The sequence below is a fragment of the Heterodontus francisci genome, chromosome 31 (assembly GCF_036365525.1).
Source record: "Heterodontus francisci isolate sHetFra1 chromosome 31, sHetFra1.hap1, whole genome shotgun sequence".
Classification (NCBI taxonomy): Eukaryota; Metazoa; Chordata; class Chondrichthyes; order Heterodontiformes; family Heterodontidae; genus Heterodontus; species Heterodontus francisci.
In genome coordinates, this window is record NC_090401.1 from 34,749,694 (window position 1) to 34,802,653 (window position 52,960).

At 42.6% G+C, this 52,960-nt stretch overlaps 1 protein-coding gene across 2 annotated transcripts; it reads left to right on the forward strand.

The window, feature by feature from the left end:
- Window positions 1–11,458: 11,458 nt before the first annotated feature.
- LOC137347132 (hydroxymethylglutaryl-CoA lyase, mitochondrial-like) lies at window positions 11,459–47,504 on the forward strand. Of its 2 annotated transcripts, none has more exons than XM_068011262.1 (9): window positions 11,459–11,735; window positions 18,820–18,903; window positions 24,443–24,550; window positions 31,035–31,130; window positions 34,393–34,541; window positions 38,462–38,525; window positions 38,832–39,020; window positions 40,180–40,305; window positions 44,767–47,504. In XM_068011262.1, exons 1-9 carry the CDS (start codon window positions 11,658–11,660, stop codon window positions 44,866–44,868), a joined length of 996 nt encoding a protein of 331 aa, XP_067867363.1. In that variant the 5' UTR covers window positions 11,459–11,657; the 3' UTR covers window positions 44,869–47,504. The 2 variants fall into 2 exon arrangements, with proteins under 2 accessions (XP_067867363.1, XP_067867362.1); XM_068011261.1 differs by lacking the exon at window positions 11,459–11,735 and adding an exon at window positions 15,345–15,574.
- The last annotated feature ends 5,456 nt before the right edge of the window (window positions 47,505–52,960 follow it).

Here is a 52,960-nt window from a genome sequence, read left to right on the forward strand (position 1 = left end):
CTTTCCATGATATAGATCTAGCTGCGCTTAGATAAGTGCTCTTTCCTGGCCTTCATCACCTTTCCTGGAACATGCAAGTCGCGGAATAATGTAATAAAAACAGAAAATGCTGGAAATACTCAGTAGGCCAGAACACTGTTCTGATGAAAGGTCACCAACCTGAAATGTTAACTCGGTTTCTCTCTCCACAGATGCTCCCCTGACCTGCTGAGTATTTCCAGCATTTTGTGTTTTTATTTCAGATTTCCAGCAACCATAGTATTATGTTTTTATCACAGAATCAAGTGACTGATTTATAAAGGCAGAAAATATCCTAGCATTTTGATGATTGCATTGATGGCCTGTGTAAGTGAATTAAGGCTCCAAATTTTATTTCAATAGGAACTTTGCCAGATCCTGTGGTTTTCTCCTCTTTGGCTGCATTGCAAACCCACTTGAAATAATTGTGTATAGTATTAGCTGTGGGAGTATGCTTCTTGCAAATGTCGCTATTTAATTATCTGGTTGGCAAGTTAGGGTTTTGCTGAGCATTTCACTTTATCTGCATTTCTGTTGCTACTGATTTCTGCACAGCAAGACCTTTATTTCCAAATCTATTTCTTACAACTATTTTGCTTCAGCTGCGAGTTCAATATCAGCAACCAAAGTAGTTGGGATGGACAGTCCTTTTGGTGTTTTAATGCATTGGTTCTGAACTGGGGTCCACAGACCCCTGGGGACCCACAGGGACTTTCCATGGGGTCTGCAGAATTATTGAGAGGTGGATGGATGGCAGTGAGACTGGTGCAAGCCAGGAAGTGGGAGTGGAGTGCAGGTGCCATTTGTCCAGCACAGAGTGGGCTACCTGCCTCACCCAGGAGGGCAATACACATGAAGGAGCATTGAGAATGACACAAAGATTGCCAGGTAGACCTGCAGTTACCAAAGCTGCTGGTGGGCACCAGGTGAGTTCAACCTTGTTCAAAAGAGGGCAGTTTAAAAAAAATATTTACTACACACTGTGTAGTGAGAGGCAAGCACACCCATCTCACTGATATCTGCAAATAAATACCTGTTTTCCTATAAACATTCTTAAAATGCTCTTTACATGCAGCACTTTCACATTATCAGTATTATATGGTATTACAACTTAGAGGGTGGATTCGTGATTACTAATCCATTTGACAAAGGGTCCTTTGACCAAAAATGTTTGAGAACCACTGTTCCCAGATTTAGAGAAGGAAGGTCAGTTTTGATGAAACAAGAAAACCAAGTCCCCTGTACTTCACACATTACGGACACACATCCTTACCCCAGAACCCACATCTATGGCTCAGAGAGTGCTTCTGTGGCTTGTTAGACCACACCTGTCTTCAGGGTCTGTTTCCCAAAGGTGACTGCCACATACTGATATCATCTCTTGGAGGTCGATATCTTGTACCAGAATGACTCTTCCCTTGGACGTGCATTGACATGACACGTCATGCCATCACAATTTCCCAGTCCACTAGCAGTGATATAAATCAAATTAGCTGGCTGCCCACATATGTACCAAGTAACTGAAAGAGTTGTTGTTATCAAGGGGAACCTGTTTACCACTTTCCCTGTGGAAAGAAAGTATCAGATAAGCTGTCACAGAACATTTCCTGCAGCTAATAAAGGGACATAATAGGTTCCATTCATGTACTGTACTCTACAAATTTGACACAAAGCTACATGGGATGATATTTGGTTAGATGACTGGATTCCTCTATAAATGGCTGGCATGGACTTGATGGGCTGAATGGCCTCCTTCTATGCTGTGCTGATTTTCTGACTCTTCAGACCACTGAACCTGACTGCTAGCTCATCATAGGCAAGGAGCCACAATATTCTCTTCTCCCCAACTCCCATATCCCTCTCCCTACTCTTCCCCCCATTCCCTACACCCTCTCTCCCCAACTCTCATTCTGCAGTGTCCCTCTCTCACCGATCCCCATTCTGCAGACCCTGTTCCCCAGACACACTCTCTCCAACACCCATTTCTCCTCTCTCACCATTCTCGATTCGCCAACCACTCTCACCCCCAACCTCCATTGTCTCTCTCCCAATCCCTATTTGACTCCTCCTGCGGCAGGAAATTTAAAGCATGATGATTTCACTGGGAGCTAGGGGCAGTACCTGAGAAATCTACTCCCCATTTCGGGAGACTCCCTGCCAACCCTACTTCCTGACAGCTTCATCCATATGTACTTCCAGTGTTACATCCAAGAAATGGAAGCCTCTTGAATTGCCTTGGCCTGCCATCTACTGAATTGTCTTCCCATTGCCTGCAGCCAAAGTGCATCTTCCCTTTAAGAGGTGCAGGCTTCCTTTAAATATAATCAGGAATTCTGATATTCAAGGCCTCAATTAGGTGAGCTACCAATCAACTGCAGGAATAATGCTGTAAGCCCACCTATTTGATGATGAGGAGGACCACTGACCAATTGAATTCGCTAATTGTGCTTATTGTGCCACATGATTAGGCAGGGACAGCAGGAATTTCTCGCCCATTTGCATTTAAATGCACACAGGTCTTTAAATATGAGCTATTAACCATATTTTGCACGTGTTCCATTCGACTAAATATTGGGAAGACCAAAGCCATTGTCTTCAGTCCCCACTACAAACTCCATTCCCTAGCCACTGACTCCATCCCTCTCCTTGGCAACTCTCTGAGGCTGAACCAGACTGTTAGCAAACTTGGTGTTATATCTGACTGAGATGAGCTACTGAACACATACCCATGCCATCACCAAGATCCCCTACTTCCACCTCCATATTATTGCCTGGCCCCATCCCTGATTCAGTTTGTTTGCTGCTGAAACCTTCATCCATGTCTTTGTTACCTCTAGGCTTGACTATTTCAGTGCTCTGTTGGCCAACCTCCCATCTTCCACCCTCCATAAACATGATGTCATCCAAAACTTTCCTGCCCGTATCCTGACTCACAAGTCCCATTCACCCATCAACCCTTTGCTCACTGACCTACATTGGCTCCCAGTCTGGCAACATCTTTAAAATTCCCATCCTTGTTTTCAAATCCCTCCATGGCCTCAGTCTTCCCTATCTCTGTAATCTCCTCCAGCCCTCAGACCTCCGGGATCTCTGCAATCCTCCAATTCTGGCCTCTTGCACATCCTCTATTTTCATTGCTCCACCATTGGCAGCCATGTTTTCAGCTGCCTAGGCCCTAAGCTCTGGAATTCACTCTCTTAAACCTCTCTGCAGCTCTCCACCTCTCTCTCCTCCTTTAAGATGCTCCTTAAAACTGACGTCTTTGACTAAGCTTTTGGTTATCTGTCCTAATGTCTCCTCGCGTGGCTTGATGTCAAACTTTGTTTGATAACGCTCCTGTGAAACATCTTAGAATGTTAAAGACACTATATAAATGCAAGTTCTTGTTGCTGTTGTAAATTGGGCACTATTATTTCAGCATGCTGTGATGTGACCAAAGAAACCAGCCATTCCTAGCACAGATTTTGCTAGGATTGCAAAATTCTGGCTCCCTAAGTGTTGTTTGGGAACAAAATGACGAAAACAAACTTGGTTAATGAAAATACAGAAATTTTCTCTCATTTTGTAGTTGCTTTTCTTCCCCTTTTTAAACTCCTCTTATCTTGTGTAACACACCCCAGCAACTCACAGAGCTCTGGCAGAAATGCTCTGTAAGTGTCTTCTAATAGATAGATGAGCATGGCCTAACTTTCACTTACTCTCCCTCCCCATGACAAGCACTTTACCTACTTTAAGAGCTTCCCTCCTCAGCTCCAATGACTTAGCCATGATCAGGAACTTCCAATCACAGCTATGAATCTGAATTGTACCAGTTTGAAGTGTATTCATTGTACCCTCAAAAATTGCTCAAAATCGTAATAGTGACAAGAATCCCAAGATTGTACAATGTTGTGGAAAACACTTCCAAAGTAAACCATAACATCTACCGTACAATTTCACAGGACAGCTGTTTGCGATGAAGAGAACTTTCCCATTTGGAGTGGTCTTATCTGCGGGAGATAAAATGTAGAGATATTCTGAGTGATTATGCTTTCCAGCTTGGATATATCTGAGTAGTCAGCACTGATTAATACTACTAGATCATCCCAGATGAGAGGAACGGAACTGAAGAGTTTTCTCACAGTGAAAAACACACCATTCCAACAACACACCAGATGCTTATTGTCCTCAAAGGCATTCATAGCCAAACCTGTGCCAGCTTCAACTCTTTGATTACTAACCTCCTCCACAACATACCAGATACCAGCATAATTCTCCTGATTTCTCAAGAAATTATGTTCTGCTAAACTGTTGTGGTAAATATTATAAAATAGAAATAGAATTTTACCTGAAATATAAGCAATCCGCTACTATAATTTCATGCATTCTATTGCTTTTTGCAAGGTCACTGACATCTTCCCTTCTTATTCCATCTGTTCTGCTTCCCCATTTTATTTCCCACTTCAGCTCACACAAACTTCACACCAACCTCCAACAAAGACAGTGGGTAAATAGTCTTTATCGTTCAGTATCGCTGTCAACTACCTGCTGGCAGGTGTGCGAGAGCAGACTAGTCAGAGCAACCGTCAAAATTTCCTTTACTTCCTCTTCTTTAACCTGCGCTTCTTAATTTGTTCTCGGGATGTGGATTCTGCTGGCTGGGTTGCATTTACCATCCTCCCCAGTTGTCCTGAGAAGGTGCTTGTTAGAAGTTTAAAGTGTTGCCTTAGAAATTCTCTTGAGTAAACATTGCTAATCACACTGAGTGTCTTACATTTAGGGGTGTGCTAATATTATCCAGTATCTAATTATACAATAGGGCAGCCCGGGGTATAACAATAGGACCCCCCGTACAATTTGAACCAGATACTTTTACATATGTGTTTCTTCGATCTCTTTGAAGATGCAGCAGGAAAATACTTGGTCACATAAAGCTGGGTGTGAATTATTCAGCTGCTTTCACAATTAGTGAACATAGAGAGCAATGGTATGATCAAATTCTCTTATTTCATTGAGTACAACTTGGCTTCATGGAATGATGCAAAACGATAAACATTCTTTGCTTGACTACATCAGTGCCTCATCTTAAATGAGTTAAACCAAATAGCTCCTAACTACTCTCATGCATCCTGCCTAAAGCTTGCTCTTTGAACTTTCTATTTTAAAAGCTTGACTGCCTGTGTCTCAGCCTCTATTTTTTAACCACCCACCATTTCAATGCCTTTTTGAAAATGTGTGTGAATACACATGGCATCAAAACACAACATTTACATGTATGCAAAAATGCTGGAAAAAAATCTCAAGATGTGATTCAGCCCTGCCTCGATGCTGAGGTTCTACTGCTCATTCGCAAAGACCATGCACTCCTCAGTAGACATGCTACAATGACTTCCAATCCTCTCAAACCTCAGGAACCCACAAACTGTTTGAAAGCCTGCCTGAGATACATGCAATCCATGTGCCTGTTGTCTCTGACCACCTGCACCAACTGTAATTCCTTATATTAAGACAACCAGTGAGCCCTCCACCTGAAATCACCTTTTCTCCCTGACCTCCTTCAGGCGGATGGAGCCCTGGGTCTCATGCAACTCGCTGAGGTAATGCATTTTAGGAGGACTAACAAGACAAGGGAATATACAATGGATGGTAGGACCCTAAGAAGTACAGAGGGTCAGAGGGACCTTGGTGTACTTGTCCATAGATCACTGAAGGCAGCAGCACAGGTAGATAAGGTGGTTAGGAAGGCATATGGGATATTTGCCTTTATTAGTCGAGGCATAGAATATAAGAGCAGGGAGGTTATGATGGAGCTGTATAAAATGCTAGTTAGGCCACAGCTGAAGTACTGTGTACAGTTCTGGTCACCACACTATAGGAAGGATGTGATTACACTGAAGAGGGTGCAGAGGAGATTCACCAGGATGTTGCCTGGGCTGGAGCTTTTCAGCTATGAAGAGAGACTGAAAAGGCTAGGGTTGTTTTCCTTAGAGCAGAGAAGACTGAGGGGAGGTATGATTGGGGTATACAAAATTATGAGGGGCATTGATAGGTCAGAAAGGAAGAAGCTTTTTCCCTTAGCGGAGGGGTCAATAACCAGGGGGCATAGATTTAAGGTAAGGGGCAGGAGGTTTAGAGGGGATTTGAGGAAAAATGTTATCACTCAGAGGGTGGTTGGAATCTGGAATGTACTGCCTGAAGAAGTGGTAGAGGCAGGAACCCTCACAACATTTAAGAAGTATTTAGATGAGCACTTGAAACGCCCTAGCATACAAGGCCAAGTGCTGGAAAATGGGATTAGAATAGTTAGGTGCTTGATGCCCGGCACAGACACGATGGGCCAAAGGGCCTGTTTCTGTGCTGTATAACTCTATGACTCTATGACACTCAGGAACTTCTGAAGTTCTGTGTGCTGCAGCCAACGAGACTGAATCGCCCAGATCTTCAGTCCCCTGAACTGCTTGTCTATAACCCCCTCAGTATCTATGTCATTTCCCGTCAGTGAGTAGGATCAATGAATAAACTTCCACTTCCACAATTCAATGTCTACATTACCAAAATATTCCAGCAAAACTGTGGCCACTTGCACTTCTGTTGCCACCCACAGTCTGTAAATGCAGACAATTCTGTCCTTTACATAATGGTAATCCTTCGCCAGGTTACCATGTGCTATTGTAGAGGAGCAGCCACTGTCTTGAAATCCCTGAGATACATCTCAGTCAGCATGACCAGGTGAAGCTAGGGAGCTGGATTTTAGGCCTCCCCAGAAGTGGGAACGGAGGTGGGGGGATAATGAAAATATCGATGCCGGCTGACAAGTTCCTGCCACTTGCCACTCCTACTGTTGATTTGTTTTGCTCTATCAGATAAAGACAGGGTTCGGTTAGCTAAAGTGTGATACAGAAAGATAGCAACAGCGCAGGTTCATATATCCATACCAGATGACTCTCAAGCTATACATTATCAATTGTTTCTCTCTAATGGAGAGAGATGCCTATGGTCCTTTGGGTCTATGGCTAGAACAACAACAACCAGTTAAAGAACAAAGCCAACACTGTTTCTCCCTCATTGGCCTCAAATTTGAGTTGTTCCCTGTCTCCTTATTTGTATTGCTCTTCTTCCCTTCTATATTGCTCAAGCTCAACTTGAAAAATGTTCTTTTAGCTGAAACCCCATCTCCTTCATTTTCCCTCTGCTGCTAGCCTTGCTGATTCAGGTTTGACTTCTTGATTTGAATATTTTTGCATATTACTGTTTTTATTCCATTCACTCTTGTATATTAACCTGTTTTGAATCACTTTCACCACCAGTATAACTCAGTATCCCAGGTCGCTTCCACAAATTGTTACAAGTTTAGTATTATGCCTTTAATATTCTCTGCATACAGTGTTGCTAGTCACTTGTATAAGATGTTTGAGCATCTTACTTTAGGGGTGTGGCCATATTGCCTAGTATGTAAATATTACAACAGTGTAAACACAGGGTGTAACAATAGTACCCCATTGTGATCCGAACCAAGTACTGGTGACTTTTCCAAGAAACAAGTATTTGGTTCAGATCACAAGGGGCTGCAATTGCTACACCCTTGAACTGCACACTTTGAACGTGGACCAAGAAAGAAACTTGGTGAGATGAGCTCAGGTATGGATCATTAAGCTGCTATATTTCACAGCGACTGAACATGCAGACAGCTGTTATAATCAACTCCACTAAATTCAATCAAATGTAGCTTGATACAAAAGATATAAAAGAATGAATCTGCTATGCTTCCCCATATATTAATAGTTTGTCTTCAGTTAAACAAAACAACTCTATTTTCCTGAATTCTCCTTCTGAGACTGACCAAAGCTTGCTCTTGACTTTTGCTGTTTTAAAAACCTGATTGCCTGTCTCTTTAGAGGCCCAATTTTAACCCATTCAAAATCTATTCCACTGTTATAATCAGCCCCAGGCCTTTGTCTCTACCTTCATCTTCTCTGTTCACAGCCAGAAAGGAAAGCTAACCAGAGTATCACTGCATTATCAGAGACTTTCTAGCAATGGATTAAGGTGTTTATTGATTACGTCAGACTAATGATTTTTTTATATGACATCAATAATGAAAGTCAGCTGTAGAACAGCTGGAGCACTCTTGCCTCTGAGTCAGAAGATTGTGGGTTTAAGTCCAACTCCAGAGACATCAGCACAAAAATCTAGGCTGACACTCCAATGCAGTACTGAGGAAGTGCTGCACTGTCAGAGGTGCTGTCTTTCAGATGAGCAGGCCCCATACGCTCTCTCAGGTAGATATAAAAGATGCAATGGCATTGTCTTGAAGAAGAGCAGCAGAGTTATGCAGTGTCCTGGCTAATATTTATCAATCAACAAATAAAACAGATTATCTTGTCATTATCACATTGCTGTTATGAAAGTACTTCCATTTTTTGTTAAATTTTGAGGACTTGTGTTTTATTTGGGGAAACTGAAAAGGATTCCATGGATTTTTATTTTTATTGGGGTCATTGAAAGGACTGAGCGGTCTTGTTTGCAAACAACATGTACTGGAAGTCACTTGTCTCCAGATAAATACCCAGCAAGGGCTTTTTGCCTTGGGAGAGATGCTTACAAAGAAGTGATAGGTCAAGATTTATAGGGGTCAGGAGGCTTGACTCTTGAGATATTGTTTTGATTTCACTTTGGACAGGCAGTTGGGATATGGACAGTGTTTTGAGTGGGAGTTTTAAAAAACTAGCAAGGACAGCAGTCACCCCAGCTCAGCCTGTTCCATCTCTTTGAAAAGCCTGCCAATTTTCCATCTCTTTGAGAAGCTCTTAGAAGCAAGTGTAAGAAACAGAGAAATTGATGCATTCCTCCTGAAAGACCTGCCTGAAGCCCTGGTTACCACATTTCTCCTAAGGCGCTGGAAAAACCTGCTGGATAAATCCTTGACACCGCCTGACTGAATTGCTCCAAAGATCCCAGTGACAGCCGTCCATGTATATTTGGGATGCCAAACCAAAAAGGGGACAACTGACATCTTTCCCTATCTTCTCTTTTATCTTCAAGAATTATCAAGTATTTGGCCAAAGTATTCTTTCTTGTAACAGAGCTCTAAAAGCAAATCTCTATTTTTTCCAGTTAACCGGGGTGTGTGGGTGTGGGTGTGTGTGACTAAGGTGAAAGGGAACTTTCATATTTTAATATGTGTGTTAATGCTTTGGTTCATTACTGGTTAAGTTTTGTTTTATAATAAACTGATAATTTTGTTGTTTATTAAATAAACCTGGTTGGTGTATTCTATTGTGGGATAAAGAGTAGAGTCTATGATTGACTGTATCAGTAATTTTAAATATATGTTGTGACCTGTGGAGAAGTGGAACTAGAAAAGACAGTGCACTGCTCCCACCCCAGTCGTAACACTGTGGGAGCTTGCAGTGTGAAAATTGGCTGCCATGTTTCCTACATTACAACGATGATGATGGCCTGACCCCCTCAAGCCTCCTGCTCCCTTTTACGCTCCCCGCAAAGAGCGGGAAGGTAGCGGGGGGGGCGTAAAATGGAGCGGGAGGCTCGGGGGGCCCTTCCCGACCTGCTCCCTCCTCCGCCGCCACTTTACGCAGGGCGGCAGCGGGTAAATACGGCCCGCCAACCCCAGGCCAATCAAAGCTACTTAACAGGGCCTCTGCCTGCCTCCACAGAGATTTTACCCGTGGCTGGTCGGGCGTCCAGGACCAAGAAAAACCTCCTGTTAAAAGCAGGTGGCTCTCTGACGTCTTGGGAGGGGGGCCCTCATGATCAGGCACCCTGTGCCCAACGGAGGGCCATCCCCGCTGCCCCAACTACCCCCCCCAACACGCCCCCATCCCCCCAATCGACCACCCTTGCCTCGCTGGGGCCCGACCAATCACCCCTGGTGGCGCTGCTGGGACAGAGAGCTGTTGGTCTGCTAATTGGCCGGCAGCTCTATTAGGCAGGACTTCCTACCTCCAGCAGGTGGAAGTCCTGCCTCAGACCAATTAAAGCCCGGGGATCCGCAAAATACGTCTCGGATCCCCAGGCCAGGAGGAAGCGAGTTGCCACCAACTCTTCAGTCGGTGGACGGCTCCCATCTGCCAAGGGTAAAATCCCAGTCGATACCTCAAAGAAACTTCATTGGCTGTAAAGTGCTTTGGGAGGTCCCGAGGTCATGAAAGGCACTATATAAATACAAGTCTTTCTCTTTTTCTTTTTATCTATAGCCCATGGGAACCAACACCAAAGCTTAGCTCATTGTTGATTTAACCACCTGTTGTCTCAGTGCCTTTTTTAACTTGTATGAATGCACTTTGCTGTAAAAACCCATTTTTCCCAAATCTTTACCATGGAAAAATGGTTAAAGTCCTGAAATCTGTGCTTTCATTTGTCCTCAGGACATGGGTGCTGCTGGCAAGGACACATTTATTGTCCATACCTCGTTGCCCTGAGAAGGTGATGGTGAAAAGCAGCTGATGAGCTAAGGCAGGGACAGAGTCAGGCGGTGTTACGGAGGTGGAAAGAGCCGGTCTTATTGATGCTGCTGATTTGTGATCATAAGCTGATTTCAGGGTCGAATGTGACACCAAGGTTGCAAACAGTCTGGTTCAGCCTCAGACAGCTACCGGGGGAGGCATGGAGTCAGTGGCTAGATCATGGAATTTGTGGCGGTGACCAAAAACAATGGCTTTGATTTTCCCAATATTTAATTGGAGAAAATTTCTGCTCATCCAGTATTGGATGTCAGACAAACAGTCTGATAATTTAGAGACAATGGAGGAGTTGGGAGAGGTGGTGGTGCAGTAGAGCTGAGTGTCATCAGCATACATGTGGAAAATGACACTGTATTTTCAGATGCTGTCTCCGAGGAGCAGCATCTAAATGGGAAATAAGAGGCGGCCAAAGATAGATTCTTGAGTGTCATGTGAGGCAACGGTGTGGCAGTGAGAAGAGAAGCCATTGCAGGTGAGTCTCTGGCTACAACTGGATAGATAAGAATGGAACCAGGTGAGTGCAGTCCCACCCAGCTGGGTGACAATGGGGAGGTGTTGGAGCAGAATGACGTGGTCAACTGTGTCAAAGACTGCAGATGGATCCAGAAGGTCAAGGGGGGATAGTTTACCTTGATTAGTCACATAGGATATCATTTGTGACTTTTGCTGTGATGTTGTTACCCATTCTTGAAATGTAATGCTTTTGAATTGTGATGCTTTCAGGTGTGACACCTTTCACATTCCAGACATGGAGGCGAGACGTTTAATTACAGAACTTTTAAAAATAATAGCACAAAACTTTACAAAAGACAAATTCTTCCTGATAGTGATTAAAACGTCACGAGGCGTGTTATGCTAATATGTTAAAAGGCTTTTTTGTCCGTCTCCAGTTGGTTTCTGACTTCATCCCTGTCACATTAGCACGGCTGTTATAATTTACCTCATTTCTATTTCCTTGAAATTGGGCGCTATTGTATCTTATGGATTACGCTGGAAAGCAGCGAACATTTCAAAGTGCTGCGTCTCAATAACGAACTAAAGAAAGCATTTTTGTTTGACTGAATGATTGGGAAAAATACAGGGGCATAAGGAAAGAAAACCAGATCGCTCATCAGTGAAGAAATAGGAAGTGCTTGGTTCAGTTCCCTGACGTCAGACTGGAGCTGTGTTTTGTTTTAGATGGTTTTGGGGGTTGCATGGTGTTATATTTTCGGTCGGAATAATGTGGTGGGAAGGATGGGAGCGATCTGTACACAGGTGAGAAACCCGTTGGGAGATAAAAGTTACCTCGAATTGGCACAACATTGGCACTAATGGAGGCTGTGACGCACATTGCATTTGGCAGCGAGCAATATTTGAAGGCAGCAATGCAGTTGCTGTAGAATGATGTTATAATTGCACAATTGTTACTTTAGGCAATCCTTCGCATTACGATAGGTAATTTACTTTGGCAGTTTATTTTAATTGGTACTGAAAAACAGTTGATCATTCTTAATTCCTCGCACATTTATGAATTGTTTTCACCGCTGCTTCTGTTTCACTGGAGTTCTTTCGAATGTGTTTTCTTCCCATTTTAATTAAAATAAACAGTGAGATTTAGTCAATTTCCAAGAGCGGGTTATGTATAGTATTTTATTTCTCCAGTATCTCTCTGGTTGTCACGCTTTAAAATAGTTAATTCCGCGGTACCTGGTAATGAAGCGGTTCATCCAGCTCACTTGTGGTGAGGAAAGGATCTCTGCATTGGCTTTGCTATTGGTAATACTGTGCTGCAAAACTAGTTGCTGTAAAGCGAGGGGCTGACGGAAGTTATTTGCACATTAGAACGATATGGGAGGCAAGGGTTTCCTTTTCGTTGGTTTTCTAACGGTACTGGTGGGTGGGCAATGGCAGAAAAAGCATCAGGAGTCGGTTATGGCATATTCCCATCCATTGGTGCGTCTGTTATTTTCCTACCTTCACCCACTTACCTCGGAGAAAGAATTCACAGGCTGATTAATGTCTGACAGGCCACCACATGACTGACAGGGAACCCCGCACTTCTTGACTTTCTGACTGGAATGCTGCCACGAAGCTGAACGCTCACTCAATTTTCTGGCAAAACTTCTACTGAACATCGAAGTACCCCGCCCTCCTCAGTTAAATAAGACAATGGTGACAGGGATATCATACATCATATTTCAGCTCAGATGTGACAGTCATCATTCCTTCAAAGTGTTTTTGCCATGGGAGGAGGTGATAAGAATGGCTGGAATGTTTTTACGGGTGTGGTTTCAGTACTGAGAAACAACTCCATCATCCATACCAATTCCTGCTATTTTCCTACTACTGGCCACTCCCTCACCTTGCCACAGATCTGGGTGGGGACCTACCTTTGGGCAACATCAGGTTGTTAAAGCCCTATCTTATTCTGATTGCCGAACATCATGAAAGCAGATGGGTCAGACTGCTGTACGCTGAAGATCAAGGTTTCCTTAACATTCAAATTATTTGTGATGGAAGCAAAGCCCGAGAAGACCTTGGCCAAGGGATACTCGGCTGTAGAAGGTCTTGGGATGTCTTCCTCTTCGTGATGGTCTGCAGCTTGGTCAGGTAGTCGTACAGTACTGCAAATGCAGGGTGCAGACATCCCCATTGATGCCCCCAAACTGCACAGGCTGCAATGTGCACTCTCAAATGCTGGGTGAAATGATCATGGTGAGCTACCAAGCCACATTTGCTGACAAGGCCTGTGAGGTCTGAACCCTTGCGCTCAGCAGCTGATGGAGCTCTCCAGCTGGCATTTTTTTTTACTATTTTGTAGTTTAGTTTTTGAGATATTAGGCTGCGGATAGGCTAATAGGGCCAAAAGTTGTCTCAAGTTTATTTTTGCACATGAGCCCATAACCTTTTGAGGGCTGTTATGATTTTTTTTTATAATGCGAGGCTCTTAAGTGGCTCACTGCTTTGTACTGTGAAGACAAAATCTGGTAGCAAAAAAGGGTGTAAAGATAAATCCAGCAACTACAGGCCAGTCAGTTTAACTTCAGCGGTGGGAAAACTTCTAGAAAAAAAAATTCGGGACAGAATCAATAGTCACATGGACAAATGCAAGTTAATTAAGGAAAGCCAACATGGATTTCTTGAGGGAAAATCAAGTTTAACTAACTTGCTGGAGTTTTTTTGAGGAGGTAACAGAGAGGGTTGATGAGGACAATTTTTTTTTATTCATTCATGGGATGTGGGCATCGCTGGCTAGGCCAGCATTTATTGCCCATCCCTAATTGCCCTTGAGAAGGTGGTATTGAGCTGCCTTCTTGAACCGCTGCAGTCCACGTGAGGTAGATACACCACAGTGCTGTTAGGAAGGGAGTTCCATGATTTTGACCCAGTGAAATGCTGTTGATGTGGTGTACATTGACTTTCAAAAGGTGTTTGATACAGTGTCACGCAAACTTGTAGATCATGGAATAAAAGGGATGGTAGCAACATGGATATGAAATTGGCTGAGTGACAGGAAACAAAAGAGTAGTGGTTAATGGATGTTTATCGGGCTGGAGGAAAGTTTGTAATGGAGTTCCCCAGGGATCAGTGTTGGGACCCTTGCTTTTCCAGTTCTATATTAATGACCTAGACCCTGGTGTACAGGGCATAATTTCAAAGTTTGCAGATATGAAACTTGGAAGCATTGTGAACTGTGAGGAGGATAATGTAGAAGAACTTCAAAAGGTTAAAGACAAGGTGGAATGGGCAGATGAAGTTCAATGCAGAGAAATGTGAAGTGATTTATTTTGGTAGGAAGAACATGGAGAGACAATATAGAATAAAGGGTACAATTCTAAAGGTGATGCAGGAGCAGAGGGACCTAGGTGTATATGTGCATACGTCATTGAAGGTGGCAGTTCTGGTTTAGAGAGCGTAGTTAATAAAGCATACAGTATCCTGGGTTTTAATAGGGGCATAGAGTACTGGAGCAAGGAGGTTATGTTAAACTTACATAAGATACTAGTTTGGCCTCAGCTGGAGTATTGCGTCCAATTCTGGACGCCAGACTTGAGGAAAAACATGTGAGGACACTGGACAGAATACAGAAAAGATTCACGAGAATTGTTCCAGGAATGAGGAATTTCAGGTATGAAGATAGATTGGAGAAGTTACGACTGTTTTCCTTGGACAAGAGAAGGCTGAGAGATGATTTGATAGAGGTATTCAAAAAAATCATGAGGGGGCTGGACAGAGAGAAACTGTTCCCACTCATGAAAGGATCAAGAATGGGAGAGCACAGATTTAAAGTATTTGGTAAGAGAAGCAAAAGTGACATGAAGAATCACAGAATCATTGCAGGGCAGAAGGAGGTCATTCAGCCCATCATGTCTGCACTGGCTGTCTGAAAGAGCAACTCCCTCCTGGAAGAAGTTCCATTTGAAGCATTCAAAAGGGAATTAGACAGTTACATGAAAAGGAAGAATGTGCAAGGTTATGGGAGAAGGCAGGGGAATGGAACCGAGGGAGTTGCTCTTTCAGAGAGCCAGTGCAGACGCGATGGGCCGAAAAGCCTCCTTCTGCACTGTAACGATTCTGTAAATTAATCCAATGATAATAAAAAGGAGATGCAACAATTTGCATTTGATACAGTGCCTTTAACGCAGTAAAACATCCCAAGGCGCTTTACAGGAGCGTTATCAAACCACAGACCGAGCCAAATCAGGAGTTTTTATAAAGCTCAAACCCTTTGCAACATGCTGCAATCGCCAAAGACATCACAAGAACCAAAAGTTCACAAGAACACAAGTTCCGAAGAAGGGTCACTGACCCGAAACGTTAACTCTGCTTCTCTTTCCACAGATGCTGCCAGACCTGCTGAGTGATTCCAGCATTTCTTGTTTTTGTTTCACAAGAACCAGGGCGGGGCTAAATGCGTCACAGGTCACATGATCTAGGCTGACTGCCTGGTGCGTTTGATGTCGCGAGAGTCCGCCGGAGCAGTGGCGAGATTTGGTGGTGGGATCAGAGTTCAGAGCGGTCTGGTAAAAATGTCGTCGTTGGCAGCTGCGATGATGTTGCCGCGCCTGCCTGCTGTTGCAGCGGCTGCATTTCACCGCGCATTGGCTGCAACTGTGAGTGACTAAGAAACCTGCGAGATAAGCACATTAGCGGCGGGAAGATTGCACTTTGATTTGTTAATGAAGGGGAAACATACTTTGTTACTGCCTTCAATGTTAATTTTGTTAGTTTGGTGTTCGACAGAGGTGAGGGCAGAAAAAGTGACGATGTAATATTTACTTATATAACATGCACAAAGTTACCTCCAAAAAGTAAATTATTAAAAAGGCACATGTGTTTTTTATTTAAAGGTGCAGTGCAACATAATGTGTACATTATATTGGATTCCTTTTACGGGTTACAATTGTCCCTATTTTGGCAGGATCTGTGAGGAATTTTTTTTAAAGTCTTTTTTTTTTAAATTAAAATGTCCTTTTTATCCACTGGCATTGATGGTTGTACTCTCTCTCAATTCAAGATAGTGGTTTAAGATCACTCCAAGAATTGAGGACATAAACTAGAAAGTCTGCGTTATTGGAGTTTTTTTGGATGAGGTGTTTAGCTGAGGCACTACTCTATTCCTTCAACTGGCCTGTTCATTAATCTTGTTACTGTTCGTGCAATCTTGCTGTGTGCCTTGTTTGCTTATTCATTGTGTGTGTGAAACACTTAGTCATTCAGTGCAATTAGAGCCATAGAGGCGAGAGTTATACAGCACAGCAACAGGCCCTTCGGCCGTGCTGGCCATCAATTGAAGCACTTTTTGAAATGTTTTGGAGAACTGTTAAAAAATGCTATATAAATGCAAGTCTTTCACATTTGTGAAATCCTAGCAGATGTGCTGCTTAGTCAGGAGATAATGGAACAGTGCATTCTTTTATGGTGCTAATAATAGCACTACTCAGCATTTGCTATTTTTGTGGGTCAGAATATCATATAAATCTGTTGCACCAAATGTGTCAACCCCACTTGGGAAAGTAGAACTAAGAAAACATTAATTGGAATAGTTACATTACATTTTTCACAGCAATGACTTTATTTCCTAATTTTAGAAGCTCTATTGGTTCATTAGTGTTCTTTTAATTTTGAGTGTCACCTCACAGAAACTTATTTTCTGATCCAGATATGTAGTGTAAAAGCTTAAATGAGAAGGAGCATGTCCTAGATGTCCATGAAGGAAATGTTGCAACTGTGTTGATTTTGACCCTGTTAACAGACATGAAACTGTTATAAAGTTGAATTGATTGTGTCACTATTTGTGTACAGTACTGATACTTTGACCTCATTGGCACAAAGTATATGTTCAGTTTGGGATTGTGTCACTATTTGTGTACAGTACTGATACTTTGACCTCATTGGCACAAAGTATATGTTCAGTTGGGTAGATCCCAGTGCTCGATTATTTAAAATATTTTTGTTCAACTATATTTGGTTTATAATTCTGTTAGTTTTTTATAACTAAAGTCAACATTTAGCATGAAACTATTCTCCTACTCTGAATTATGGCAAAATTAAAGTTATTTCAACAATTGTTTGAAGTTTCACTAGATTTGTTTCTTTTTGTGTCTTAATTACCACAAGTTTGCAAACTCTTGAGTTTAAAATGCATATTTTGTGTGTTAGTTCATTTCTTTGCATATTGCAAAAAAAGCTACGTGGACAACACTCGCATTGAACCAAAGACACGTTGGTGTTTTGAAGGTTAACAATTTTGTTTACCTTAGAACATCAGTAAATCAGTAAAATCAGGACCTCATACAAACTGGGTGGTTTTATTTTAATATAAAAAGAAGTCAACAGATGAAACTCTCTACCGAACAAAAGCGGTGGAGGGGTGCCACCACCTCCCGGTAAACAGGACCTGGAACAAGCAGAGATCAGCAGCCGCCAGCCTCTCAATCCGGTGCTGGGGAGGATGGTGAGTGGGTGGGGGGTGATGGCCAACAGTTGTAATCTATCTTGGTTCAAACAAAAGAGCTGAATTCAAGAGATGAGGTGAGAGTGATTGCCCTTGACATCAAGGCAGCATTTGACCAGGTATGGCATCAAGGAGCTCTAGCAAAAACTGGAGTCAATGGGAATCGGGGAAAACTGTCCGCTGGTTGGAGTCATACCGAGCGCAGAGGAAGATGGTCATGGTTGTTGGAGGTCAATCATCTGAGCTCCATGACATCACTGCAGGAGTTCCTCAAGGTAGTGTCCTAGGCCCAACCATCTTCAGCTGCTTTATCAATGACTTCTCTTCAATCATAAGGTCAGAAGTAGGGATGTTCACTGTGCAATGTTCAGCACCATTCGCGACTCCTCAGATACTGAAGCAGTCCTTGTAGAAATGCAGCAAGACCTGGACAATATCCAGGTTTGGGCTGATGAGTGGCAAGTAACATTCGTGCCGCACAAGTGCTAGGCAATGACCATCTCCAACGAGAGAGAATCTAACCATCTCCCCTTGAGATTCAATGGCATTACGATTGCTGAATACCCCACTATCAACATTCTAGGGATTACCATTGACTGGAAACTGAAGTGGAGTAGCCATATAAATACTGTGGCTACAAGAGCAGGTCAGAGGCTAGGAATCCTGCGGCGAGTAACTCCCCTCCCGACTCCCCAAAGCATGTCCACCATCTACAAGACACAAGTCAGGAGTGTGATGGAATGCTTTCCACTTGCCTGGATGGGTACAGCTCCAACAACACTCCAGAAACTCAACACCATCCAGGACAAAGCAGCCTGCTTGACTGGCATCCATTCACAAACATTCACTCCCTCCACTACCGACGAACAGTGGCAGCAGTGTGTACCATCTACAAGATGCACTGCAGCAACGCACCAAGACTCCTTAGACAGCACCTTCCAAACCTATGACCTCTACCAACTAGAAGGACAAGGGCAGCAAATGCATGGGAACATCACCATCTGCAAGTTCCCCTCCAAGTCACACACCATCCTGACTTGGAACTATATCGCCGTTCCTTCACTGTCGCTAGGTCAAAATCCTGGAACTCTCTTCCTCACAGCACTGTGGGTGTACACCTACCTCCCATGGACTGCAGCGGTTCAAGAAGGCAGCTCACCACCACCTTCTCAAGGGCAATTAGGGATGGGCAATAAATGCTGGTCTAGCTAGCGACGCCCACATCCATGAATGATTTTTAAAAAAATATGTTTAGAGTGCATGGTTGTTTGGACGACATAGTTGCTTTCTGTAGTGATGATTGCAGAGAAATCTTCTATACCATGACATAGAAGCAGTGCTAAAAATCTTATAAGCAGCGAATAACATTGGAAGATATTGACAATTTTTCCTTAATGCTAGGCTAGTGTGGCTGTGGCACAATCTCTGCCTGCAAAAGTGAAAATTGTGGAAGTTGGACCCAGAGATGGACTACAGAATGAGAAGGTAATTCAAAATATGGCACGATTTTACATTAAGAACAGTTATTCAGTTTACTTCCTCCAAGGCGGCGCAGTGGTTAGCACCGCAGCCTCACGGGCTCCAGCGACTTGGGTTCAATTCTGGGTACTGCCTGTGTGGAGTTTGCAAGTTCTCCCTGTGTCTGCGTGGGTTTTCTCCGGGTGCTCCGGTTTCCTCCCACAGCCAAAAAGACTTGCAGGTTGATACGTAAATTGGCCATTATAAATTCCCCCTAGTATAGGTAAGTGGTAGGGGAATATAGGGACAAGTGAGGATCGTGGTAGGAATATGGGATTAGTGTAGGATTAGTATGAATGGGTGGTTAATGGTCGGCACAGACTCTGTGGGCCCAAGGGCCTGTTTCAGTGCTGTATAATCTCTAAATCCAAAAAAAAATCAAATCAAGAGTGGCTTTACTGACTACAAAACTGAATTTAATTGCACCGCCATAACCTCAACAAAAAGATGTGGTCGCCCCGTCAACAATTTTACCTAATGGCTTTTAAATGTTATTAAACTTCTTCGGTTGGTTTAATTTTTTTGTCCTGCACTCAAATCTTATTTCTCAATTAACAAGGAGAATTTTAATCACAAAGTGTGCTATTGAGAAACTCATCGAAACAGCACTGGAAAAATCTTATTCTCTTAGTGCAAAGCAAGCTGCTTTACAAAAGTTGTGCTTTTCAATTTTTCAGTTGCAAAAAAAATTGTATTGCACTTTAGCAGGAAGTAAATCTTTAAAAAGGTTAAAATTCATCTTTTGCTTTAGACAAGGAGCCAATTAGGGTAATTGGGGTTGTTCTCCTTGGAACAGAGAAGACTGAGGGGAGATCTGATTGAAGTGTATAAAAATTTGAGGGGCCTGGATAGAGTGGAGGTGAAGGGCCTGTTCACCTTAGCAGAGAGGTCAGTGACTAGAGGGCATAGATTTAAAGTGATTGGTAGAAAAATTAGACGAGAGATGAAGAAAAACTTTTTCACCCAGAGGGTGGTGGGGGTCTGGAACTCACTGCCTGAAAGGGTAGTTGAGGCACCCTCAACTCATTCAACAGGAGTCTGAATATGCACCTCGAGTGCCGTAACCTGCAGGGCTACGGACCAAATGCTGGAAGGTGGGATTAGACTGGGTGGATCTATGATTCTATAATGGGGAAGAATTGCGATTGGGAAAAATTAATCCAATGTAGAGGAAAGATTGCAGAAGCAAGGATGACTGTGCTTTCTAGTAACCATAGCCATTTTTTTTCAGCAGCTTTATAAACCAGGCCTGACTTGAAATTGAATTTTAAAATGTCAATCTTAACATCTCTGGCACTGAGTGAGTTCATCCAGTGAGTAGTTTAACTATTCAGACTAGAACACGGTGGTAGTGCATAATTGGCCTTGGTTCCCCTTGGTAAGAGAGGAGAAACTTGTCCATGGTTTCAGCTCCTGATAATTATCTATTGACCCTCTTTCTTTGTACGTCCCTGCTCCACTTTACTGGAAATGTGCTAGTGTGGAGGTTGGATGAAGACAAAATCCTCACTGCAGATTAATGGGCTGAATTTTACAGACCCCCTCTCCCCCTGACGTCAGGGATCGTGATTGGGGTGGGGTCCAGAAGATGCCTCCAGGAGAGAGTTGCCACGCACCTGACGCTGGGACGGTCCGGCCCAATATTGCCGGTGGTAGGTGAGGCCTCATGGTGGCCCACCCTGCTGCTCGACAACAGGACTTCTATTTAAATACTTAAATAAATTGAAATCAATGAATTAATTATACTTGTGTTCCTGCCGTCTCTCCCGGCGCGATCTTCCTGTCGCTGGCCGGCACCCCCATGCCTTCAGATCCCTGTCTGGGGAAACGAGACCCAACAGTGGGAGGAGGTGATGAGGTAAGTTTCTCAGTGTGGGAGGGAGGGAACGGGGTCAAAGAAACATCATTAGTGTAGGGGATAGTGGGAAGGGTTTTAGGTTAAAGTTTATGCACTTTGGGGTGGGGGAAGGTCATTTGGACAAGCTAAGTGTTTTGGTGGGGGAATAGGGCAAGTAATTTTATGGTTAATGGGGAGGGGTGGGAGATGGGCAAATTAAATGTATTTTTTTTTTTATTAACTGTTTCTTTAAATATTTATATTGAATGGTAGTGCTCGAAGCCCTTTAAAAATGGCACATAGGCAGCTGACACTCTTGCCAGGACAGACAGCCTTCCCCCTCCATATCATGGGGTGGGGCGGGGCGGGGTTTGTGGGGTAGGCAGCCCGCCCTGCTGTTTAAATGAGCTGCCATGCTCAGGATCGCAGCGGCTCCACGACGTACAGCCCGTACCTGCGGGCTATCAGCGGCAGGAGTATAAATTTCAGCCCAATTCTTGTCAAACTGATTTCTCGAAGTTCACACGTGAATAATAGACCCCAGCTTAAAGCCTGGCTACCCGACCCGAACCGGACTGCATGTGTCGGGTTCGGGTTAGGTCTATATTCTGTGTCCAGCATTCGGGCTCGTGTCAGGTCAGGTTTTGTTTTGTATTGTTTTTTAAATCTATGTTTTGATGTGTTTGATATTGTTGGGTCGGGCATGGAAAAAAAATTGAAGGACTCTGGCCCAGGTCGGGTTCGAGTTGACTGTGGTCAGGTTGGGCTTTAATTTTATACCTGAGCCTGGCTTTACCCCAGCTACAAGGGCAGTGCAGAAAATTGACCAGGAAAAGCCTGGCATTTTCAAATGTATTTTTTTTCCCCTTGTTCTGGCCATGTGATCAGGTCAATAAAACTAAACTGCAATAATTTGAAATGTATTAAATCTTTGGTTATTTATTATGGATGAGATAGTTGACTGAACTCGTGAGGCAATTGACTGACCTCAAAGTCTGTTGCTTAAATCTTAACACCTTTTAAAGTTGTAAAATGTCCCAAGGCGCTTATGTAACTACAAGTTTTTGTGAGTCGGCTCAACACGCAATTAGGTTTTGCATCTAACTGGAATGAAAGTCAATGTTTAATTTCATTGGGATGTGGATGTGATATTCCATAAATTGGATGGAAACCCCGTTTTCATATCAAATTTTTTTTGTCTTAATACAAAAAGTGTAGCTTATTTTAGCCTGGATTTTGTACATAAAACATTAAATAGTCTTTTGTAATGACAAAGATGACAATAGCCTTACCAAGTGGGGGAAAATGCAGTGTAGGTAATACATAGTCATATTTCTGTTTAATATAAAATATGCTTTGTGAGTTCTGCGACCATATGTTGAAATTAAATTGACTTGATACGACACAACTGCTCAAGACAAAGCCCCCCATCAAAATATATGATCCTGATTGCGGTGGGAGCAACGCATTGTCAATTCAGTCCCGTCACTCCACAGATCACCTAACATATCTCTTTAAACTTTCAAAATTAAAGAAAGCCACAGCCGAATTGAACCATCTGTTAACCCCCGAATGAAGCAAACCAAACCAGGTATCTTTAGATCAACAAATTAATTGTTTATTAGAAAAACTAAATTCTTAAACACTACTAAGGTAAAACAATATTTAAAAACAGAAAACTATAGTGTCCTCGCAGATGTACAGTCCTCTGCTTCAAAGACCACTCGCAATCTTCCGGGGTTCAACGAGGAAAGGAAAACAGTCCAACATCTGAAGCTACAAACTTCTCTCTCTCTCTGTCTCTCTCTCTCTGTCTCTCTCTCTCTCTGTCTCTCTCTCTCTCTGTCTCTCTCTCTCTCTGTCTCTCTCTCTCTCTGTCTCTCTCTCTCTCTGTCTCTCTCTCTCTCTGTCTCTCTCTCTCTCTCTGTCTCTCTCTCTCTCTGTCTCTCTCTCTCTCTGTCTCTCTCTCTCTCTGTCTCTCTCTCTCTCTCTGTCTCTCTCTCTCTCTGTCTCTCTCTCTCTCTGTCTCTCTCTCTCTCTGTCTCTCTCTCTCTCTGTCTCTCTCTCTCTCTGTCTCTCTCTCTCTCTGTCTCTCTCTCTCTCTGTCTCTCTCTCTCTCTGTCTCTCTCTCTCTCTGTCTCTCTCTCTCTCTGTCTCTCTCTCTCTCTGTCTCTCTCTCTCTCTGTCTCTCTCTCTCTCTGTCTCTCTCTCTCTCTGTCTCTCTCTCTCTCTGTCTCTCTCTCTCTCTGTCTCTCTCTCTCTCTGTCTCTCTCTCTCTCTGTCTCTCTCTCTCTCTGTCTCTCTCTCTCTCTGTCTCTCTCTCTCTCTGTCTCTCTCTCTCTCTGTCTCTCTCTCTCTCTGTCTCTCTCTCTCTCTGTCTCTCTCTCTCTCTGTCTCTCTCTCTCTCTGTCTCTCTCTCTCTCTGTCTCTCTCTCTCTCTGTCTCTCTCTCTCTCTGTCTCTCTCTCTCTCTGTCTCTCTCTCTCTCTTGTCTCTCTCTCTCTCTCTGTCTCTCTCTCTCTCTGTCTCTCTCTCTCTCTGTCTCTCTCTCTCTCTGTCTCTCTCTCTCTCTGTCCTCTCTCTCTCTCTGTCTCTCTCTCTCTCTCTGTCTCTCTCTCTCTCTGTCTCTCTCTCTCTCTGTCTCTCTCTCTCTCTGTCTCTCTCTCTCTCTGTCTCTCTCTCTCTCTGTCTCTCTCTCTCTCTGTCTCTCTCTCTCTCTGTCTCTCTCTCTCTCTCTGTCTCTCTCTCTCTCTGTCTCTCTCTCTCTCTGTCTCTCTCTCTCTCTGTCTCTCTCTCTCTCTCTGTCTCTCTCTCTCTCTCTCTGTCTCTGTCTCTCTCTCTGTCTCTGTCTCTCTCTCTGTCTCTGTCTCTCTCTCTGTCTCTGTCTCTCTCTCTGTCTCTCTCTCTCTCTCTGTCTCTCTCTCTCTCTGTCTCTCTCTCTCTCTGTCTCTCTCTCTCTCTGTCTCTCTCTCTCTCTGTCTCTCTCTCTCTCTCTGTCTCTCTCTCTCTCTCTGTCTCTGTCTCTCTGTCTCTGTCTCTGTCTCTCTCTCTGTCTCTGTCTCTGTCTCTCTCTCTGTCTCTCTCTCTGTCTCTGTCTCTCTCTCTGTCTCTGGTCTCTCTCTCTCTCTCTGTCTCTGTCTCTCTCTCTGTCTCTGTCTCTGTCTCTCTCTCTGTCTCTGTCTCTCTCTCTGTCTCTGTCTCTCTCTCTGTCTCTCTCTCTGTCTCTCTCTCTGTCTCTGTCTCTGTCTCTGTCTCTGTCTCTCTCTCTGTCTCTCTCTCTCTCTCTGTCTCTCTCTCTGTCTCTGTCTCTCTCTCTGTCTCTGTCTCTGTCTCTGTCTCTGTCTCTGTCTCTCTCTGTCTCTCTCTGTCTCTCTCTGTCTCTCTCTGTCTCTCTGTCTCTCTGTCTCTAATACAAACAGATATACAATTTTTCTAAAATGGTACTGTTACAGCAACAAATTCCACCAGAACATTTTCGGCTTTAAATTTTCAAAAGGTTGTCTAAGCATAGTCTTCCAGTTGTTTAGTATTTTCCTTCCAAGTGTCTCACTGTTGTTGGATCAGTTGTTCATACTTTTTAAAATATTTGTTTTTGGATTGTCTGTGTTTCATTTTAGTATAGAAGTTTTATTCTGCAAGCTGCCTGCCTTGAAAATGTTTCTGCTTGCAGGTCATTGTTCCGGCTGATGTGAAAATTCAGCTAATTAACCTTCTCTCGGAGGCTGGGTTGTCTGTGGTGGAAGCAACAAGCTTTGTCTCTCCAAAATGGGTCCCTCAGGTAAGCAGCTTAGAAATTGGAACTAGCCTTGAACAGCTTTTACAGTTCTATTTGTCAGACTTGAGTGTTGAGCGGTTTTTGGACTCAGACATCCAAGAAATACAACCATGATGCAGGTTTCTATCATTACACTGTTTTAAAGATTATGTTCAGTGGGAAACTGGAGAGTATAATGTAGATAAGGATCAAAGTTATTACTTTTCTGTTTGAATGGGGCAAGTATGTTTACTATTTATTCTGTGTTGTGTTTTGTTTTCCTCCACCCCATGCTGCATCAAACTGGTAAATAAAAGTATTGAAAGGCGATTGTTATATTTGGAAACTGAGGCTAACTAAATCTTAGTTTCTGGAAAACTGAACTTTTAACATTTGAAAAAACTATTTTACACTTTGTAGTGTTATTTGTTTCCCATATGTCGACTTGTAACTTTAACTATACATGGAACGCTGTTGTGTTGCATTTTCTATGTACTCAGCTGTACTACTGAGCCAGTGCAGGCCAATGTCGCCACACATTGCTTCAGGATACAGTTTTTGGGTATATTTTCCTCCAGTTGTTAATGTGAATGTAACAGCTGGTGTAAATATAAAATGGATTTTGCCATTTTTATATTTGCACTGACCTATACGCATTAGGGCTTGGAGGAAAATATATCCCATATTTGTCACTTTTTGGGAAAAAAAGCCCCATTTTTAAACAGGCCACTTGGGGTGAGGGTGCAGAAAAAACCAAAAAGACTGAGGGTCTGGGTTACTAGCTCATATCTCTTAGTGCATGTTTACAGAATCAAATTAATTGATTTAAGTTCTATACTTGCCATTTCAATGAAAAATAGTATTGAGGAATCTAAAAGAAGGTAGAAAAATGGATAAGGAAATATTGTGTAGTTCACAGGGGTTCAAAAATGGAAGGGCATCTATTCACAACTGCGAATCTATATATGGTGAATTCTATTTTTTTTTTCCCATGCCATCAGACAGAGACCCTTATAGAGTCCTGATACTACTTTGCAGAGAGGAAAATTTCATTAGCCACTCCCAGGTTCTTGCTGGCGCTGGCTTAAATGCTACATTACCCAAGGCCTGGAAAGGGATTTGAATTGAAAGGGTACAGTTGGGGCAGATAGAGAATTTTTTTTTTAATGGGCAAAACCATGGCCTTTTAATGATTTTTAGAGACCCAGGAGTATTCGTCACTGTGTAGTTCTTTTAAAAACATAAATGCCATATTTTTTTTTTAAGAGATACAGCACTGAAACAGGCCCTTCGGCCCACCGAGTCTGTGCCGACCAACAACCGCCCATTTATACTAACCCTACAGTAATCGCATATTCCCTACAACCTACCTACACTAGGGGCAATTTACAATGGCCAACTTACCTATCACCTGCAAGTCTTCGGCGGTGGGAGGAAACCGGAGCACCCGGCGAAAACCCACGCGGTCACAGGGAGAACTTGCAAACTCCGCACAGGCAGTACCCAGAATTGAACCCAGGTCCCTGGAGCTGTGAGGCTGCGGTGCTAACCACTGTGCCGCAGAGAAATAACTCTCTGATCTTTGTGCTCCTTGAATTGTGGCCTCTTGCACATCCTCAATTTTCATTGCTCCACCATTGGCAGCAGTACCTTCAGCTGCCTCAGTCTCAAGCTCTCAATCATAGAAATTTACAGCATGGAAGGAGGCCATTCAGCTCATCATATCCACCATGGCCGACAAGTAGCCGTCCAGCTTAATCCCACTTTCCAGCTCTTGGTCCTTGGCCTTGTTGGTTATGGCACTTCAAGTGCATATTCAAGTACTTGTCTATTCCCTTGCCTTGTTAGCCTTCCCCAAATGCATTATATCTCACATCTTTGGACTGATCTCCATTTGCCACTGTTCCTCCCACCTGAACAGTCCATTGATAACTTCCTGCCATCCACAGTTGTTTCTTCAATATAAACCACATGGCCAATTTTTGTTTCATCTGAAAACTTCTTAATCATACCTCCTATATTCAAGTCCAAATCATTGATATATACCACAAAAAGCAAAGGACCTAGTACTGAACCCTACAGAACCCCACTGGAAGCAGCCTTCCAGTCACAAAAACACCCATTGACCATTAACCTCTGCCTCTGAGCCACTTTTGAATCTAACTTGCCACTTCGCCTTGGATCCTGTGGGCTTTTACTTTTGTGGCCAGTCTGCCATCTGGGACCTTATCAAAATCCTTACTAAAATCCATATAGACTACATCAAAAGCACTACCCTCATTTTACCCTCCTTGTTACCGCCTCAAAAATTTCAGTCGTGTCAGACATGACCTTCCCTTATCAAATCTCTTCACTAAGAGGGTGGTGAATCTGTGGAATTCTCTATCCCAGAGGGCTGTGGAAGCTCAGTCAATGTGTATATTCAAGACAGATATTGATAGATTTCTAGATATTGGGATATGGGGATAGCTTGGGAAGATGGCGTTGAGGTAGATCAGCCATATTCTAGTTGAATGGCGGAGCAGGCTTGAGGAGCCAAATGGCTTACTCCTGCTCCTATTTCCTATGTTGCTAAATCCTTGCTGACTGTCTTTGATTATTCCGTGTCTTTCAAACTGAAGATTTATCCCATCTCTCAATTTTTCCCAATAATTTTCCCACCACTGAGGTTAAGCTGACTGGCCTGTGATTACTCTGTTCATCTCTTTCTCCCTTTTTAAACAATGGTACAATGTTAGCTCCTCCAGTCCTCTGGCACCACACCTGGAGCCAGAGAGGATTGGAAAATGATGGTTTGAGTCTCAGCTATTTCTTCTTTTGCTTCCTTTAACACCCTAGGATGCATTTTGTCCGAGCCTGGGGATTTATGCACTTTTCAAGATGTTAAACCCCAGAATACATTCTCTCTCACTGTTTAATTTTATCTAATATTTCACACTCCTCCTCCCTGATTGCAGCATCTGTATCATCTATCTTTTTTGTGAAAACAGACGGCAAGTATTCACTAAGAACCCTACCCATGTCCTCCGCCTCCACACACAGGTTACACTCATGGTCCCTATTAGGCCCTACTCTTTCTTTAGTTATCCTCTTGCTCTTTTGTATTTATAAAACAATCTTTGGGGTTTTACTTGCCATTATTTTTTCTTATACCCTCTTTGCTTTCCTAATTTCCTTTTTAATTTCACCCTACACTTTTTATACTTCTCTACATTTTCTGCAGTATTAAGCCCTTGGTATCTGTCATAAGCCTCCCTTTTTTTTTCTTTATGATCTCCTTTTAATCCCCTTGACATCCAGAAGGCTCTAGATTTGTTGGTTCTAGATTTCTCTAAAGAAACAAACTTGCTGTGAACCCTCTCTATCTCTTCCTTGAATGCTTCCCACTGATCTGGTAGTTGTTTCCAGTTCACTTAGCCATATCACATCTCAGATTAGTAAAATTAGCTTTTCCCCAATTGGGAACTTGTATAAAAGCAAAATATTGCAGATGCTGGAAATCTGAAACAAAAACAAGAAATGCTGAAAATACTGAGCAGGTCTGGCAGCATCTGTGGAGAGAGAAGCAGAGTTAACGTTTCAGGTCAGTGACCCTTCTTCAGAACTGGCAAGTATTAGAAATGTGAAAGGTTTTAAGCAAATAAAGTGGGGGTGGGGCAAGAGATAACAAAGGAGAAGGTGTAGATAGGACAAGGTCACAGAGAATAACTGACCAGAAGGTCATGGAGCAAAGGCAAACAATATGTTAATGCTGTGTTGAAAGACAAAGCGTTAGTACAGATAGGGTGTTAACGGACTGAAAACTGAACGGCCGCAAGTACAAACATGAAAAAAAAAGTGGGTAGGCAAACTGAACAAACTAAGATAAAATCAAATAAACACAAAAGAAAAAATAACTAAAAATGGGGGGCCCATCATGCTCTGAAATTATTGAACTCAATGTTCTGTCCGGCAGGCTGTAGTGTGTCTAATCGGTAAATGGATGCTGTTCCTCGAGCTTGCGTTGATGTTCACTGGAACACTGCAGCAATCCCAGGACAGAGATGAGAGCAGGGGGGAGTGTTGAAATGGCAAGCAACCGGAAGCTCGGGGTCATGCTTTTGGACTGAGCAGACATGTTCCGCAAAGCGGTCACCCAGTCTGCATTTGGTCTCCCCAATGTAGAGGAGACCACATTGTGAGCAGCGAATACAGTATACTACATTGAAAGAAGTACAAGTAAATCGCTGCTTCACCTGAACGGAGTGTTTGGGGCCAGGGATAGTGAGGAGAGAGGAGGTAAATGGGCAGGTAATTCACCTCCTGCGATTGCAGGGGAAGGTGTCGTGGGAAGGGGACGAGATGGTGGGGGTAATAGAGGAGTGGACCAGGGTTTCGCAGAGGGAACCCTGTCGCGGTTCTGGGAGGGAGGGTAAGGGGTGAGGGTAGAGGTGCGGGTAATGGGCCGGACATGGTTGAGGGCCCTGTCAACCACAGTTGGGGGGGTGGGGGGGGGGGAATAATGGATATTAGTGGACAGCCTATCCCCAGAGATGGAGATGGAGATGGAATAGAAGTGTCAGAGATGGACTATGTAAAGGTGAGAGAAGGAAATTAGAAGCAAAGTTGATAAAGTTTTCCACTTTGGGGCGGGAGCAGGAAATGGCACCAATGCAGTCGTCATTGTACCGGAAAAAGAGTTGGGAAGGGGGCCTGAGTAGGACTGGAACAACTGAGAACTTTTATTCCTGGTCTATCTTTGGCTTCTTCCATAACCACCCAAAATCTAATTGAATTATGATCACTTCCACCAAAGTGCTCCCCAACTGATACCCTTCCAGCTTCATTCTCTAAGACTAAGTCCAGAACCACCCCCTCTCCTGTTGAGCTTGCTGTGTACTGGCTAAAAAAGTTCTTGAATACATTTTAAGAATTCTGTGCCTTTCACACTAATTTTATCCCAGTTAGTGTTAGCATAGTTGAAATCCCCCACTTTTACTGCCCTATTGTTTTTGCACTTCTCAGATTTGCCTACATATTTTTTCTTCTATCTCCCTCTGACTGTTTGGGTGTCTATAGTACACTCCCAGTAGTGTGATTGTCTTTTTTTTGTTCAGTTCAATCCAGATGGCTTCATTTGATGATCCTTCTACCATGTCATTCCACCATACAGTTGCAATTGTTTCTGTAATCAATATTGTGACCTCCTTCCTTTTTTACGCCCTATCTGTCTTTCTGAAAACCCTGTAACCAGGAAAGTTGAGCTACCATTCCTGCCTTTCAGCCTTGTCTCAGTAATAGCTGTAATATCAAACTCCCACGTGTCAGTCTGCGTTCTCAGCTCATCTGCCTTATTCCCTAGACTTCTTGCATTGAAGTATATACCATTTAGCACTGACAAACTCCCTTGGTGTCTATCTTCTAGCATTTGTTTCCTCTGCTTTCCAAACCCGCTTACTAATTTTATGCCTTCCATCTCCAACCTTTCTTCTTTCTCTTCTGAATCTACTCTCGGGTTCCCAGCCCCCTGCCAAGCTAGTTTAAACTCTTCCCAACGTGGTAACAAAACCCCTTGTGAGGATATTGGCCCTGGTCTTGTTGAGGTGCAACCTGTCTGGGTTGTACAGGTTCCACCTTCCCACAGAAGTGGTCCCAGTGTCTCGGGAATCTAAACCCCTCCCTCCTGCAACATCTCTCCAGCCACATGTTCATCAGCTCTATCTTACTATTTCTGCACTCAGTAGCACATTGCACTGGGAGTAATTTGGAGATTACTACCTTTTTGAGGTCCTTTTCAATCTCTCTCTCCAACTCCCTAAACTCTGCCTGAAGGACCTCATCCCTCTTTCTGCCTATGGCATTGGTGTCGCTGTGAAGCACGACCTCTGGCTGTTCCCCCTTACCATTTCAGAATGTGCTGCAGCTGCTTGGTGCCTTCCTGGAGCCTGGAATCAGAGGAGCAACATATCATCCTGGAGTCATGGCTTGTGGCCACAGAAAAGCCTGTCTATTCCCCTCATTATCAAATCCCCTATCCCTATTGCTCTTGCACTCTTTTTTTTTTTCGCTGCCCCCACCCGCTTCACTGTGCAACTGAGCCAAATGTGGTGCCATGGACTTGGGTCTGCCTGCGCTCCCCAGAGGAACCATCACCCTGACCAATATTCAGAACCCCTCCACCTCTCAACACATGCACGCTCTTGCACATGCTCCCTTCCTTTAAGGTGCTCCTTTAAAACCCTCTTTGACCAAGCTTTTGATCACCTGTCCGAATATCTCCTTATGTGGGTTTATACTGCTCCTGTGAAGTGCCTTGGGATGTTTTACTACATTAAAAGTGCTGCATACATGCGAGTTGTTGAACTGATTGCTTGTGATTATTTCAACATTATTTTACTGTGGGAATGGCACTTGTTGGTGGTGGTTAATGTTATACTGGAATCTTCAGAGACCATGATCTATGTAAGCAACTACTCTTGTACTTGACTATTCTATGTATGGAATGTGTCCATTGCCTTTTTCTGTGCAGATGGCTGACCAGAAGGAAGTGATGCAAGGAATCCGAAAATATCCAAATGTGAGCTATCCAGTGCTGACTCCAAACCTGAAAGGGTTCGAGACTGCGGTAAGTGTCTATTCCAAGACCTGCACTTTCCCATCGTTTACTTAATGGGGCAAAATATTCTTCATTGACACCTTTTTTAAGGGAATTCTACACCATAAGTACAGCCTGAGGCCTTTTTCTCCAAACTAAACTGATTACAATAATCCTTTCTAACAACAAGCTTAATCTTGTAAAGTAACTTCATAGGCTTCTAAAAAAAAATACAAATATTTGTGCATTTAACAGTATGATACTGAGATTGGTTAGATATTTTGAATGATGATCCAGACAGGTGCAATTTTTTTTTTGAAGAAATGGTCGCTAAGTTAAGCGAAAAAGAAAATCTCTCGCAACAGCACCATCAGTATGCACAAGGAGCAGGGCAAGGAACAGTACAGCACAGGAACAGGCCATTCGGCCCTCCAAGCCTGTGCCGATCTTGATGCCTGTCTAAACTACAACCTTCTGCACTTCCGGGGACTGTATCCCTCTATTCCCATCCAATTCATGTATTTGTCAAGATGCCTCTTAAATGTCGCTATCGTGCCTGCTTCTACCACCTCCCCCGGCAGCAAGTTCCAGGCACTCACTACCCTCTGTGTAAAGAACTTGCCTAGCACACCCCCTCTAAACTTTGCCGCTCGCACTTAAACCTATGTCCCCTAGTAACTGACTCTTCCACCCTGGGAAAAAGCTTCTGACTATCCACTCTGTCCATACCACTCATAACTTTGTAAACCTCTATCATGTCGCCCCTCCACCTCCGTTGTTCCAGTGAAAACAATCCGAGTTTATCCAGCCTCTCCTCATAGCTAATGCCCTCCAGACCAGACAACATCCTGGTAAACCTCTTCTGTACCCTCTCCAAAGCCTCCACGTCCTTCTGGTAGTGTGGTGACCAGAATTGCACACAATATTCTAAGTGTAGCCTAACTAAGGTTCTGTGCAGCTGCAGCATTACTTGCCAATTTTTATACTCTATGCCCCGACCGATGAAGGCAAGCATGCCGTATGCCTTCTTGACTACCTTATCCACCTGCGTTGCCACTTTCAGTGACCTGTGGACCTGTACGCCCAGATCTCTCTGCCCGTCAATAATCCTAAGGGTTCTGCCATTTACTGTATACTTCCCACCTGTATTAGATCTTCCAAAATGCATTACCTCACATTTGTTTGATTAAACTCCATCTGCCATTTCTCCGCCCAAAGCTCCAACCGATCTATATCCTGCTGTATCCTCTGACAATCCTCATCACTATCCGCAACTCCACCAACCTTTGTGTCGTCTGCAAACCTACTAATCAGACCAGCTACATTTTCCTCCAAATCATTTATATATAATACAAACAGCAAAGGTCCCAGCACTGATCCCTGCGGAACACCACTAGTGACAGCCCTCCATTCAGAAAAGCACCCTTCCACTGCTACCTTCTGTCTTCTATGACTGAGCCAGTTCTGTATCCATCTTGCCAGCTCACCTCTGATCCTGTGTGACTTCATCTTTTGTACCAGTCTGCCAGTTCAGAAGCTGTGTTTACTAAGGGTGGTTAAACCATTACATTTTAATTACATTTTAATTGCATTTGTTGTACTTTGGGAATTTTCTCTGTGTTCTATTCTTGTAATTAAAGCTATTCATTATTTTGGCTTGTAGATTTCTGATCTGTCTGGTAATATTCAGAAATTGAAAGAAAATTTGGTAGCCTAGCACAGGACTGCACTAGATTCAGTAATTCATTTATTGTAAATGACATTATATTTAGCTCCTCAAGTATACCAAGGGCAGAGCATGGGGAAGGTGCAGTTTCAGATCAATGCTGTTGGACAACTGAAGGCAAACGTGTTCAGCTATGACATCATTGTAGAACCTTATTCTGGATAATTCCTGGAATATAAATAGCTATGAAATGTAATTTACATTTACAGATGCCTATAATATTTTTTATGTAAAAGCTGTGTTGGCATTTTAAAATGATGGCAAGTTCAGGATCTGCTGTGAAACAGAAAATGCTGGAAATACATTTGTCCCTTAAATTTGAAAAAAAAAGATTGATTAATACTTACAGTTGGAAACTGTAAGATCAGCTGCCTTGCAAGATTGAACAAAAAAGAACGAGCAAAAACCATCTTCAGCTGCTTCATCAGTAACCTTTCCTCCATCATAAGGTCAGAAGTGGGGATGTTTGCTGCTGATTGCACAATGTTCAGCACCATTCGCAACTCCTCCGATACTGAAGCAATCTGTGTCCATATGCAGCAAGACCTGGACAACATTCAGGCTTGGGCTGATAAGTGGCAAGTAACATTCGTGTCACATGAGTGCCAGACATTGACCATTTCCAACAAGAGAGAATCCAACCATCTCCCATTGACATTCAATGGCATTACCATCACTGAATCCCCCACTGTCAACATCCTGGGAGTTACCACTGATAAGAAACTGAACTGGACCAGCCAAATAAGGACTGTGGCTACAAGAGCAGGTCAGAGGCTGGAAATTCTGCAGTGAGTAACTCATCTGACTCCCCAAAGCCTACATCTACAAGGCACAAGCCAGGAGTGTGATGGAATACTCTCCACTTGCCTGGATGGGTGCAACTCCAATAACACTCAAGAAACTCTACATAATCCAGGACAAAGCAGCCTGCTTGATTGGCACTCCCTTCACCACCAACGCACAGTGGCAGCAGTGTGTACCATCTACAAGCTGCACTGCAGCAACTCACCGAGGCTCTTTCGACAGCACCTTACAAACCTGAGACCTCTACCACCTCGAAGGACAAGGGCACCAGATGCATGGGAACACCACCGCCTGCAAGTTGCTCTCCAAGCCCCACACCATCCTGACTTGGAACTATATCGCCCTTCCTTCACTGTCGCTGGGTCAAATTCCTGGAACTCCATTCCTAACAGCACTGTGGGAGTACCTCCAGCACGTGGACTGTAATGGTTCAAGAATGCCCTTGAGAAGGTGGTGAGCGGCCATTAGGGACGGGCAATAAATGCTAGCCCACTTCCTGTGAAAGAGGTTTTTAAAAAAAAAAAAAAATTTTTAAAGTAGAGTTGGCTACATTGATTCTTTTAAGGTCAAGTAACAGAATTTGGTATTGGTTTAATCCCCTAATTTCTGTAATATGTGCCTAACCTTCTTTATCATAGAACTCCCTGTGGATTTCTATCTTATTTATAATCATCCCAGTGGCTTAATCTGGGATTGGGAGTTTGGTCTGAATTTTGTTTTATTCTGTCTCTGTCATGAGCATAACGTACTGTTTTTCCACAGCTCAAAGCAGGCGCAAGAGAAGTAGCCATCTTTGGAGCTGCTTCAGAAATGTTCAGCAAAAGAAATATTAACTGTTCCATTGATGAGAGTCTACAGCGGTTTGAAGAGGTGATGAAAGCAGCAAAGGAATCAAGCATTCCTGTCAGAGGGTATGATTGCAAATCTTTCACATTTTATGTCCTAAAACATTTCCTCATTCTTCTGTTGAAGACGACTTCAACTTCCCCTCTCATAAAATCTGCATAAATGTAATCGAACATTTAATATTCAAAGTTAAAGCAGTTCTTTAGCTTTCACTTGATTAATCCCAAAACAGGAGGTGATGTAAGGAATTTCCTGTGTATTGTAACTTTGAAGAACAAAAGTAAAATGGCAACTCTGCATCTTGTCCACTTAGAATAAGGTTGTTGCAGCTTAGCACTAAGATTTGTTATCAACAAACAAGTGTTTATAGCACTGTAAATGACTGGTGATCATTCTGTAATGTGACTTTTTTTTTATACACCCCCAGTTTTCTCTCCTTATTTTGTTCCCTTTAAGATGTGTGCACATAGACAGTGAGGGTTGGCAGGCCATTTGACCCTGCAGATTATTACAGCTGTCCCAATTCCAGTGTGCCCTTAATGCACACACATCAATATTTGCCAATAGCGGTTATTGGAAAGCAATAAGAACAAGAGCTGACCTGTCATCCCCACCAACTTCCTAATCAAGGAGACAAGCTAATTGTGGTATCCCATTTTGCTGCTTTGGCTGAAATTAGCAACTCTACTCATTCAGGAGACCAAACCTAGGACCTTCCCGATGCACAATCCGTCATCTCTGACTTGTACAAAACTCTGCTACTCTTATTCTGTCCTGCACTCAGCTTCACTCACCAATTAGTCCTGTCCTTGGTTATGTACATTGGCTCCCTGTCCCTGTATAATAAATTAAAATCCTGTTCCTCATTTTTTAAAATATCTTCCCCCATTTTAGAGTCATAGATAGTGAGATACAGCACTGAAACAGGCCCTTTGGCCCACTGAGTCTGTGCTGACCAACAACCACCCATTTATACTAATCCTACATTAATTCCATATTCCCTACCACATCCCCACCATTCTCCTACCACCTACCTACATGAGGGGCAGTTTACAATGGCCAATTTACCTATCAACCTGAAAATCTTTGGCTGTGGGAGGAAACCAGAGCACCCGGTGGAAACCCACGCAGTCACAGGGAGAACTTCCAAACTCCGCACAGGCAGTACCCAGAACTGAACCCGGGTCGCTGGAGCTGTGAGGCTGCGGTGCTAACCACTGTGCCGCCCCTTATCTCTGCAATTTCTTCCAGCCCTTTATCCCCTGTCAAACACCACGTTGTTTTGATCCCTGCTTTCTATGCTTCCCTTTTTTCCCCATCCCTGGAGGGAGAGCGTCAGCACCTTGGTCCATTAATTCTGGAACTCTTCTCATAACTTAAAGTCCTCTAAAACCCACTTGTTCAGTCAAGCTTAATTTCTCTCCCTTTCTGGCTTGGTGTCTGTTTACTTATGCTTATTTACGAAGCACTTTGGGACATTTCTTTGTTATAGGTGCTATATAAATGTACATTATTTTTGTATGCCTCCATACAATGTCACATGGTGCATTTACCTATTGCATCGCAGGGGTGCTGCAAATTATTAATTGATTTTCTGGAATGTTTTAGTTGCTAGTAAAGCCAGGATTTTATGTGGTCCCCCGAGGCAGGGTTGGAGACGGTGGGGTACGGAGTATCGTGACTGGGGACGAAGGCCCCATCACCAAGCAATCTTCCCGGGATAGACCCGTCAACCCCCAGAGGCCAATTGAAGCCCTTAAGTGGCCTATTAACAGCCTCTTCCTGATGCCTCTGGGATCTTAACAATGGCAGGGGTGCCTCCGCTGCACGTGGAGGGCGCCTTGTAATATGAAGCATGCTCACTGCGGGCATTGTGGGGGGAATCATTCCTCCGTGGCAGTCTGTGGCCCACTGAGGAACCCGGCCGGGAACCACTTTATTCCCTCTCCCCCTAGAATGCACGATGATTCCCCCACTGGCACCTTCCTGACTGGTCCTGGCAACCCCGCCACACTTATGAGGTCCAGGGTTCCAGCGCTGGGACAGGGTCCAAAGTCTCTGCAGTACCGGCAATGACCACTACTCCCATAACGCTACCAATACTGCTGAGCTGCTGGCTGTACGATTGCCGGCAGCTCTTGGAGGCAGGATCCCCATCTTTTAAAGGATTTAAAAAGACCGGAGGATCGCTCCAGGGAGGCTCGAAAAGGCAGAGGTGGGCTTTCCCCTGCCTTTTCAGCCTGGTGCCAGGAGTCCCACCTCCAATACAAAATCCTGTCCTAAATGTATCAGAGGTACTTTTTTGGCTGAAGTAGATGAAAATTTGAATCAATATTTGAGAATGTACCAGAAAAGCTGTTGAGCTCTTAATAGTCAGTCGCTTGTTAAAAGGGTGTTTTTATTTTCCTTGAGTGTATTGACTAAGAAAATGTATATTCATGCGTTACGTTCACAGTACCAGGGCCCTCGGATTCTGATCAATCTTCCCAAATGTTCCTGCATAGCTTGAAACATGCAATGGATTCCAATCAGGAAATTTTTTTCCCCCCAGTTTCTTCCCTCCAGCACTTCTCCAAGAACTCAGTGTGTTGAAGCTAAAAAATCTCAATTTTTTTAAAAACTTGGGCTGCACATTTAGAAATATCTTTTTTTTTAATTGCCAATTTGAGGATTTTAACTCCATCAGTCTCAGGGGTACCTATCTAATTTTTCAGAGGTGGGTGTGAAAGTCATCGCACTGTTGCACTCAATGGAGCAGAAGTCTTTTTCTCATCCTGCACAGTCTATCACAGCAGAGCTTTAATTTAGAAACTTTCATCGAGAGAACCCGCCGGTAATCCATGCATTGCCTTGACAGAAACTGCACTGTGCAATACTGAAGCAGAGAAGCTTGGAAGAAAAGTTGGAGGGAATAGATAAAATTATTTTTACTGTATGTGCACGTAACTAGTTTGTCTATTGTGATCAACTGCATTTGTTAGTATTGTACTTGCTGTTTACTGCCACAGGGGACACTAGTAGCCTTGTAAATATTACACAATCATGCTAGCAACATTTGGTAAAGGCACTAGCAGAGTTTCAACACAGCTTGACGTGTACAGTAAGAGAAACTGTTAACTGAATTGGATCCAATAGTGTGCACGCTTAGGTAAGGTATAACAAACAATATGTTCATAAATAAAGCAGTAAACCGATTTCGGTTTGCAAATTGAAATGCACAGCTGTGTCCTGACCAATTGCAGATCGAACTTCAGTTTAGGGCTTTGTGGATAATCGTAGTTATTAAAGTAAGGATGTTATGCTTCAGTTATACAGGGCATTGGTGAGACCACATCTCGAATACTGTGTGCACTTCTGGCCTCCTTATTTAAGGAAGGATGTAAATGCATTGGAGGAGGTTTACTAGACTGATACCTGGAATGAGTGGGTTAGCTTATGAGGAAAGGATGGACAGACTGGGCTTGTTTTCAACTGTAGTTTAGAAGAATGAGCGGAGACCTGATTGAAGTTTATAAGACTTCTGAATGCTCTTGACAAGGTGGATATGGAAAGGATCTTTCCTCTTGTGGGTGAGTCCATAACTAGGGGGCATGGTTTTATAATTAGGGGTCGCCCTTTTAGGACAGAGATGAGGAGAAATTTTTTTATTTGAGGGTTGTGCAACTTTGGAACACTCTGCCTCAGAAGGTGGTGGAGGCGGGGTCATTGAATATTTTTAAGGCGGAGGTAGATAGATTCTTCGGCAAGGGAATCGAAGGTTATGGGGGGTAGATGGGAGTGTGGAATTTGAGACCGATCTGCCATGATAATGAATGGTAGAGCAGGCTAGAGGGGCTGAATGGCTGTCTTCTGCTCCTAATTCGTATGTTAACTATCCATACTGCCCAGTTCTAGTTAGAGGAAGCCTGTACAGGCTTCCAGGAACTTTAAACAACTTTTATTCCTAGAATCGATTATATTAACTTCACCTTGTTTATTGTTTCAGATATGTGTCCTGTGTGCTTGGCTGTCCTTATGAAGGGAATGTTTCTCCTATTAAAGTTGCAGAGGCAAGTATAGTGGGAGTGGGGGGGGGAAGAGGAGGAACACAAATTGAAATTTACTGAAACATTTTTCTTGCAGTGTAAAACTGGTGGACATTCTCGTAATAAATTACTACATGTATAAAATGGATGTTAAGCTATGAAAATCAGCTATAAATAAAAAATGGTTATATTCTCACTAATTTAGTGATGTTCTACAGTAAAGTTGTATGTCACTAAATATTCAGGTGCATTGCGGAATCAACAGAACTGGTTGAAAGTTGCCATTAAAGACCAGTATCAACCTTTCAACTGACACTGTGCTTTTTGCAGGTGGCCAAGAAGCTCTATGCAATGGGTTGTTATGAGATATCCCTGGGAGATACCATTGGTGTAGGAACACCAGGCAGCATGCGAGAAATGCTGACTGCTGTAATCAAGGAGATTCCAGTCAGTGCACTAGCTGTACACTGTCATGATACATATGGCCAAGCTCTTGTTAACATATTTGCAGCATTACAGGCAAGTGATTTTTAAGTGATGGCTTTTATGGATTTTGTTGTTTTTTAATTAGGAAGCTTGAGTTTTAGTAAAATTGCCTCGATAAACTGAGTTTCAACAGATTATAAGTGACTGATTTCACTGTTGTAATATTGACTTGAATGTAGCTTCTACACCTTGAGCATATAGTTACATGTCCACAGACATACTTTCTAGCTCACAGCACCATGATAATTTGAAATTTTTCTGATGTATCAAATTTACTTCTGGATAAAGCCCTGTACACCACATTCTTGCATGCAATGGGTAGTGGTTTTAAACAGTACAGAACTGATGAGATACAGTCAGCTTTAATTATCAATTTATCTTTCCTTCCTTCCTTCTCCATTTAAGCAGTATCTTTTTCTTGGGATTAAAAACTGACCACTTCTGTAGTGATAAGTCACTGAGAATAACAGGGTACCTTTTTACTATTTAGGTGTTGATGCTAAGACATTAGTGATTTTGATGGACAAGAAGTCTGAACTGGTTGTATTGGCATCCCCTCACCCTGTGAAGAAAAACAGGAGGGATGGGCAGAACATATTACATTATACCTTGGAAAACTACTTTTATATTTAAAAAAAAAAAATCAATTTTAGACTTTGGAGTGTGTCCACAATGTATTAAACACTTTTTGGAATTGTATGACTGAAAAATGCTGTAGGAGAAGTATGGAAATATAGCAAAAATATCATTTGCCATCAGAAAAACAGCAGAATTTGTGCAAAACAAATGAATTAGCAGTATGTTAACTGGTTCAAAATATAAATTGAAACTTAAGAACATCCTTGTGATATAAGGTGCAATCAATTGTAGTGTCAAGGGATGATAACACATAGGTTCTTCTCACCATGATCAGGCGTCTTATTTTCAGGCACCCTGGCAGGTCAAGTAGATTGAGTGAAAATTGACCTATGTATCTCCTGCACCTTCGAGTGACCACCACAAAAGCAGCATGAAAAGTGGTAGCTGGGTAACTGTTGGTTTTTACTGATTTCCAATTTAAAATTTAGCTGCCACAATAATTTTTTATTACCTGGAAGTACAGGGCTTCACAGTAAGTTTAAACCCCACCAGTAAAGCAGCTTTTAATGTTCAGAGTGTGCTGCTGAACTGGAGCTTTCCACTTGTTTTTCAGATGGGAATTTCTACAGTAGACTCATCTGTGGCTGGCTTGGGTGGCTGTCCTTACGCACAAGGTGCATCTGGAAATGTAGCAACTGAGGATGTAGTGTACATGTTGAATGGGCTGGGAATTTACACAGTAAGTATGCCTTTTAGGGAAACATTTTGTTTTCATTTTAGCTTTTCAGATTGTTCTTAGTTTGACGGCATGTACACATGCCAACCAAAGAAGATTTGACCTGGGGAAGATCAATTTTTTTCAGCTCGAGATAGCAAACTGTCATGGAAGGATACTTGTAATTTACATGGCTGCATTTGCTGACAACGCAACCACTAGTTTAGTTTAGAAATACAGCACTGAAACAGGCCCTTCGGCCCACCGAGTCTGTGCCGACCATCAACCACCCATTTATACTAATCCTACACTAATTCCATATTCCTACCACATCCCCACCTGTCCCTATATTTCCCTACCACCTACCTATACTAGGGTCAATTTATAATGGCCAATTTACCTATCAACCTGCAAGTCTTTGGCATGTGGGAGGAAACCGGAGCACCCGAAGGAAACCCATGCAGACACAGGGAGAACTTGCAAACTCCACACAGGCAGTACCCAGAATTGAACCCGGGTCGCTGGAGCTGTGAGGCTGCGGTGCTAACCACTGCGCCACTGTGCCGCCCTGTACTGGTGGCGCTGTACTGGCACATGCGCAAATGCAGCCTGTTCCACCTAAACGTCACAGTCTGCGATGTTAAGGCAGCTGCCAGAACTAAAGATGGCGCTGTCAAATAATCACAATGACAAAGTAAACCTTTGGCAGCACGCAATACAAATCTAAAGTACAGCACCTCTGACAGTGCTGAAGAATTCTAATTGTTTTCAGTGCCATTTCGCTCTGGCCGCTCGCTCTCTGCCTCTTTCCCGCACCGCGCAGGCCCAAGAAGCAAAGCGATGTAGGAGCATGTGGCAGAGAGAAGGGAAGCGATGCCGCCTTGAGCTAGCGTCTGGAGGGATTGGAGAGAGAGTGGGTGGAGGGGGGTGGGGTGTGGAGAGGCGGGGTAGGAGATGGAGCGGAGCGGTGGGATGGGGGGGGGGGGAGGGGCGGGAGCGGTCGGAGAGAGTGGGGGGTGGGGGAGCGGAGCCGACCAGGCGCTTGCACGAAGATGTACATGTTACGTGATGACGTTGTCGGCGCATGCGCTAACCAATCCTGGCAAGTCGGAACGTCGCGCACGCGCAGAGAGCAGGAGCCCATCGGCGCATGTGCGTATCTTGGTGCAGCCTGATGACGTCACCAGCCGGCTGCGTTGTCGGGAATCACTTTGAATTTACATAGCTTCCACTACAAGACTGCCTTAGTTTTCAACAGGAGTTGTGAATCCATAGTGGACCTTAGTTTTAAGTATTTCAATTTCTATCAGAGAAAGGAGCAAACTGTTTTGATAAAATACATTTTTAGACCCCATCTCTCACTAGCACATGAATTTCCCACCCACTCCTCTCTCTTTGGAACAGCACTGAAATTGTCTGGATTCAGAAGTTCCTTTTTCTCTCCACCCTTCAAACATACGAACATATGAATTAGGAGCAGGAGTAGGCCACTCGACCCTTTGAGCCTGCTCCACCATTCAATAAGTTCATGGCTGAACCGATTACTCCACATTTCCACCTACCCCCGATAACCTTCCACCCCCTTGCTTATCAAGAATCTATCTACCTCTGCCTTAACAATATTCAAAGTCTCTGTTTCCACCTCCTTTTGAGGAAGAGAATTCCAAAGACTGCGGACCCTCTGAGAAAAAACAATTCTCCTCATCTTTGTCTTAAATGGGCGACCACTTATTTTTAAACAGTGACCTCTTTGTTCTAGATTCTCCCACAAGGGGAAACATCCTTTCCACATCCACCCTGTCAAGACCCCTCAGGATCTTGTATGTTTCAATCAAGTTGCCTGTTACTCTTCTAAATTCCAGCGGATACAAGCCTAGCCTGTCCATTCTTTCCTCGTAAGACAGCCTGCCCATTTAAGGTATTAGTCTAGTAAACCTTCTCTGCACTGCCTCCAATGCATTTACATCCTTCCTTAAATGAGACCAGTACTGTACACAGTATTCCAGATGTGCATGTATAGAGAAAGGATGTGCAAAAAGTAAGACTTATAATCCTTATAGCTCAACCAACACAGTGCTTTCAGAAAAGAAGGCAGTGGAGCAACACAAGTGCTGTTTTTTTGTGTCCTTTTTTTTTTTAAGTCCACAGTAAACCGTTGTCTCTGCTAGTCATCCCTTCAAATGACAGCCTTGCATATAATTTCATGGTGTTAACAGATGCTTTATTGGTGAATGTATTCTGCTTCAAATGCTCATTTGAACTACTGCTAAGATCATATTGCCCAAACTGGCAATAACATAAGTCTATATATTTTGACGATTCCCTTCTGCACACTCCATGGCATCAAATAAAGATGCAAAGATCTTCCATCAAAGAACACAGTTTCAATCCATAATTCTTTGGCTTTTTTTTTTGCCTTGTTCAGGATTCTTGTATTTATTCTGTGTCAGCCACATTTTACTAAATGATGCAGAAGTGAATATACCCTGCTCTATAATCCCCAAGGCAATCATTTTCAAACAGGACAGGAAATGTCTCTGAACTTAATTTGTATGGAGGCTGCTGAATGTCACATGACAATCCAATGTTAATGTGCTTGATTAACTTTAAGCATTTTAAGCTGTCTAATAATTTTCCATTCACTACTTTGAAAAGTATAAACTGCATTCATCACTCTGCAAATCAGCCCACTGCTTCAGGCTCTGCTTTTCATAGCACTCATTTTTTGGGAGGATGGCCTAGCTCCTCACATCGACAAGTTGAGCAGAGATGCTTTCTTTTAATCATCTTTATAGGACTCACTTCTTAGCACCAGTGGGGCTCTTTTGGATGATTTTGTTTTGGTATATAAAGGCCCTGTGGCTGATTTTTGTTCAGTTTATAACGGTTGCCTAGATGTTTTTCTGCACTCGTACAAAAATGGCTAACTACACCACTTCTCTGGAACATAAATGTGGGTAATACTGGTGTCTACTAGATTTGTTCTTTGATTTTGTTTCTGGGATATCTGCAAGGTAAAAATAGAATGAAACTTTTTTAGTCCAGTTTGCAACACGAATCTCAAGATTTTAAGTGATATTTTTGTTGGAAATTACAGTGAAAGTCTATAATTAAGTTGATGTACAAAAAAGAGATCCAACACAACCATCAAGTTCATCAACATTGCTGTTGCCCAGTGCCTTCCTAATAATGAATGCACTCCTGAGCAGGCTCTGTGCCTGCTAATATTGGCTCTTTTATATATTTATATATATATATATATATATATATATATATATATAAAAAAAAAATCCTGCATATAAGCATAACTTTTGGACAATCAGCCCAAATTGGTGAATTATGGGTCCCTGCCACTTTACAAAGCAGGTGGGAGGGACCATCATCAGAGGCCCCTTTGGAGCCTGTTGAGGCGCATTGCAGTTTCCAATTTTTGCTACAATTGGAACTGTCCGGACCGTTATCTAATTTCCCCTAATTTCTCCCACTATCTATCGCTAGCTGTGCCTGTTCTAGCATTCAGGTACTGAAATTTTAAAACTGAACTGTTTTTGTTGAGTCCAGGCGATGAAACTAATGTGTGCCAATCCAAGGGGATGGCTTGATGGGAAATATCTAAAACACAATTGAAATAAGAGCCTAGAAATTTCCTATTGATATTCAGAGGTTTACTGAGTTTTGGGCAGAATTTATTCCTGCTGATTTACACATGATATGCAGTGAGTTAACTAACGAAAGGGGGCAGCAATAATTTTAATCAACTGTAAACTTGAATTAGATATTCAACCAGCTGGAGTAGTACTAGGAAGGCAAAGCCAACTGTTAACCTAACCAAATTATTTTAGAATTGGACATTATGAAGTGAGGAAAATTAGTCTGACAAGCCAGTAGTTGTCAATCCTTCCGCAAAAACTCGGGTGCATTGATTAGTTCGGACAAGATTGGAGGTTAAATTTCAGTTTTCATTGTCCTCAATTTTTGTACAACTACACACACCTGAGTCTAAGTCTAAAAATGTTCAATTTTTATTTTCTATCTTTTATTTCTAAACTTCAGTATTATTGCATTTTGATCTAATTGCTGTGTACATAGCAGATTGTTCATTTCCTGTGTTTGAGCACAGTGTGATGCAACAGCACTTTTCTATCAGCTATCTTAGCTGAGCTTAAATAACCAGATTACCTTTCAATTGGTTCTAATTAACAGGATTTAACTTCTTGAGATGCAGTGTATGAGTAATTTAAGACATGTTCAGTGTAGCATGTTTGAGAGGAGAAGGATAATTTTGGGTTTATGGTTCCCAAAGCTTTCCATTACTGGGGTTTCCCTTGTGTCATTTCTGGATTTGTTGGAGATTGATTGACAATTCTATTATCATTGTATATGTGACTACCACGATGGTAGAAGGCAAACGAAATTGACCATGGCCTTTTCGCATCTAGTAATTCCTATTATGACTGAATAAAACTTTATTTACTTTTTTTTTAGGGAGTGGATCTGCAGAAGTTACTGGAGGCTGGTGTATATATCTGCAATGCCCTAAAAAGGAAAACCAGCTCTAAAGTCGCTCAGGCAACTTGCAAATTATAATAATCAGTAAACTAATACACAGACTGAATCGAAGAATAAATGAGTACTGTAAGAATCTCCAGTCCACAACTTCCACCTTCCCCACCATTATTTAAAATGATTTTATTGACTATTTGTCTTATTTTGCTCTTGTGTTGCTAAGTTTGAATCACATTCAGATGAGATAAGATAATAAATACATAGCATAAAAGTGAAATCTGAAATAAAAACAGGAAATGCTAGAAATATTCAGGTCTGGCAGCATCTGTGGAGAGAGTGTTAATGTTTCAGGTCTATGACCTTTCATCAGATCAGATAATGCAGAAACTTTCCCAGAAGTTTCATTAATTAATCAGCGGAGCAAATGGGTCTTTCAACAACTGCCTGATCACCCTTTGATTGCTGATGGACCTTTTCTTTTCAAAATATGCAAATATTTTCTTGTATAATGTCTGGAAAATGGGGTTATGTAAACTTGTGACAAATGGTATAATTAACAATACAAATTAACGAAAGAGAATTTTTCTTGAGGTTCTCTTCCCATTCCACCTGAAGAAAAATAATTGAAATGTTTTGTTTTGGAGCAGAAATAGATCTACAGTCTTCTGAAGATTGTTTGGTATTTAGGATTTTGCCTGTCAATTAAATGAAACCTGGTGCTAGGTCCTTGTTGTCATATCTATGTATGATATTGGGCTAGATTCTGAAGTTTTTTTTTTAGTACTTGTTCCCTTTAAAGAGAAAGTAACTCTAGGTGCAGGCATTATCTATCAATTGCAGGTGCTTTTTCTGATATGCATCCCTCTTCGGTACCTAGTGCTTTTCCTTCCATATTACAGGTCACACTGGGCCCTTCCATCTGCAGTTAAGTTGAACAACCTTCTGGACTTCCACAAGGCTCTCCTGAGCTAGCTGTTTCAGGTCAGGTGTGTAAAGTTACAAGAAAATATATGAGGAATATAAAGATTCCAAGGCTATAGACACACTTGATCCGGTGTGTGGTTCCCATTCATTTTCATTTTATTTTCTTGGTACCAAAATAAAATTCTCAACAAAGCAGTTCTAAACTTTAAGAGTTGGCTCTAGTAGTTTTTCTGTAATTATAAATGAATGAGAAGGAAATCTATGCAAATATACTATGTTCGGTTATATTCATGCATTAATACATTAGTCAATTTAACTGAACAGCCATACAAAAACATTTTTCAAAATTCAGAAAATATGAACAGCAATTGTTTTAAATGCCTATTAATGGAACTCTGGTGCAAAGCTGTCAGATATTGTGATATAATTTATACAGGATCTGCTGTTTTTCTGTAGCCTGAAGAGGAATTAAACTCAATGGCCCTAATTCACATTATATGATTCAGTCACAGGAACCTGCAGTCTTATGACACTTGCTGACACAACCAAAAAATGGTCAAAAATGTTACCAAATTTTGGAATTTCAGTATACCATTTTCCAGTTTATAAAAGTGCCTCATTATAGCTGCTATACCATTTGTACTTATTCGTTACAAGCCATGGCAGTGCACACACTGTCTTAGATAAATGGTAAACATCCCAATAGCTTCTAACTATGATATTCAGTTATCACAGTCATTTGTTGTAAAGAAAATGTTTGATATTAAAGATATGCATCTTAATTATTTTGCAATCCAAATTATGGCAGTATAATGGTATGTTACAAGGTTTGTAAACCAGAGGCCTTGACTAATAATCCAGAGAATGTAAATTCAAATTTCACTGGCAGTTTCTGAATTTGAATTGTTCAAATTGTTTTTTTTCTGGAAATAGAGCTGCCATCAGTTATTTTAAATGATTATGATGCCATCAGATTATCATTTTTAAAGCTTTCCATTAGGGAAGGAGACCTGCCCTTATCCACCCAGGCTGTTGCATGGCTGCAGTCCTACATCAACTCTTACCTGCCTTCTGAGGTGGTTTGGCGAAACACTTGGCTGTATCAAACCCCTATAAAGAAAAAGACTTGCATCTGTATAGCACCTTTCACAACCAGAGGACATTCCAAAGGGCTTTACAGCCAATGAAGTACTTCTGAAGTGTAGTCACTGTTTCAAGAAGGTGGCACACCACACCACCTTCTCAGGCAGCTAGGGATTGGTAATAATTACTGATCCTACCAATGACACCCATATCCTGAGAATGAACTTGAAAAAAATTGTTTTAAAAAGAAAACTTGTGAAAAATTTAGAGCAGTAACATGATTTCCGAAGGTAACAATCCTTTTCCCAACACCTTTGTTTAATTCATTCTGTATTTTATAACTTGTGAAATAATCAATGTTAAAATGATCCAAGAAACTAATGTCAGAGCCTTTAACCAGGGAAACAGCATTTATTTGGAATAAATTGGAGAAAACATTTAAATTTCTTAAATGCATTTCTACCCAACATATTTCAATGTTGCGTTTGAAAACAGTAAACTGTTGAGGCTTGCCTAAGCTATACACCATTTTTAAAAAAAAAAATTGTGTTGCACAAGATTCCTTTTTAAGTAACTGAATTGTTCCACTGTCAGGAACAATTGTTTTAAATGTCATGTTTAATTGCAGTTGTCTACAGCTGTGCAAACTGGTTAGAGATTGTTGTGTATATAATTTTGACGTCTGAACTAATAAAGGATATGTATTTAAATATGTACTGAGTTTTTCCATACTAATGTGAGATACATAAGAAATTTATCACATAGTACCTTAAGCATTATATGTCATGATCAGCAATGATCTAGTTGAATGGCAGAGCAGGCTTAAGGGACTGAATGGCTGCCTCCTGTTCCTATTTCCTATGGTTCTATGTCTATGCAGCAAAAATTGTGATTAAGCCCACATGTCAACCAATCTCTTTTTAAATTGCAAATTAACTATCTAATTGACTCATTTGAGCTTCACAATGAGGAAACACTCCATTGTGTTGTGTTGCACTAGCACTGTGCTAAATGGAGCAGATTCAGAACAGATCTAGCAGCTGAAAACTGGGCATCTGTGAGATGCTGTGGGCTGTTGCCAGCAGCATAATGTTATTCCACCACAACCTGTAACCTCATGGCCTGGCATATCTCTCACTACTATTAGCATTAAGCCAGGGAACTAATTTAGTGTAGAAGAGTTTTCCAGGAGCTGCACCAGATGGACGTACAAATGAGGTGCCAACTTGTGAAGCTACAACACCGGACTAGATGTATGCTCAATAGCAGAAGCAGCATGCTATAGGCAGAGCTACTAAATGATCCCGCAGCCAACCAATAAGGTCAAAGCCTTGAAGACCTACAACATCCAGTTGTGAATGGTGGTGGATAATTAAACAACTAACAGGAGTAGGAGGTTGCATGAGCATCCCCATCCTCGATGATGGTGGAGTCCAGCATATGAATGCAAAAGACAAAACTAAAGCGTTTGCAACTATTTTCAGCCAAAAGTGCCTAGTGAATAATCCATCTCTGCCTCCTCCTGAGGTTTTCACTGTGATAGAACCTGTCTTCAGCCAATTCGATTCACTCCATGTGATATTAAGAAACTGCTAAATGCACTGGAAAGGGTAATGGGCCCTGACGACATCCCTGCTGTACTGCAGAAGATTTGTGCTCCAGAACCAGCCACATCTCTAGCCACGGTGTTCCAGGACTGCTACAAGACTGGTATCTACCTGGCAAATTAGAAAATCACCCAGATATGTCCTGTCCACAAAAAGTAGGACTGATCCAATCTGGCCAATTACCACCCCGTTAGCCTACTCTGAATCAACATGAAAGTAAGGGAAGGGGTCATCGACAGTGTTATCAAGCTTCACTTACCAATAACCTGCTCATCGATTTGGCTGTGTGGTTAATAATGAAGAAAGCTGTAGACTGCAGGAAGATATCAATGGACTAATCAGATGGGTGGAACAGTGGCAAATGGAATTCAATTTGGAGAAGTGTGAGGTAATGCATTTGGTGAAGGTTAAAAAAGCAAGGTAATACAATAAATGGTAGGATACTGTGAAATGTCGAGGAACTGAGGGATCTTGGAGTATATGTCCACCAGTCCCTGAAGGTGGCTGGATAGGTAGATCAGGAAGGCTTATGGAATACTTGCCTTTCTTAGCTGAGGCATAGAATACAAGAGCTGGAAGGGTATGCTGGAACTGAATAAAACACTAGTGAGCCACAGCTGGAGTACTGCATGCAGTTCTGTTCACCACACTATAGGAAAGATGTGATTACATTAGAGAGGGTACAGAGGAGATTTACAAGGATGTTGCCTGGACTGGAGAATTTTAGTTCTGAGGAAAGATTGGATAGGCTAGGGTTTTCTTTGGAACCGAGGATGCTGAGGGGAGACCTAACTGAAGTATATAAAATTGAGGGGTCCAGATAGAGTGGACAGGAAGGCCCTATTCCCTTAGTGGAGAGGTCCGTAACCAGGGGCCATAGATTTGGCGTAAGAGGCAAGAAGTTGAGAGGGGATTATAGGGGCCATTTTTTACACCCAGATCTGGAACTCACTGCCTGAAAGGATGGTGGAGGCAGAAACCCTCATAACATTTTTTAAAGTATTTGATAGATACTTGAAGTGCCATAACTGACAAGGCTATGGACTAAGAGCTGGAAACTGGGATTAGGCTGGATGGTTACTTGGCTAGCTGAATGGTCTCCTTCCGTGATGTAAATTTCTATGATTCCATGATGTTCAGTTTGGGTTCCGCTGGGATGACTTGACTTGCACGTCACAGACTTGGTCCAGACATGGCCAAAAAAGCTCTATTCTAGAGGTGAGGTGAGCATGGCTGCCCTTTTCAGCAAGGTGCATTTGACCGAGTGTGGCATCAAGGAGCCCCAGTAATATTGAAGTCAATGGGAATCGGGAGAAAATTCCACTGGCTGGAGTCATTCTCCGCACAAAGGAAGATGGTTGTGGTTGTTGGAGGTCAATCGTCTCAGCCCAGGACTTCACTGCAGTAGTTGTTCAGCGCAGTGTCCTAGGTCCAACCAACATCAGCTGCTTCATCAATTACTTTCTATCAAAGTGGGGATGTTTGCTGATTGCACAGTGCTCGGTTCCATTCGAAACTCTGCAAATAATGAAGGCATCCGTTCCCACATGCAGCAAAACCTGGACAAGATTCTGGCATAGGCTGATTAAGTGGCGAGTAATATTCATGCATATGCTAGGCAATTACCATCTCCAACAATAGAGAGTCTAAAGTGTTAGCATCATTGAATATCCCAATGTCAATATTGTGGTAGTCATCATTGACCAGCAACTTAATTGGACCAGATATATAAACACTGGCAACAAGAGCAGGTCAGGGGCTGGGTAGTTTGCAGTGAGGCTCACCTCCCATAGCCCTTCTGCCATCTACAAGGCATGTCTGGAGTGTGATGGCATACTCTCAAGTTCCTGGACAAGTGCAGCTCCAACATTGCTCAACACCATCCAAGCCAAAGCAGCCTCTTGGGCATCCCATCCACGACCTTAAACATTCACTCCCTCCACCACTGACAACTGTGGCTGCAGTGTGTCCCATCTACGTGCTGCATTGCAGCAACTTGCCAAGCTTTCTTTGACAGCACCTCCTAAACTCAAAACCTCTACAACCAAGAAGGACAAGGGCAGCAAAGGCATGGAAACCCCACCACCTGCAAGTTCCCCCTTCAAGTCTCGCACAATCCTGACTTGGACGTATATTATCATCACTCAATCAAAGTCCTGGAATAGCAGCACAAAAGTACCTTCTCCACAGATTGCTGTGGTTGAAGAAGGTGACACCACCATCTTCTCAAAGGCAATTAGGGATGGGTAATAAATGCTAGTCTCACCAGTGATGGCCACATCCCATGAATGAATAACAAAATCCGGTAATTTCTTTGAAAAAATGTAGTTTATTAAAATGCGTAAATGTCCATGACATAACAGTTCAAATTTGGCATCACAAAATGCAATACAGTTCAATTTCTTTCAATACAGCATGTAGCATTCTGAGGTGCCTCATTATCCTTAAATTACAGGTTATATTTACAATATACACTTCATGTGAAACATTCTCTGCATACAGCCCAAAGAGTTTTACACGTGTTCCAGCTCCCCAGTGTAGTATGATGTGAAAATCTGCTAATTTAATATTTGATCAAATTACTTAATTTTTAAAATTTCTCCTGATTAGTAATATTGATGTGGATCATGCTTAATCCAGAATACTTTTAAAGTGTGATGGTGTGATAAGGAGTCCAAACTAGTAATTTAAGGATTGATATCGGGCAGAGAATGATAAACACATGTAATGGACTTTCAGTGAGCATTGTAGAGGTGAAAATTCTTGCTCTAAGATAGTTTGATGCAGTAATGGGTGGAATCTGTAGCATATTGCTAAATGGATGAATTAACGTGTTGAATAGCCTTCCTCATTTGTCAGTATGTTTGGTTTAAATTCTTTCATGGGATGTGGGCGTCACTGGCAAGGCCAGCATTTGTTGCTCATCCCTAATTGCCCTTGACAACTGAATGGCTTGCTAGGCCATTTCAGAGGGCAGTTCAGAGTTAACCACATTGCTGTGAGTCTGGAGCCACGTGTAGGTCTGACCAGGTAAGGACAGCAAATTTCCTTCCCTGAAGGACGTGTGGCAAGCCCTTACTACCTTCATTTAGGCTCCACCCACTTCCTCTGCTGAGTTAGAAACAAAATGCTGGAAATACAAAGCAGGTTTCGCAGTATCTGTGGAGAGAGAAACAGTTAACGTTTCAGACCGTTGACCTGTCAGAACTGGAAAAAGTTGGAGATGTAACAATTTTTAAGCATCTACAGAGGCAGGGGTGAAGGGTGGTTGGTGGTGGTGGGGGTGGGGAGAACAGAAGGGAAGGTCTGAGATAAGGTGGCAGGGCAGGAAAGATTAAATGACAAGGGATGATGGTAATAAAGACAAAAATAAATAAAAGATGGGTCTGGAGGAAGTGAAAATGTTAAAAGCAAAATCATCACCAACAACTGCTGCCATCCCAAAACAAAAGCACAAAGAAAAAAATTAGTGCGAGGTTATGATGTGCTGAGTTCCAATAACCAGCTATCTGCTCCATTCCACTTTGAATCCTTGACTTGTCCTCTTTTCTCATCCATGGTTTTTGCATCACCTGTTGCAGATCTCCGCTCAGTTGTATTTGCAATTAACTATGATCACGTTTAGTAGAAGAGGTAGACGTTGCAGCAGCTAGTGAGAACACCTTGGGTAAAAAAGAACTTGCACAGGGTTGCGGAGGGCATTTCGATCATGGGTCATGTTTGGGTTAGGCTGTAAAGGCCTCCAGGTTTCTCAGCTCACTTTCCCACTAAGATTGAATGGTTGTCTGTCCATTTGTTATCTTGCCTAGCTGCCTTAATTTCTCTGTGGCCTGCTTACTTCCTTGTGCTTATCCTCCCCTCAATGCATGCTACCGTACCTACTTTTCCAATTCAAATGCTTCCAAGCCTGTTCACTTTAAATGTTTGCATGTCCTCTCCAAGTGTTTTCTGGACTGTCAACCACAAATCTTTTCTGGCTTGCCAATACATGATAGAGAGATTGTGTCCGGAAGGAACAGCAGTAAAGGAAGAAGATTAAAAAAAGAGAAAAAAAGCACAATACTTTACTTTTTTTTAAAAACAGCAAGCAGTAATGGTATCTTTAGCTGGAGGGACATGACAGATTAACCCAAAATGTAGTTGGCGATTATCAAGGATGGGTGTGTTGTCTGAGTGAAATGGAGGTGGAAGTGGGTTTAACAATCAGAAATAAGCTTATTTTTTGTTCCAGTGCTTTTGGATTGTATTTAAACGAATTTCGTTTGGCTATCTAGCCCTTCCCAAAGCAGCCACACTTTCATTGTTCTCTCTGCTGCAGCTGCTCCGACCCATTCCCCATCGAACAAAATCATCAACACTTCAGATGAGGTGCATCTTGTTCTCTGCCGGTGGCGCAGTGGTTAGCACCGCATCCTCACAGTTCCAGCGACCCGGGTTCAATTCTGGGTACTGCCTGTGTGGAGTTTGCAAGTTCTCCTTGTGTCTGCGTGGGTTTTCTCCGGGTGCTCCGGTTTCCTCCCACAGCCAAAAGACTTGCAGGTTGATAGGTAAATTGGCCA

Coding starts and splice junctions, on each gene's coding strand:
- LOC137347132 (XM_068011261.1), top strand. CDS start 15,419: ATGTCGCGAGAGTCCGCCGGAGCAGTGGCGAGATTTGGTGGTGGGATC. Junction 24,551..31,034: donor CTCCAAAATGGGTCCCTCAG/GTAAGCAGCTTA, acceptor TTTTCTGTGCAG/ATGGCTGACCAGAAGGAAGT. Junction 34,542..38,461: donor TCAAGCATTCCTGTCAGAGG/GTATGATTGCAA, acceptor TTATTGTTTCAG/ATATGTGTCCTGTGTGCTTG.